This window comes from Trachurus trachurus (assembly GCF_905171665.1).
Source record: "Trachurus trachurus genome assembly, chromosome: 11".
NCBI lineage: Eukaryota > Metazoa > Chordata > Actinopteri > Carangiformes > Carangidae > Trachurus > Trachurus trachurus.
The window spans coordinates 15,748,856-15,820,944 of record NC_139904.1 but is presented as its reverse complement, the minus strand read 5'-3'; the positions used below and the strand labels follow the sequence as shown (position 1 = coordinate 15,820,944).

At 40.8% G+C, this 72,089-nt stretch overlaps 3 protein-coding genes across 5 annotated transcripts; 1 reads left to right on the top strand and 2 right to left on the bottom strand.

Moving 5' to 3' along the window:
- Positions 1-24,668: 24,668 nt before the first annotated feature.
- LOC310993656 (myocyte-specific enhancer factor 2D homolog) lies at positions 24,669-52,423 on the top strand. 3 transcript variants are annotated; one of them, XM_083982072.1, is made up of 12 exons: positions 24,669-24,878; positions 32,276-32,665; positions 34,459-34,662; positions 35,298-35,435; positions 36,231-36,447; positions 38,574-38,630; positions 39,266-39,447; positions 43,465-43,594; positions 43,920-44,118; positions 45,848-45,916; positions 47,213-47,263; positions 47,816-52,423. In XM_083982072.1, the coding sequence occupies exons 2-12, from the start codon at positions 32,612-32,614 to the stop codon at positions 48,291-48,293; spliced, it is 1,779 nt and encodes a 592-aa protein (XP_083838198.1). In that variant the 5' UTR covers positions 24,669-24,878; positions 32,276-32,611; the 3' UTR covers positions 48,294-52,423. The 3 variants fall into 3 exon arrangements, with proteins under 3 accessions (XP_083838198.1, XP_083838199.1, XP_083838200.1); XM_083982073.1 differs by lacking the exon at positions 47,213-47,263; XM_083982074.1 differs by lacking the exons at positions 45,848-45,916; positions 47,213-47,263.
- Positions 52,424-54,587: 2,164 nt separating this feature from the next.
- tmem79a (transmembrane protein 79a) lies at positions 54,588-64,015 on the bottom strand. Its single transcript, XM_083981726.1, has 5 exons — positions 63,872-64,015; positions 61,912-62,758; positions 59,175-59,369; positions 57,972-58,194; positions 54,588-55,831 (listed from the first exon to the last, which is right to left on the bottom strand). Exons 2-5 carry the CDS (start codon positions 62,654-62,656, stop codon positions 55,639-55,641), a joined length of 1,356 nt encoding a protein of 451 aa, XP_083837852.1. The 5' UTR covers positions 62,657-62,758; positions 63,872-64,015; the 3' UTR covers positions 54,588-55,638.
- Positions 64,016-67,117: 3,102 nt separating this feature from the next.
- On the bottom strand, positions 67,118-70,336 carry LOC310993680 (uncharacterized protein). Its single transcript, XM_083982109.1, has 2 exons — positions 70,190-70,336; positions 67,118-69,091 (listed from the first exon to the last, which is right to left on the bottom strand). The coding sequence occupies exon 2, from the start codon at positions 69,048-69,050 to the stop codon at positions 67,506-67,508; it is 1,545 nt and encodes a 514-aa protein (XP_083838235.1). The 5' UTR covers positions 69,051-69,091; positions 70,190-70,336; the 3' UTR covers positions 67,118-67,505.
- Between the last annotated feature and the right edge of the window lie 1,753 nt (positions 70,337-72,089).

The following is a 72,089-nucleotide window of genomic DNA, read 5'->3' as shown; positions in this document are numbered from 1 at the left end:
AGCATTTTCCTTTTTATGGTACAAATACTGTGCATGTACCTACCAGAAGTTACTCTTGGCTTTAGAGTCATATTCAGCCCTTGTATCTTGTAAAGTTGACTGTATACAGGCCCATGGGGGCATTAAGGAGAGGGGGAATCCATATCATTTTCATGGTTCAACGTTGCTGAAGTCACGTAAATTGAATTCTCTGCTTCTTACCCAACTATCAAAAAGATGTTGGTGTCTGCAGCTAAAACTTGTAGAGACAGACTTGAGAGGCGCTCCGGCTTGACTAATTATCATGATAATCACAGCAGAAACCCCTTGAATGCGCTGAAAGACGAATCCTCTCCAACGTTATTGTGCAGGGCCTCAATCTGTCTGTATGCACAGCCTAGACGTGCTCATCATTTGCATGAAATAAAGTTAACTCAGCAGTCATGTTGATCCGTCTAGACCACGTCAATGTCTGGAAATGCCTTCACACGCATGCAGGCCACACTGTCTTTTGACCACGCACTGCAAGAATATGGCCAATAGTTAGTCTGTCTATAGTAGCTGGGCACCTTCTAACAAAGTAATCTTTTATAAAGCTATACATTGTAACTAATGATTCATGGTTAATAAATCACGTAATAATATTTAATATATTTTGGACTATAGTGAAAAATGTATTTACTGGATCTATTAAGACTGGCCCAAAATAACTTAAATCAAGTATTGTGATCTAGATTGAAGCCACATTTAATAGAAAGGATAAACACCTGTGCAGTGGTGGAAGAATTACTCAGATCTTTACTCAGAATAGCAGTACAAGATCAGCTACTCCAAAACTAGTACAAGTCGTGTACTTCCAAGTTATACCTCAAGTAAGTAAAGTGTAATTTAACAGTAAAAAAACACTCTCATGTCATTGTACATTGATTATATTATTCAACATTTTAATGCTGTTGAGAGAGAGCACATTTGAACTAAATAATATACACTTGGGTAGTTTAATCTGTAACAATGCATGATATTTTATAAACAGGCCAATTGATTTAATGAAAAAACATTTCCTCAAGCAAAAACATTTCACCACTGTACTACAGTGTAAGGGATATGTCAGAAACTGGAAACCCCAAAATGTGTTCTTCTTGATGGTATAAAACTCATCTTTAAATCATCTCTTCATCATTAATAAAGCCATTAGTTACAGTCAATAAAGCCTTTATAAATGGGGTCTTGACAGAAAATGGTACCATTATGTTTAAATGGAAAAGTTCTAAAAAATAATTCCACTTTTTTTCATTACTACGACTTAATAGCCCATCAGTAAATGCTTGTGTGAATAAATGTGTCTTTTAATCTGTTGTTAAGGTGTCGTTGTGCATCTTGGCACAAGTTACCTTAATCAGAAACAAGTGCAAACTAATGTGCGTCTCATTTGACACGTGTGTCACTCATGAGGATGCCGCTGCGACTTGAGGACTAGATGGACAAACTGTTGGCCAGCTCCAGACACATTTACTAAGCTTTAAGGATATAATTCAAGTTCATTACCAACAGAGACCCTCCACCACCACCACCAGGCTTCACGGCACACACAGACATGTTCTCGGCGAGACTTGCATGTACCTCGTTGCCAGGAAACTGTTGAGCGATTTCACTATAGGCTGAAAAGTGGGCACGTAATTCCTGACTTTGATTTAAGATACTCTAAGCCGTTGGAAGTCAACATGACTTCAGTGTTTGGAGACTGTTGCTACACAGTCTACAGTTAGCCATAAAGACAAACATGATCAGGAGAAACAGGAACAAACTGATTTTCAGATAGACTTTGGGAAGACGCCTCTCTGACTGAGGAGGTTACATGAAACCTACAGAAAGTAACAAAAGTAAACCGTCATTTGGACACTTGTGTTTTTCTTTTGGGCACATGGATCATCACCTTTAAAATCAAATCTGTCCTGAAGTCATGACTGATCCAGTGGCTGTCTTTTATTGTATTGTAGATAATGCTTCGTGAATTGTTTGTGTTGTGCTGAATGGTTTTTTTGTTTGTTTGTTTTTGCTGAGATTTAAAAGGCCCAGGCACTGCAAATGTGCAAAGACTATAAATGCTGGATAGTCCACGCCCTTAGGATACAGTATATCAGCATAGATACAGTTAGTAAGAGGAGTTTAATCATGTAGTCAGTGGTAGATAGTGTATGCAGATGCACAGCTAAGCATCTTAGTGAATACCGGTACTAAATGTTGAATTCATGCTTTTTTGTTTAAAATAGAAATGATTGTATGGCCTATTGATGTAAAAGTGGTGATAATGCAGGCCTGTGGTTCCTGTGAGTGTGACAGGACATTTAGTTATATGCTTGTTGAAACTGTTGATCTAGATGGAGCTCATAAGTCCTCAGTCGATGAGAACACACAATACATTTCCTTTTTAAATGTTATTTATGTGACATAATTATGATCAAATGGAGCTTACTGAGGAAAAGGTCAAAAGTGATTTACTTTGAGATGTATACAAAGTGGAGCATAAAGAGCCATATACTGAGAACAGGCGTAGCTACTTATGTTTATTATTCAGGCAAATTAGTTAACTTTCTCAGACTTTGATAAATAAATTGAATGACTTTATATCTTTAAATATTTTTACTTTCTCACCAGGTCACTTTATATCTGGAATGACCTCCGTGTACCACTTTTGCTACACTTTCAGAGGTGATTGAGTTCACCAGTTGTTTGTGGCAAACGTGTTAATAACCAGATGCTCTGCTACTTGCATGTGGCAACGCCTCGCACAGGCCGTGAGAAGCAGACAGTCCTTTGGCTGGTGGGTCACAGCCAGTCTCACATCTCTCCGACAGCAGTAAACCACCCTCGGCATCACCCCATTGTTTTACTGCTGCCAGTCCAGACACCATATAGCGCTTCAGTGAACAGAGAGGCGGCGCACGCACGAGGCGACCAAAACCAGCTTTTTACGCACGCGGACGAGCATCGCCGCAGGACAGCTGATACGTAGACAGTCTCACCTGTACTCACTGTAAATATGAGCCATGATGCTTTTGCCTCCTGCCCACAAGGATTCAGCCGTTTGTATTTGTGCCCACGGTGCGTGCACTGCACTCAGACCTGGCACCCTTTCACCCCCGTGTCGCGCCAATATTCAAATGGGATCCTCTAATTTGAATAAGAGCTTAATGAGTCATGGTGGTGTATAATAAATGAAAAAGTGGAGCTACTTCGTGAGATTGAAGGCATGCTGCGGAATTACTGAAGGTATTTCAGAAATAGGGCAAATTGTTTTAGAAATCATATAGAGTTTTGTATGTTTTTTTTAAAAAGAAAACCATTGTGTTTTCTGCAAGACAGACTCAGAGAAATAAAGGTCACATGGAAGTATGTGCAGCTTTAACAGCACTAAGTGGGTGATTTCTGTTGTGCACAAGATAAAAATCCAGCAGTTTAGTGTGAGTGGAGCAGAGGGATTCGTTGGGCTGAAGATCCTTTACACACAACTGCACAGATTCAACTGGTGCTCTATCAAGTGAACCATGAGCAAGCTCCTGTCATGGGGAGTTGTCATGCTGTGGAATATGCCATAGAGTATTTATACAATGTTGCTGCAGCAGTTTCAGCCCAGTGAACATGTTCACTGTTAAATGCAAGAAAAGTGGAGGGTGGTTGTTGAGTGTATAAAACAGAACAGGAAACAGAACATGGATGTCGAGTCTGACACCTCATTTTATTTTGGCTAGTTATTCATATATTTATTTTTTACATTCAAGTGAGATTTGAAATTCTGCTCTTGTTTTGGCTATAGAAATTTCACCAGTGACCAGCTCCCATTTTACATCCCAGTGACATGATGAACGCCGGTTTTCTCACAGATTTCCTACTTAAGGGAGCAGCTGTCCTGTCCACATATTCAAGATAAATGTCCAAGTCCAGTCAGAGGCAGTAAATGTTTGGATTCTATTGTTGTTTCACACTTCTGTGTTTTTTTAGTAGCTGAATCAAAATGACTCATTTTCTTCTTCAGCAGCAGTGAGATGCTGTGTGGACGACCACACAGGTCTTCTTTGCTGTGATCGCCCCTCATGTTCAAACTGGCTGTGAAGAGATCAAGAGATCCCTCTGTGATGTGTTAAAGTGATGGGGATGGATAGATAGATAGATAGATAGATAGATAGATAGATAGATAGATAGATAGATAGATAGATAGATAGATAGATAGATAGATAGATACATAAAATCTAATGATTTATCTTCAACATAAGACATTATCTCGATTGTAATGTCAATGGGCAATTAACCAATTAAATAAAAGCTGGAAATGATGTCATTATGGATCCATCTAATTTCATCTTCCTATCCTTTGAGGAGTGTAAGAATTGAACATGTAGGTTGTAAAAACCTTTAAAACAGCCCAGAGTGGAAATTGTATGTCCTTGAGGATTTATGGAAACCAATTTGTATTAGTATTTATTAATAACTGTAAGTGTTTTTATTCTTTATTATAGTCACCAATGAACGGATTAAACAACGTAAATAATCTCCAAAAAGCAAAAAGCCGTTTTTGTGCTGTCTCTTTGGACATCCTGTTTTTTCCCTTTAGGGCAGCACATCGGACAAACACAGAGACACATGAACGATGTACAGAAACATCTGATGACACAGTGTCTTGGTCAGGAATGTGAACAGAATGTGTGGCCACTGTAATAAGTGACGAGCCCGTGTAGAACAGCCGCATTTAGATATTTGTAAAACACAAACCAAACTTAACAGCATTTTAACTGAAGAGCATATGAGCGCAATACAGCGCCAGGTATCAAAAATCCCCACTTAACGAAGATTCAAATAAATAAAAAAGAAGCTGTTGTTTACCCGCTATTTTTTATTTTGGACATCCATAATAGCTCATGGAAACAGGACTTGGACGAGCTTCACTCTTTTTTTTTCTTGTATTTAACAGAATATTGACAGACATTTAACAGAAGAGAATCAAAATATTTTCCAATTTTTCAAACTACATTCATTTTTTTCATTTGATGTTTTTTCCCCCCTAAAACAACGAATTTGTGAATGAATTGCACAACTTTTATTTTAGATTTTATTTGTGTTACTTTGCTTCTCTCTGAACATTAATGAAGTCACGACAGGAATCTTTAAGCAATATTTATATCGCACTAAAAAAAAAAGTCATTTCACTCCGATTGGGTTTTCTTCCCTTACTAAGAACTTTATTTTTTCCCCTTATGAACTGTTTTGTGTTGCTTGTTGTATCAATAAAGCTCGTTCACACTCCCAGCTATAATCCCAGTGCTTTGGCTTGTAGCCTAATTCCACAGACTGGATGAGCTGCTGCCTGCCAAACTGCTCATTTTTGTTTTTTACGGTATTAATTTTAAAAAGAAAAGAAAAAGAAAAGAAACAAACGTTGATTTTATCCTATGTTTTTCTTCTGAGCATTTGCGGTCTTTAAATATGAATGGTCCGATTTTTCAGCAGGTAATGGGATCATTTTAAAAACCTCGCAGATTAAAAATTAAACAGAAAACAAACTGATTCGATCATGAATTCAATCCTCCGTTTAAATAGTCATCAGCAACAGGAACTGCCAGGAAAGAGAGAAAAGAGGAATACTGTTCAGCAGCACTATTTCCCACCTTTAAACTCCCTGGAGCTTAATGCAAAACAAATCCTTATTGAGATGTTTTTTTGTTTTTGTTTTTTTAATCCATATTTTCATGTATAGTATATAATAAGTAGAGCTATCATGGCCCGACAGGTTGTATCAGTAGTAATACATCATTCCTAACAGGTCTGAGGAGCGGACTGCCACAGCCCTGCAGCAGCGCATGTGATGTGTTTACTCAATATCCGGGCATTTAATGCGCATTTACTGTCTGAACACTAATAGAAAATATCATTGATCTATTTGGTCTCGTGGCTGCATCATGGAAGCAGCTGGAGAGTTTAATAAAGGTCTTAATTCAGTTTGATGAAATCAGGCCCCAAAAAAACATATACCGCCACAGCCATGTGTGTTTTTTTCTCTATTCCACTGATGCCATCGTGTGGACGTTTGTTGTATCACACCCAAATCACCATGGATTATTGATTTCTAACTATTTGCTGCCCCACGTGGAGAAACAGTGTAACACAGGCAGTGTTTCTGCGAGGAATTCAATAATCTGATCAAATGTGTTAGGCAGATAGTGTTATCATGTGTTTATGGTGAGGGCTGAATAAGAGATGGTTAAATAGGATATTTTTATATAGCTAAACCTTGAACCTTTTAGTTCACACGGAAATCTACCAGAGGGATTTACTGTATTTTCACCAAAATGACATCATAAATGTACCCTGAAGGCTGAACATTTCCTGAAAATACAGATGATGTACACATATTTTTTGAGATAAAACCTCAGTGTTTCCTCAACATGTCGTGACCGGCACCATGCAGTACTAACTGCAGATGCAGAACACCAGTGCTTGATCTATTTTCATTATCCACAAATCCATCACCACCAATTTAGTGAAGTTAGCCATGACTGTCTGCATCCACATCCAAGCTGTGCAGCAGCTTTTATCAGAGGGTGTTAAATCTGCAGCTTTCTTCCTAAATCTTCCCTGCTGTTGCATTTGTGGCAACATTCAGTTTGACTATGTTGTGATGGTATTACTGTATATTGGTTGTATATTATAGGATACTCACTGTAAATGTTGCAGCTGCCATGTAATCATTTCTATTCTGTGTTTCAACACCTTCTCCCCATTCCTCTTCTTCTTCTTAAGCCTGTTGCTTGGACATCTCTCCTCCAGCTGTTCCTGGGTCGACCTTTTCACCATTTCCATGCCATTTAAAACGTCTATTCAGTCAAAATATACCTCAACATGTGTCTTAATCAGTGACGTGTATTTGTAAGGTGTAAAGTACTCTTCGAGTCCTTAAACCAACCAAACTGCCAAAAAGACAACAGAGATAAGATCATTTTTGTCTGAAGACCAGGATGGAGAATATTAAGATCACATCAGTAATGTTATTTACTAATCATTCTTGATTTTGGTGTTATTGGGAAGCACCAAGGGTTTTGTAGCAAGGGTATGTAATCAGGCTTCTAACTGTAAAACTGACATGACAATGTCATCATCTTTTTATTCTTATACGAAAGAGAAAACAGAGTGATAAAAAAAAATGAAGAAATGCTGGTCTTAACTTTTAGACCAGAGTTGATTTGTTCTTGAAGCTGCTTGTTCTGCCACTGGCGTTTTCTGAGATTTACGGCCTAAGGTTCACAGAGGTCGGTGAGGTCATAGCGACCTGGTCAAACTCACAAACATTTTGCCACTTTTTTTTAATGTTCTCACAGCTTTCTTGCCCTCAGGTCAGAGGTCATGGACAGGCCTGAAACAGCTGGAGGCGATTCAGTGTTTTACTAGAAGACCTATGAGTAGATGACTCACACTCACAGACTCGGCCTGGTTCAGTTATCTTGGTGGTTGCGGCTGTTACAGCTCCTCCAGAAAGTAAACAACAGATCTTTATTAGCCTTTCTTTACACAACAGGGAGATAAAGGCTGGTAATCACAGGGGCTAATCTTGTGTTCTTTAATTGTGATTAATACATAACATACACTCATAACAGGCCAACTCTTTATGATACTATTGGATCATATCTTCCTCCAGTGATTGACATCTTATGTTTCAGGTCCATCTGAAATTTTTAAGCGGGTATACGTAGAGAAGAACTTTACAAAGGACACTTTTCATTAATGTATCTTATATCCACCCCTTTACTTCATACACAACATGTCACCTGTCCTTCACCCTTCAAATACATTTTCTTTACATTTCTTAGGCAACTGTACAGTATTGTATCAATATTCACTATCGTTAACAGGCAGGTGTTTTTTTGAAATGTGGAGGGTTTCTTTCATGCAACACAATGAAGTTAGACATCTTTTAAGTTACAAATACTTAAAAGCATCTTTAATCTTCATATTACAATACATCCTATTGAAATAGACATATAATTCATCTTTGTAAAGAGCTTTTGAAGTAGGCTATATTCACTATTTTAACCAGTTTTTTCTATTCTCATACATAACCCAAATGTTTAGCTACTTTTATCTACAATAAATTAAACATCTTATAATGTTGGCAAAAACAGCTTCAAAAACATAACAACTGTGCAAATTTTTAGTAGGTTTTGTCCATTGCAGAACAAACACACAATATTATTTATCAGACATATTGTTTCGGTGCAGGCAGGCTGTCAAACCAATGCTATGGGACAATGTCATGTAGAAAGCTTTAAGGTATGAAAGTGACTTGTGTTTTCTTAATCTCCTCCATGCATGTGAAATAACATCAATGTGTAGACACCACTTCAGAAAAATATGCCTGTGCTTTATTGTGTGCATATTTCTCTTCATGCTTTAAAAGGAGAAGGAGTCATTTTGTGACTTGTTATATTGCCAGTAATTTTGTTTTATTTGCGGTCCACGTTATTTGGTTGGTATTTGGTTTTTTCTGCAGACCGAGCCAAACGCTGCTGCTTTATCTGTGGAAATGTAGGTCTGCATATTTATGCACACATTTATCAGTGGAAATACGCTTATGAGAAACACAAACACCCTGGAGTAATGGAATGAAGTCTGAGTGAGGGAGCACAATGCACAGAGTTACCTAATGGTGTCATTTGTTGGGGGAGTGGGGGGCTCATTTCAATATACGCAGACCAGGAAGCAGGGAAGGAAGGATGTGTTCATGTAACACTGGTTTCTTGGCTTTGATCATGACGCTTATGTGACTTGACATCAAAGATTTTATATAAATAAATGATCACAGTGACACTGGCTTTGGTAAGGGTCCATAAAAAATCGCTTACACTTGATATTAAATGTTCATGTTGGAGCAATTCTACAGCCATGCTCGCTGCTCTATGAGGTTGGAAGTTTAAGCACAGAATGGTCATCTGGCCCTTAATGCTGAGTAGTTTTTGATGGTGGTCCATGGAAAGTGAAGGTGTCACCAAGGTTATATCCTGAGGGGTTTATGAATATTGGTGCCAAATTTAATGTCTGGGCCAAAGTGGTTATAGTTAGTTAGTTCATTTCTTATTGAGATGGATGCATTGGCACAAAGCTCAGGGTATCGTTCACAGTAATAATGAAAACATATTTTCACAAGTCATATGCTTGTAAGAAGTTGTCACAAGTTGGCATGTGATGGCAGTGCAGCTGATCCACCACTATAAGATTTATGGTGATTAACTTTTGATCAGACACCCGTGGTTCACAGATGAGGTCAACTGGCGTTTAATGTGGCACCATCTCAACAACAAGTGTAACATGGACGATTGGTACAAAACTTTTGGTGCAGACATGCATAGTTGCTGTAACATTTTTTTTTCAGACATGCATGCGCCCTTTAGGATAACTTCTAATAACTTAAGAAACTCTCTCTCTTTTTTTTGTGCCAAAATTATCAGGTCAAGATTTAAGTTTATCCACTAGTATGGTTTCAGAGTGAAAATCTAAACAGCACATCTAACAGCAGCCTCAACTATACTTTGTGTTTACTGCTAATTAGCAAATATTATCATGCCAACAAGCTAAATGAAGTGAGTGTGTAAAAGTTATGAACATCTAACTAAGCATTAGATTAGCATTGTCACTATTTGCATATTGATGTTAGCATTTAGCTAAGAGTAAAACCTAACAGAGATGCTAGAATGGCAGTAAACTCTTTATTAGGGCCACGGGCCATCGCACCGGGCACTGGTCCCAACAGCTATGAAATAGCTGCAGGGACCAGTGCCTGGGTTTTGCCCGGGCACTACTGTTATTGTGTGGATTTTTTCCTAGTTTTTATTTTTCATCTTCCGGACGATTTTCGATTCGCTACAAATTATATATCAAAACGTGCGGTTTGATCGGGATCGGTATGCTATTACTTTTCTCAACAGTTTACGAATTTTACGAAAAACGAAAAACTGCGCAAAATTTTGCATTGAAGTCAATGGGACGGGCGAAAAAAAAAAGAGCGAAAAAGACCAATCATTGGAGTTTAACAAACGTCTACTGCTCAGGCATACTTTCACCTAAAGACTCCATTTAAACTTTAAACAGTAGACACAAGTCTTGTGTATTGTCGTATTACTCCACGTTTTGATAGGTCATATAGTTTTTGATCAATCCCTGTTCAATGACCATGATAATTTTTGGAGAAATTATGAGATTATAATGGTTGTGTATTGCACGGAATGTTCGTGTCAGAGCACGTGACATCATCGGTTAGAGTGGGAGAGATGCCAGAAAAACTCCAGATTTTTTCTCTTTCCACACTCGGCTCGGCCACAATTTACACTCTACACACATAATTTTTTCAGAATTTGTAAGACAAACTTGTTATCTCTCATATCATGTGCTCAAAATATCAGAGAGACTTACAGAATTTACAGAATAAGCCTCTGAGTGCGGCCACGTCTGTCTCTGCTCCTCATTGACTCCAATACAAATATTTTCTGAGAGAAGCAGAACGGCCTGATGTTTTAAAACTGCCAGCGTCTCCAAAATATTTACTGTAGAAACACCAAATCGTACCAAATTTTTCAGGAAGTCCGTAGAGCAATGTGATCTGTGTTTTGTTCTGATAGGAGTTACCGTTTTGTCACAGTAAGCCTAAATGTGAGACCGGTGCAGAGGCAGAAAATCGCTCTTTTTCTCCACCTTTCTGTCTGTCTCAGCCTGGGGGGGCCCCTATCACCTTGGTAACCTCTGATTCTCAGGCCAGAGCTCGTTAACTTCATAAACAATCCACCTGGCGCTCGTTTAAATGTTTATAAACACAGACACAGCTAAATCAGACTGACACAGGATGCAGCTCATAACATGTGTCAAGTCAGTCACACACACACACACACACACACACACACACACACACACACACACACACACACACACACACACACACACACACACACACACACACAGTTAACCTAATGTGATTACAGCTCCTCCATATCAGTGCTTATAGAAAGATGATCATGTGTCTGTCTGATCAGCTCTGTCTTGACCTTAAGATCGTGGGTTTGATTCCCATGTTGACAGAGATGGCAAAACCGGCAGTAGCCCCGTGGGCCTTTCAAAATTTCCCCAGAGGAAATTTTCTAGTTCTTGATATTATTTATACAATTTGTAGATTATATCTCTTGTGAAAAGAAAAAACAAGAATTTAACTTTTTTATCATGACAGAAATTTAATCTCAAATCGCCAGAGTAGAAAACACCCTCAAACACCCTCAGCCTCATAAGAATGACAAGTAGTCACTACTATAAAATGAGATCATAAAAAAGAAACATGATGACAGAGTGGAGTGCATGTGGGAGGCAGCGTGGAGTGTGTGTGTGGGCAGCAGAGCGGGGAAGACCGGCATGGAGAGCACTTTGGTTTGTTTTTGTCATTACCACGGTGAGAGCAGAGCACATTTCCAGGCGTGTAGATGGGATACGATGACCCCTCAGGTTTGGTCGGTTGGGCAGAAGGATGGAAACACACTTTGTCAAACAACAGCTTCTGCTTGTTATGCTGCCCTTTGTTCAGGTCATACATGTGAACAGAGTGACTTGATGACTGTGTTAAATCGCGGACAGAGATTGAATGTACTGTGTGTTGGACTATTTTCATTAGCTGGTTGTATTATAAAGGCTGATTGACTTTGGGTTGGCTGATATGATGATACACAGTAAAACAAATTTACCAACCGCCCAGAGACTTTCCTGTAATTAAGCTGTCTCTTCACTATCTTAGCTAAAAAGTCACCTCACTTTCATTAGTGTATAAGCAGTTTCTCAATTGATCGTGATATACGTATAAATACATGTACTGTGATAAAGGGTTTTCCAAAGTCCAATATGGAAAAAATAATTAGGCCAATATAATTAAACCCAGTACAACAACCTTCTAGTATACTTCCTATATGGTACCTCTATTGTTTGGTATCTGATTTTTAACACAAAACATGGATAGATGGACAAGAATCACAACAACCACAGGTTTGATATTGATCAATAGTTTTTGTATTTTGAGTGTTGTTGCCTCTGTTTCACGGCTGAAAGGATCCAATCCAGAGAGAATGACGGTTACTGCTCATAGACACAGTTTCTGCAATTTAAAGGTCCAGTGTGTAATAATTGGCGAAGTTTATTGGCAAAATCTGAATATACTACCCATGAATTTATTTGTATAAGTGTATAATCGCTAAATTTGTTTGGTTTTCGAATAGCCTTACAATTATTCTTTTATAGCAAGGGTCTTGCTTTAGAGAGTGTCGCCATCTTGCGCCGCCATACTCTGCCATCCCAGTCGTGGTAAACAAGTTTTTTTGTCCTCAGAGGCCACCGTCACTTTGCCGCCGGGAGGCGTGAGCGCGAGTTAGCGACAAGGGGGCAGTTGTCGGTCTGAGAAGTGAAGCTCACTTCCGCGTTCAAAAAACTGCAATCCCCCCGGCTTCCTCTGGGGGCTGGTACCAGAAGGGAGCATTCTCCATAGACCCCCATGTTAAAATAGCCGACTTTACATCCTCAATAAACATGATCAAAGCCTGGTACCATTACGTTTTTTGGTCTCAACCGACCCCCACACACACTCTGAGGGGGGTGAATTCTTTTAAAACTCTACCGTTTTACTGTTATTAGGTTTAAAATTCTGGCCAATTAGGGCGCGGAAACGTTGAGAGACAGGTCCGGAGACCGCTGCTTCGAGGCCAGTGGGTGGGCCCTCGGCCGGCTAACGGCCGCACCTCTCCAAATATGGCAAGTCAAATCCAACATGGCGCGGTTCAAACCCCCGTAGTAGCGGCCCAAAACAGACTCCCCCAAACCAATGGGTGACGTCACGGGTGCTACATCCATTCTTTATACAGTCTATGTGTAACGGAGTAGATGTGTCCATATTAAATTATGGCAAAACAGTCGCAACACCGCCACCTACTGACATAGCGGGGGGCGTGGGAACAGCACAGAGGAGAGAGGATCTTGCTATGGTAAGACGTGCTCTCGCACGGTCCGAGACAATTATTGATTTTCTGGAGTGTTTCATACTTTATACTTTACTGTGTATGACTTTCATTATGTTTTATGCCAACCGGGTTGAGCATTGCTGTGATTTGTAACCCAAAACACGTACTTTGGAGACTTTGTTAGTGAAGCTAACCTAGCTTGAATGTTGTTTTCATTTTACGTGTTCAGACTCCGATTGTCCCGACCGAGACTGACTCTAACCCATGCCGATGCTGTGTTGTCTGCTGTGTTGCAGGTAATGTACTGTATATTTTTATGTTATTTTCAAGAGGGTTTTATTGAAAACAATGCCTGTGTGAACTGTTTTTCTTTACATGTCCAGTTAAATGGCTCATTCATTTACTAGCTTTGGATTTAGTGTGTATGCCACATCTGAATTGTGTTATTTACCTCATGATGAATGTTGAATATGTTCTTCAGTTTAAAGCCATATAATGGATTGTGTGGGGGTTTAATGTATGTTTTATAGACCAAAATACACTATACGATCACTGTAATATTATATTTTTTTGTTTCTGTTTTATATAACCAGAATTGGTTATTTTTTTGTTTGCTGAGCTGAGCTCAGAGGAGAGAGGATCTTGCTATGACTCCGATTGTCCCGACCGAGACTGACTCTAACCCATGCCGATGCTGTGTTGTCTGCTGTGTTGCAGGAGAATAAACCCCTTGTAATCCACCTGACTGTCGTCTGTCATGTATGAAGCCACGGTAGTGTGGAGCTGCATTAACAGAGAAAAGTGACCTGTCACATTGGTGCCGTGACTCGTTGATCTGGAGTTTCGTCTTCACCCCGGCCCGGGACCACCTTATGGACGGCTTCTACTTTGTGCTCTCAGGTGGACAGTGTTTCAGTCGGGATATGGTGTAACTGGTGCACCTTGTTCCTCAGCCAGTCTCCTTGTGTTATTATATGCTTTTCTGTTTTGATCTTGTTTAAAGTGATTTTGTCAAGTGTAATTTAACAATGAGCTACATACAAGGGAATGTTAGTACACCCTTTATTCAGAGTGTTGGTCGAGGGAGGGGTAGAGGTATGGTGTTGCAGTTTGACAGTCCTGTTCAGGGGGGTGATGTTCATGTGGTGGGAGATAGACAGGTTCTAGCTGGGTCCTCTACAGTCAGTAGAGACAGGGTTCCTTCTCAGAGCCATCACACTGAACACACACCAAGCACACAGGTTTCTGCTACCCTCACACAAACCCCTATTCAACCTGCACATGATGTCGTCAGTCAGATGAGTGACATAATTAAACTTGTTGGCCAGCAGGTGGCTGATAGTATAGTCGCACACCTTGGCCCAGCTCATAGTACACCAACACCTAACACCCCAGTTGTGCACAATGCACCCACCAACATGTCTGCACACAGCATGGACCTGTCAGAAGTCCAACTGGTGCCTCAGAGGAAGGTGAAAGAGCCTCCGACCTTCAAAGGTGATGACACGGACGCTGTGGATGTGCACGGATGGGAAGATCTGATGAAGAATTACATAAAGAGGGCTAACATCAGACCAGAGCAGCAGGCTGAGGAAATACTCATTCACCTCAGAGGTCGAGCTAAAGATGTTGTGAAGTTTGGTTTGAGGAACAGTGGTGTTGATGTGACTCTGAACCCAGATGCCATTTATACTCTCCTTCGTAAACATTTTGCTGCTGTCCCCTATTCACCTCTCCCCCTAGCAGACTTTTACACTACACTGCCAAGAGGTAATGAGGATGCGTACGACTACTGGCTGAGGCTCAACCAAGCTGCAGATGTCGCTGCTGACCGCCTCAAAGAACAAGGCAAAGAGCTACACTGCCCCAGTCTTGAAGTGACGCGCATGTTTATCAAGAACTGTCCTTCCAAGGAGCTCGCCATGACTTTCAGGTCAAAAACCATTGATAAATGGACTGCAGTAGAGGTCCAGGACGTGCTGGATGAGTACCACACCGAGAGAGGTTTGAGAGGTGCCGCTGCTGCCACTGTGAGTAGGAGACCCAGTGAGAATGTATATGTGAATAAAGTCGAAGTGCTTCACACTGCAGCACCTCCACCTGACTTTAGAGACTCTCCCAGACCCAGTAATCCCCCCACATCAGACTTTGCTGCTCTTGAACGTGTCATTACCATGCTGGAGAAAGTTCTGCTGGAGAGGTCTGCTCCAACCCAAACTAATACCTCCAGACAGACTAGATCGAAACCATCTAGGATTGAGGGTCTGAATAACCTGCCGTGTGCAGTCTGTGGCAACTCCACACATTCTGCACTCACCCATTGTCGAGACAAGAAACTCTGCTTTAAATGTTTCTCACCTGATCATTCCAGACGCAGCTGTCCTGTGCAGACGCCGTCCAATCCATCTGCGCAGGTGGAAAACTAGTGGATCTGTGCCCAGGGGAGGACGGTGCGGATCCTATTGGTGTCCCTCCCATAAGTGATGTTGAGGATTTTGAGTCAGTCTTTGAATCAGTCCGTTCCAGCATGCCCCCGAGTAAAACTGTCATGTTTCAAGGCACACACAGAATACAAAAGTCAGACAGCTTGTTCTACACCACTGTCACTGTAGCAGGTGTTTCATTGAAGGCAATGATTGACAGTGGCTCTACAGGATGCACGCTGAGTGAACCAGCTGTGAAGCGCCTCCTGCAGCATGATCCAGATGTGAGACGGTACTCTGCAGATGATGTTGTTATTATTGGATGTGCAGGTCATCAGGTCACGCCTTCAGCTGTATATGATGTGGAAGTTGAAGTGTATGATTGCAAAATGATTATTCCTATGTTTGTGGTGCCTGGACAGACTGATGATCTGATATTGGGCAGCAACGCCATAAAGAAAATTCTTCACTTAATGAGAAAGACTGACAGCTATTGGCGACTCATGTCTGAGCCCAGTAGTGCCACTGATGAAGACTGTCACCACTTCTTCTCTCTTCTTTCCAACACAGAGAGGTGGAGAGGTGTCACAGTGCCTGACAAGGTTGGTACACTGAAGTTGCAGCGTTGTGTGACTCTACAACCACAAAGTGAACATCTGGTGTGGGGTAAGCTTCCTGCTTCTGCACCGATGTCAGTTGGCAGCACAGTGGTCGTTGAACCAACCCAAGCAAGATGCAGACCCAGAAATGTTTTGGTTGGTAGGATTGTTACACCTATGTGGGGCGATGGATGTCTGCCCATGAGAGTTATTAACCCCACCAATGAGCCCATCATGCTGAAAAGGAACATAAAACTGGCAGATGTGTTTCCCTGTGTTGCAGCTGAGGATCTGTCTCATCCTGACCACATCCAAGTTCACTCTCAATCTACTGCAGATGCTGTGACACCAAGGTCCAAGGAGGATGTCAGACGTGCGTTGGACAGGCTTGGTCTGTCTGATCTGGACTTGGATTCATGCGCCGTCTCTGACCTCTGGAGAGACAGGCTTCTCCAGATCATTGAGAGACATGAGTCAATCTTCTCACGACACAAGATGGACTGCGGTGAGGCATCTGACTTTGTGCACAAGATACATCTAGTGGATGAGAGGCCGTTCCGGTTACCCTATCGCAGAGTGCCACCGAGCCACTATGAGAAGTTGAGAACAGCTCTCAATGAGATGGAAGAAAGAGGCATTATTCGCAAATCATCCAGCGAGTACGCATCACCCCTCGTCCTTGTGTGGAAGAAAAATGGTGATCTGCGCCTCTGCACAGACTTCAGATGGCTCAATGCTAGGACGGTGAAGGATGCGCACCCGCTGCCTCACCAGGCCGATGCTCTCGCTGCGCTCGGGGGAAATGTCTTCTTTTCCACAATGGACCTCACCTCCGGTTTTTATAATGTGCCTCTCCATGAGGACCATAAGAAGTATACTGCCTTCTCATCCCCGTTTGGCCTGCATGAATACAACCGGATGCCTCAGGGTCTGTCGAACAGTCCGGCTACGTTCATGCGTATGATGCTCTCTATTTTTGGAGATGAGAATTTCACCAGCCTCTTGTGCTACTTGGATGACCTCATGGTCTTCGGGCCGACTGAACAGATAGCACTTGAGCGCTTGGAGATGGTGTTCTCTCGCTTGAAGAAACATAACCTCAAGCTGGCACCGAAAAAGTGCCACTTCTTGCGAAGAACCGTGAAGTTTCTGGGGCATGTCATCTCTGGGTCAGGCGTGCAGACAGACCCTGGAAAGGTTGAAGCCATTACCCAAGTACAGGTGTCTGATCTGATGGACAGTGACGGTGTCACGCCTTCACAGAAGAAGCTTCGGTCGTTCTTGGGGATGGTGCTGTACTATCAGCATTTCATCGAAGATTGTTCCACTAAAGCCAGGCCCCTTTTCAAGCTACTCTCAGAACAAAAGGCTGGAGGAAAATCCCGGCGCAGGAGGATGCCTAAGAAAAAGCTCTCTAGTCAAGTGAAGCTCTCGGCAGATGACTGGACATCCGAGTGCCAGAATGCTTTTGACACTCTGAAAAATGATCTATCTCACAGTGTGACCCTGGCTCATCCTGATTTCGAGAAGCCCTTCATTCTTGCTGTGGACGCCTCATTTGACGGGATTGGAGCTGTACTTTCTCAGCTTCAACCTGGTGAGAAAGTTGCCAGACCGGTCGCCTTCGCTAGCAGAACACTGTCAAAATCCCAGTTGAACTATCCAGCTCACCGGCTTGAGTTTCTTGCCTTAAAGTGGGCCATATGTGACAAGTTCTCCCACTGGCTCAAAGGAAGACATTTCACTGCATGGTCTGATAACAACCCTTTGACCTACATCCTAACGAAGCCCCGACTGGATGCCTGTGAACAAAGGTGGGTGGCGAAGCTAGCGGCATATGACTTTGACCTGAAGTATGTTCCAGGAACCAAGAACACCGTCGCCGATGCCCTGAGCCGCGAACCCTTCGTCCAGTCCAGCATAGGTCATCGGCTGTTAAAGGAACCCTACCTGTCTTTGTTGGATCGAGTCAATGGAGTTGTCACTGGGACAGTGCAGGACGCCTTCCGACTAACCACCAACTGCCAGGCTGTTCAGACGGCTGGTGACTCAGCAGATGGGGATCGTAGTCCGGTGCGGGATGCCTGCCTGCTGCCTGGTGGCACCATCGATGCTGAAGAGGTGTCAGCCATCTTGGACGCCCATCGCACTGGTGGTGTTTCTCGTCTGCCCGGTGCAAGTCCATCCTTGCTGCAGCTGCCTGAGGAAGACCCATCCATTGTCATTCCACGCAGTCAGTTGCACAACATGCAGCAACAAGATGCTACCATTAACAGTGTGCTCTTCTATGTTCAGCGACATAGGAAGCCCAATGCACATGAAAGGGCAGCTGAGTCAAGTTGTGTTCTCCGGCTTTTGAAGCACTGGGAGAGATTGAAGGTGCGTAATGGGATTCTCTACAGAGTGAAGAGGGACCGCCACATGAACAAGAAGATTTTTCAGGTTGTCATACCTGAGGCTCTTAAACATCAAGTCCTGCAGGGTGTTCATGATGCAGCCGGCCACCAGGGCCGTTCGAGAACCCTCTCTCTGGCCAGTGAGAGATTTTTCTGGACAGGCATGGATAAAGATGTGATGGCACATGTGAAGCACTGCCAGAGGTGCATCCTAGGGAAAACTCCTGAACCGGCTGCCAGGGCTCCTCTTGAGAGCATCCGCACCTCAGCTCCTATGGAGCTAGTCTGCATTGATTTTTGGACAGCAGAGTCAGGTGACAAGAAGACCACTGATGTTCTTGTGGTGACGGACCATTTCTCAAAGCTAGCACTAGCTTTTCCCTGTAGGAACCAATCTGCAAAGCAAGTCGCCCGCTGCTTATGGGACAAATTCTTCTGCATCTATGGGTTCCCCAAACGAATCCACTCTGATCAGGGGGCTAATTTTGAGAGCAGGCTCATCAGGGATCTTCTTGAGATGGCAGGTGTGCATAAGTCCCACACAACTCCATATCACCCCATGGGTAATGGTATCACAGAGAGGTTCAACAGGACTCTTGGTGGCATGATAAGAACTCTTTCTCCAAAGTACAAGTGTAAGTGGCCGCAGATGCTCCAGATGTTGACCTTCTGTTATAACTGCACAGTGCACGAGACCACCGGCTTTGCGCCGTTCTACCTGATGTTTGGGCGGATTCCACGTTTACCCATCGACATCATGTTCCATCATGTCCTAGAGAATGACAGTGTTGTCAGCCACCATGAGTTTGTGAACCATCTGAGGAGGGATCTTTCTGAGGCCGCTCAGATTGCTCGGCAGCATGCCAGTGACGAGCAAGACCGTCACGCTAAAATCTACAATCGCAAAGTCAAAGGGTTGCCACTGACTGTGGGTGACAGAGTGCTGCTGGCCAATCGGGGTGAGAAAGGCAAGAAGAAGGTTTCAGACCGGTGGGATTCAACCCCTTTTGATGTGGTGTCTGTGAGGCCTGAAATAAACGTGTATAGGATCCAGGACGCTGTTACAGGAAAGGAGAAGGTTGTGCACAGAAACATGCTGCTGCCTGTGGACTTCCTGTCGTTCCCTGAGCCAGCTGGCTCCCAAGCAGTCTCTGGTGAGTCACGTTCGGCTATGCCATGTGGAAGTGGCCGGAGTTCTGTCGTGGATAATCAGGAGGTTGCTCAATTGCGCACTATGGATTGGCTCATGCAGTCTCCGGCCCAAGTTGAAGAAGAGATGGAGAGTGTTTCAGATGCTGGTGACCTCAGCAACACTTCCCTTGTGCTTGCCGTGGATACAGGCCAGTCGGAGGAGCTGACGGACTGTGCTGCTGCTGATGTTGAGCATCTGATGCCTCCCACCACTCATGCATATAACTCATCATCAGACTCAGTGCACGACACAGGACACTTACCTACTGATGTACCTGCTGCCTTAAGTGACTCCCTCAGTCCAGATGAGGTTGAGTTAGAAGAGGTAGTGTGCACACATCCAGTAACACACAGTACACAGGCCCCTTCGCTTTTCTCAAGGTATGGGAGAACCATTAAGCATCCAAATAGGCTTATTTGTGAGATGTTAGGCCAGAGATTAGTAGAGGATACTGCCCCTCTTTTGGGGCCTGCTTTCGGTGACGTTGCAGCTGATGTGCACATGTCAATCTGTGTGTAGATCAACTATTGTGGTTTCTGTGACAAGTAGTCACTTGAATTTATTTTCTTTCATTTCATGGGTTCAATGTGGTTTGAGATGTGTGTAATTCCCTACACTCATAGAGCATAGACATGTACAAGGTTATGAGATGTAAACGGCATCTCTGTTTGTCTGTGATACGTACAGGTTTTGGTACCACCCTGTGCTTACGCGCTTCTTAATGAAGAATTTCTGACATTGACATTTTTTTATGTACATCACTGCTCAAGATACACAAAGTTTTTTTCTCTTATCTGCTCTGAATCCATTATTGGTATGCCTGTATTTTTTTTTCTCTTAGTGTCGCCCCTATTTTGCATAATTTAAGGGGGGTGTATGTAACGGAGTAGATGTGTCCATATTAAATTATGGCAAAACAGTCGCAACACCGCCACCTACTGACATAGCGGGGGGCGTGGGAACAGCACAGAGGAGAGAGGATCTTGCTATGGTAAGACGTGCTCTCGCACGGTCCGAGACAATTATTGATTTTCTGGAGTGTTTCATACTTTATACTTTACTGTGTATGACTTTCATTATGTTTTATGCCAACCGGGTTGAGCATTGCTGTGATTTGTAACCCAAAACACGTACTTTGGAGACTTTGTTAGTGAAGCTAACCTAGCTTGAATGTTGTTTTCATTTTACGTGTTCAGACTCCGATTGTCCCGACCGAGACTGACTCTAACCCATGCCGATGCTGTGTTGTCTGCTGTGTTGCAGGTAATGTACTGTATATTTTTATGTTATTTTCAAGAGGGTTTTATTGAAAACAATGCCTGTGTGAACTGTTTTTCTTTACATGTCCAGTTAAATGGCTCATTCATTTACTAGCTTTGGATTTAGTGTGTATGCCACATCTGAATTGTGTTATTTACCTCATGATGAATGTTGAATATGTTCTTCAGTTTAAAGCCATATAATGGATTGTGTGGGGGTTTAATGTATGTTTTATAGACCAAAATACACTATACGATCACTGTAATATTATATTTTTTTGTTTCTGTTTTATATAACCAGAATTGGTTATTTTTTTGTTTGCTGAGCTGAGCTCAGAGGAGAGAGGATCTTGCTATGACTCCGATTGTCCCGACCGAGACTGACTCTAACCCATGCCGATGCTGTGTTGTCTGCTGTGTTGCAGGAGAATAAACCCCTTGTAATCCACCTGACTGTCGTCTGTCATGTATGAAGCCACGGTAGTGTGGAGCTGCATTAACAGAGAAAAGTGACCTGTCACATATGGTTAGCGAGTGAGCGCTGCAATCTAGAATCTGAGCGCTAGATATCACGGTTTTCCTCCCATTTTACACACTGGACCTTTAAAACTCCTTTCATAATGTTAAATTAATTTGGCGTTCACTTTCGCCATAGTGAGTGAGTTCGGGGTGTCAAGCTGCAGGAAACTTGAACTGGGAAAACTTTGCATTTAACTTTCTTCGCCAATAGCTCCACAGCCTTGAAGTTGTTCAAGCTGTTGAACTGCAAAGCTTTCTCCAGCTGGTGTCGGACATTTAAAAGAAACTCATTCAATTTGTGACCATGTATTTCTTGAGTTGCTTCAGCTGATATTTTCAGTGTTTGCTGCCTGATCTCTCTGCCCCCTGGGCCCTGGAATTCATTTCTAATTTTCGCCTCTGGTGACTATTATGCTGCAGGAGCTGAGGTTCAACTTTCTTTTGGACTTGATCCAAACAGCTTCTACAAACTTGTAAAAACTTACAGTACAGGTCGCCATCACATTATCTCTGCAATCCTTAACTGCTTCTGTTGGAGAAGACACTGAGGTCCCTTCAGCATGGCTTCTATACCCTCCATCCACCAGAGCAGGCCTAATTCTCATTATCCTTAACCATCCCACCGAACTGTTCTCCTGTTTTACCGTCTGGCTGTTGCGAGATCCGTCTATGACTCATCTTCGTACCTATTTGTAGTTTATTGGTTTGAATCCAACAAATCAAGCCAGCCTTTGATACTGTGTTTCTAATCCAAGATGTCCTTTATGAGGCATTTTTCCAAGATGTCATGCGTTTTATCTCTGTCAGCTTCTCTATTCCCTGTGGTCCCCATCACTGGGTCTGATACAGCATATGTTCTTAAACTAGGGCATAAGTCTGCCTGGAAACTCAGAAAAGAAGAATAATGTGAGCTGCATGTTACTAGAAATGCAATGTTTTTAAACTCCCCAGATAATTAGCACACACCATGCCATCGTAGGTACAGCGTGAACCATACTTGCTGGTTTCCAACCAATAGCATACTATAAGGTGGCCATCATTGTGTGAAGGCCCCAGGGTAATTTGCAAATGGACTCGTACTGACTTCCCCTAAACTGCTGCCCTCTGTATGTGTTCTGTCATCTCCACGTTCCTCTGAAGCAGAAAGCAGATGGACAGTGTCACACCCCAGTATCTTTAGGGTTTATGTTCATATTGTACGTCCAATACCAAAATTTGGTGTGTGACTGACTGTTATGGTTGTAAGGCGGAAAGTGAGGGTGGTGGATGTATCACACATCAGCCACAAATACACCTCCTATCACAGTTCTGCAGTTAATGTTCTGTTTTTTTTTTTTATTAACCATAATCATGATCTTTCACTAACAGTGACCATACTGTAGCTGCAATGCACAAGTTTTGCAGAACTGCCCAAAACAGACTTATCTGGTTATCTGGAAATGAGGTTGCAGCCTCAGCATTAGTATGTTGTTTTTCAGACACATCTGAGTTCCTTCTCAGCACATATGAAGTCAAATAATAGCTGTCAGAGTTTGGACTTGTGGAAAAAAAGTGAAGGTTTAGTGAAAATGGTGGAAATTCACTAACAACTTTTCAATTTAAATGACCAAAAAAACTATTTGTGACACACAAAAACTGGGCCAATTGCCCAAGTTTGCCAGTTGGTAAACTAACCAGTGTGCCATAATGACTGTGCTCCAAATAAAATAATATTACATCTTTTTTCTCATTGTCAGGATACAAACATCTGAATTCAATTATGGATATCACACTGTATCAGTGTGCTTGTCATTTTTTAAAAAGCTCAGAGCGGAAACAACAATAACTTGACAAAAATAGTACTTGGTTTCTCTTCACCAAGGCTGCCACATTGTAGAAAAACACCTTTTAAAGTACCTGTCAGTGTTTCTCATTGAAAAGAATGGGATGGATATTGCTGCCAGCGATCTAATAAGCTACAGTTGCTGCGGCTGCCTGCAGAACCCATTTGAATGAAATTTGGCATAGCAATAAAGACATTTCTTTGTTCAATAAAACAATGCAAATGATGAAAATGTGCTTGAATCTTGCTTGATATGAATGTGCCACATACAGTGCCAATACTAAGAGGACATCAGATTAAATAGTACCTACAGTGATATAATGCAGTGCATGAAACCAGCATCCCAACATAACATAAACATACTATCACTGAAAAGAGTTCGGAAGCAGACCATACATGTGGCTATGTATTGTACACACAAGGCTATGATACAAGTTTTGCAAGAGTTCATAGCAAAGAATGTTGTAATAATTATTCAAGGCTAAATAAGCGGGTAACGACCCTGTAAGGAGCCCCAAAGGCCATTGTTTGGCAATTACTTAGTAGTAATTTGCTTTAATTGAGATTTTGTTTGGGAATATGCACCATTAAAAAGCACATGTCAACAGAAATAGTAAAAGTACCATATTGATCCAGCAGTTTTACCTGATCTTGGTGCCCTGTGTCAAAATCAAGTTGAAATACCTTGAATAGATATTAGTTGTTTAAGTCAAAGAGGGTGGGGTGGGGGTGGAATAAGAACCAATGGGTCATTTTATCCAGGGCCCTCTAGTGGGTTAATCCAGCTCTGTAAATACTAATATGTGGTTGTTTTATATTGAGACTCCATGAATGTAGAACTAATTACAAGACAAGGCATAGGCTACCAGTGCAAAACGTGTGCTGCCCAATAATATATTGCGTGCACACTGTATGAATGTATTTCAGTTTATTTGAAACATTTTTTAAGACTTGGCATGGCTAATTTAATTGTCCTCGTGTCCCTATTTATTTGTAGGTACTAGCCTACATGCAAATTTTCACCGGTCGACTGTTCGTGATGCCATAACGTCTGATGGCGTGATAAAAGTCGGTCTATGATAATATTTTTAGACGATAAACGCGGCTCAGCATTCAATATTTTGTTTCTCTTTGACAACAATAACGAACGGTAACTCGCCGCTCGCAGGGCTGCGGTGATGACAGACGTCAAAAAACAAATGGCCTAGCGGGCTCTCTCTTATGGAAAGCAGGCAGGGCACAGTGGGGCTACAGTGACATTTTCCCCACATGCAAAATCATGCAAAAGGTAAATACTGAGGCGGAGGGATACAAACACTATTGCAGAACATGGCCGTCACCTCCGTCATGTCCTCTCTCGCAGAACAGCCCACCTCGGCGACACTGCGCTCTGATTGGACAAGAGGTTCGCACGTCAGCTTCTTATTGGATTTCAGACGGGTCAATCACGGGCTAATGTCAATGACGTCGATCGTACACTGGGTACACTGTATCGCCTGGGTGGACAGTATAGTTACTTCTACATTATATGGAATAAAATGCCGAAGATTCATGTAAACAGAGACATCGCTTCAGCGTAATTAATTAATGCTTCTTAATTAAGACGGGTCACCTCTGGAGCGCGTGGTGGCAGGTCTATTTTCGATTTTTATCAGCAATATTTCAGGGTAAGTGGAGTGATACATTTCCTTCCTGCGTCTTTTTTCATCGCACAGGAGCAGACCTGGTCGCTTTATTATTTAAATGTAGCAAAGTAATAAGCAACAAGGTGTTGAAATTATGTTTTAAACAAGAACATAGTTCATCTGAATGCAATGTATCCACAATGCGATTTAAAGTAGTGCGGGCTCCAGCTCGCATAGCCGAGTTATATGGAGAGTGTAAGGAAGGTAATGGCTGTCGGTCGGACTCGTAACTAGAAAATTGTGAAATGGCCTTTTTAGAGTAGCTCATAATTTGCTCTGTGCTTCAACCCCACTTGCGGTGTCTAGTAAGACTCCTTCACGTTTGGTTGAAACGAGGACACATGGATCTTCCAACCTGTCAAATTAGAGCCTGTAGGGTACCTGTCTGCCGTCAGTGGGCCTACTCAGTCTCTAGACTCCATCTGTCATAATGTGGATAGGATAGCTATGAGTCCTGCTCCGACTTTGTCATGAAACTGTGTCATTTTTTAAGCTCGTGTGGACTCCACATACCAGATCTAACATGGTCACTACTATAATGACATTAGGGAGAAAACAGACTAACTGCACATGTGAGAGAGCTATTGTTCAAAGCTGTTCACCCAGCTGCATTTTTTCCGCCTCACTCAAACAAGCCTGAAGAAAAATTATATTCCCCTGCACTGGTTTAACTTTGTGTGTCTCTGTGTGTTGACATGATGAGATTTAAGTGTTGAACTAGCATAGATTTTGCAGAGAAGACACAAATATGAAATAGGTAGAGGGCATTTGCATGTCACAGTAGGTGTTCTTAAAACATATAGCCTAACAGCAATCCCAGTCAGACTCAGTCTAATTAGGACACTGATTGTGGTTCAGTATGGACTTGAATGTATTCAGTGGCTGGCTTGTGCATTGGAAATTAGCAGCCATGTTTTCTGTGCCATCCCAGGGTAGATACCAAAGCTACTGGGCTTAGAAGTAGGCCAGTTTGACGGAGAGATCCACCACTGTGTGCCATCCTACATACAGATGGATTCATGTCAACATCTGTAGGTAGTGGGGTAGCTCACTTCTCTACCACCAGCATGGTTACTGCAGATTTTATTTAGCTTTTAACGGCCTAAAGATAAGTCCTGAAATTACACCTTATTGTTTGAAATGGAGAAGTGCTAATTCTTTGCTAGCCTTGCTGCAGGTCAACATATCGGCTGCCTTAAACCTTCCTATCATCAACAAAAGTGCTGTATTAAAAGGCCTAAAATAACAGTGTCGAAGCTTGCACTTCCTATGGATAGGACCTAGAGCTGACGAGGCTGCTAGTGGTTGCCAAGATGAACAAAATCATACAGAGGGAAGTCCACAGCAACTATTCTTTAAGACAGCATTGGGCTTTACAATTGCATCATATGCAGCATGGAAACTTCCATCTTCCATCTACTAGGATAAACTGAATATCTTGAGTTTTTGTGAAGAAGGAATTTGAAGATGTCACCTTGGACTCTTAGACAAAGTGGTCTAGAAAATAATCTGCATATTTACTGCTGATTACAACCATATTTGGAGTTCTATTATTGTGTAATGACTGAAGGCGACATAGTGAAAATATATTAATCTTTTTTAAAATCTTGTCAGGTGTAAGACTCGTGCAAAGTCACAAGACGATATGAGTGCAACTCCATCTTGTCTATCTTATCGGGGCAGTGATTGAGCCATTAAGGCCACCCTGAAGCCCCATCTCTGAGCTGTGGATGGGCAAACCCCACTGCAAGTCACGTTTGAGGCTCCAACCATTATTTATCTCAGGGCTTTGGCACATTTCATTGGCTAGTGCATAATCCTCTAAAGGTCAGTGCCACTAATTACACTACTCCAAAACGAACAGATGCCTACCCTGAGCTTGATTGCGCTCTCCTTTGTCAGAAGAATATTCAAAGGTTGCATAACCATCACTTGGATAATTTGAATAACATGCATGTTTTTTTTTGTTGTTGTTGTTTTTCTACCAGAGTGACCAAATGCCTCTCCTCTTAAGATAATGAGGCACGCTGGGCCCAGCCAAAAGTCATACATTTACCACCATAATACTCCTCTATCTAATGTCTTTGGACGAGTCTTTCCATTGACTTTTCAACTGTGTTTTCTGCTTCCGTTGGTCTCCTGTTTGTTACAGAGCAAGCTTGGTTTGGTTGGATGCAGGGCTCAGTTTTAGCCAAGCGGCGACCTCATTATCTTGGCGTCCAATCAGTCCTCCGGCCAGCTCCTAATTGAGCCATCAGCGCCTTAAGGGGGAAGAGGAGGGATGAACGTGTCAATTACAGTAATGAGGGGACAGCCATGCAGAGGGCAGACAGGGAGAGGGAGGCTAGACACAAGCCTTGCAGTGTACCCCCATTCTGGTCAATTCAAGCCTAATCAAAGAAAATATTGTAGCCCAACTGTGGCAAAGTTAGTAGAGTCAGTGAGGAAGAGCATTTTTTAATCATTTATCCCTCAGGCAATGGGAGATTTCTAAATGTCTTGTTGTGATAATTGTTTGGAGTTGGTTCCAACAGTTATAGCTAATGAATGATGATCTATGAGGATGCCCAACACTGCTGTGAATACAGATTTAGTGTCGGAAAAGCTCCGTCTTGGAACATAACAAACTGCACCATGGAGCATCATGTTAGTTTTCAGCCTATCCAAATTAATTGGTACTGTGTATGTGATGTTTTTTGATAATGGCCATCAATTCAGGGCTGTTAACACTTGAATGTCTTTTTCTTTAAATCATTGTTGTGCTCACAGATATTTTTTTTTAACTAGTTGTGACCCAGTAGACAATAGTGTCCAAAACATTTCAACACTAGACCCTCTAAAGCAGTGATTCCCAACCAGACATATGTGGATGTAAGTGGAAGAACTTCTACCCCAGGGAGAAGTTATTAGGTGTTTCCTGGAAACAGCTGATATGACATTTAGTCATTAAACTAATTCATTTATAAACAGGAGTTAATCAGCAATGATTTTTATAATTAACAGCATGTTTCAGCATATTTTAATTCCAAATTTCAGTTTTTAATAGGTGAAATCTTGGTGGTTGCCTTTTTGTATAATTGTATAATCAACATCTGCACATCTCAGGGTCTGCATTACATCGATCATACAACTAATTGTTTGGTGAAGAAAATAAACCTATTAATCACTATATCACAGTCACAATAATTATTAGTTGTAGGCCAAGAGAGAAGCTTGGATACAGTGCTAAAGCAATTATTAGATTAAAAAGAAATCTCCAAAATATCCGTAGAAAATTTGTCACCACCCTTTTTTTATTATTCATTTGGCAGGACACTTTTGTCCAAAGTGGTGCAAAATTAGCTGCTGATGTATGATAGTTAAGTGGTTATTTAGGGCAATTAACAAGTAGAAATGTCAAAGATTCATCAGTTCCAGCTTCTCAGCCGTGATGATTTGGTTTCTTCATTGCTCATGCTACTGTAAATTGAATACATTTGAGTTTTGAGCAATACAAGAACCCAAAGATGATTTCCTTTTCTGATAACCAGTAACCACTTCTACCATTAATGAATCTTGAATGTGAAAATGTGTTGGATCTTTTCATAATTTTTCCTTGTAAAGGACTAACAAGCATTCAGTAATTCAAAATATGCCCAGATTGTTTTTCTGCTAATCAAGTAATAAACCAATTGTCTCATCTCAAGCTGTATCCCGTTGTCACAAAAACACTCCAACAACAATAGGCGGACTTCACAGGAAATACCTCAGTTTCCAACCAACCTGAGTCAATTGTCACAGCTTTAAAGGTCGCAATTGCAAATTCAATTGAGTTTGTGATTCTCACTGCTGTTTAGTTGATGCAGAGAGAAGATCTGATAACATCGCTGTGTTTTTTATATGAAATGTTACAAATTACATTCAGACTGTAAGCAAAAACCAGTACCAATCACACTTTAAGCTGATAGCTTTAAGCTTTAAGCAAATACTGTACAATAATGTTTTAGATTAGTGCAGTGAAAACCAGTGAACGAGCTGGATAAATGGTTGAAAATCACAGCTGTACCACTCTTGGTGCAAACTTGACCAAACTTACTGGAAAACAGAAGTCCATGTATTGAACATTTTTATGTGCAACCACAAATCCATGCCACCCACTGTCGTCTCCGTGGTAAAAATGACTATTGAACAATTCCTGGAAAGCCGTCCCATGTTTTGAAGGGGTACTTGACCTCCTCTGATTGACCTGCGGGTTCACACAGGCAAAAGTGTTTGTGAACACAGTTACAAAGCACCAATTATCACTATTATTATGTTATTATTAGGCCTATATCTTTATTCATATTTGAAGTTGATCAGCAACCGTGTTTAGTTGCATTTTTATCAGGGTTGCTACATGCTGCTGTCGATGTAATACATGGCACTGATAAGTGACATTGAGATTTTTTAGAGCTGAAGCTAATATGTTGGATTTTATTACAACTTCTGATTAATTCTCAGTCTGGCCACTCTCTGAAGTGTTGAAATGTGGTTTAGTGGTTTGTGGTGGCCCCATGTGCACTCCAGTGGCGTTTTCATTTTTTCCGTCTGGCCTAACAACAATCCCACAGGAAAGCATGGACGTGGAGGGTCATGACTGGAGGGAAAACTTAACACAATTGCCACAGGGCTGTGTCTGTGTATAGGAGGGGGCATGGGGGTTGGAGATTTGGTTTTTATTGAGAGAAAGATGTAGAAAGAGTGAAATGATGAGTTTTATTGCAGTAGTTTTCACTACAGCGCTGGGACTGGATTGAATTTTGCTTCGGGGTCCATTTACAGGCAGGCAGCGTCTCATTTTTTACTTCCAGGGGTGTAGGTTCTCTTACAAACGAGTTCATATCCCTCTCCCTCGCTGAAGGAGATTGAACATACACAGACCAAACATCTGAATCAAATCACTACTAATAATGTCAAGCATGAAACTGATTAAATGGGTTTAGTCGCGTCACTTGAAATTGTACTTGCCTAAGACCAGTTAATAATAACGGAAACAAAGGTTTAGGGCCTGTAACTAACAGTCATAACAGTCAGTGGGAATAATGCCCATCAGAGTCCTAGGTGACTTGCTTTATCCAAATACTCAAAGATATTCAACCTACAATAAAACAAAACGGAGAATAGCTACTTGCCCTCACATGGGAGATACTCCAACAAGATACATTGTTGAATAGTCAATTAAAACATGATAAATTCATCCTTTAGAATAGTTGTTAATCATCTGTGATTAGGCAGCACTTGATTTAAACCACCAGAGTGCCCCCCCCCCCTCTCCAAAAACAAAGCACCAGCATTGCACTTGACTTAATTTAACTGTTGAAGCTAAAAGCAGGATTATTATGATTAATTGTACAGTCCTGCTGCAAAACTAATTTAAAGATAATTTAATTAAATATGTTTGCAGGAATAAACAATTATTTTCACTCCCAATAGGCCAGACAGGGTGTGACATGACCACGTGAGTGACCAGTTTCCACAGTTTCAAATACAACTCCACCTTAAAGCAGAGGGGACTTATCTCTCTAGTCTTTCTTATTCATCTTTTCTTCATTATTTTCATTTCTTATTCATAACCCTCAGATGTTCTTACAGATAGTGAGGAGGATTGTTAAATATGGCCAATATAAAGAATACCAGACAGTGATTCAGTGTGTGTGCGCACACACACAGTGCAAGCCAACCAACAGCGGAGCCTACAAAGCCTATAGTCATTAATATCCTCCAGCTGATTCTGAGCAACTTCAGCGAAGTAGACAATCCCTCTGTTAGCATCAAGGTATTCAGTCAAACATGTTTTTGAGATTTGTTTTGTTGGTTTGGAACAACTTGAATCCAAGACCAAAATCTGTGCAGGTTTGAGAGCAACTGTAGAGAAGACTTGACTTTTTCCTTTTGCCACAGAATCTTTAAAGATTTCTCCTCAGCTGAGTCCTGTTCCCTGACATCCCTCTCACGTAGAGCTCCTCTGATGTTTTCCATCAAAAAAAAAAAAATTCTTTCAGTGTTGAAGCGCTACATTTGTGAGAGAAAAAAAGCTTGCTGACTGTGTTCTTGTACACAGTCTGATGACTCGCAACATTTAAGTCTCCATGTGGCTGCAATAAATTAGCTCTGCCATTGATTAATCATCTTTCAGTCTACATAACTTAATCGTCAAATGTTAGATTAACTGAACAGTGTTCATAAGTGGCTCAAGCAGATGTTTATAGCTTATTTTGTATGTTTTGTAGTTATAAACTCAATGCTTCATTATGTAAACAGGTGTGTTAGTGTTGACAGTTTTGATTTGATCAATGACTTCATTGGCAAGAAAAGTAATTCATATATATATACTTTCTGGATCGATTAGTCAGCTCAGTAGATTTGTAGGTACATGTGCAATTGTGCATATCTTTATCTTGTGTTCCAGATCCAAAGCTGTAACACAAATAACATTGAATTTAGCCATGATCCAGGCAGCTTCCTCCTCTAAATTCACTATGAAGGAGGTCGAAAATTATTCTCAAATCTCAAAAGTGTCAAGATCAAGTCAAACATCTGTTGAAGTGAGTGGCCTTACCCTTCACACGGTGTTTGTTGATGGCAAGGCTTCGAATGAATTAAATCTCTGGTGCCATGTGCTACATGCTGTCAAGTGTTTCAAGGCTTGGAACGGCCTTAAACATTGGAAGAATTTAAGCTTTTATTTTGGTACCAAGTGTTGACTGGCTAGATATCTTAATTGTCAGTGCCTCCCTGCCCTCTCAGTCAGACAGCATTGTTGTCTTCATAGCTCTCAAGTGAACGTGACTGAGCAGCACAGATTACATTGTCTTTTCATGACGGAGCTGGCGACAGCCGTGGTGGGATTGTGTTTCCAGGTCCGTCCATCCGTTTCTGTAAAGCGATACATCAGGTGCACCCCAGAGGGAGTGTCGTAATGCACTTGAACTCAAGAGGGACCCGATTAGAATTTGGTGTCAAAAGGTCAAAGAATCAAGGTCACCGTGACCTCACACCGTTCCCATTCCTGTCAACATGATGTATCAGGACCGTCTGCAGGGAATTTAATTTAATTTGGCACAAATTTTCCACTTGGACTCAAGGATGAACTGATTACATTTTGTGAATCAAAGGTCAAAGATCAAGGTCACTGTGTCCTCTCAAAACACGCGTTTGGCTGTAACTTAAGAATTCATGCGGTAATTCTGACAAAATATTAGTATCGTGAGTCAGGACAGATATCGAAGTTGCAACCTGACAGATCGAGACGACCACACGGTTGTAATTGTAGTTTTCTGTAAATTCTCTAACACACTAGATTATGTAATGTGTAAATAATGTATTTCTATAATGTATCTCTCTGTCTTTGTCTCACGCAGGAGAGAAGTGTTGTCCTCCTCGCCACAGCCGCTGCAAACAACTTTGTTACTTTTGTCCCTGTTGAACAAACGATGAACTGAGGACCTCCTCAACCTCACGCATCTCTGCAGCCCCCCACTCTTCACTCGCTGCTCGTCGAAAACAGGACTCGACCACGTTGCCTCAGCACACCTGGGCAGAGAAATGTGTGTGTGCGTGTATCCTCTGATGCATGACTGTGTGAGTGTTTTTGGGCTGAAGTAAGAGGTAGTAGTCTGCACTTTGTCTCTCAATCTCCGAGAGGCTCTTCTCTACTTGAGTGACTGCGACGTTCGTCCCCACAACTGCAAAGCATCATGGGTAGGAAAAAGATTCAGATCCAACGGATCACTGACGAAAGGAACAAGCAGGTGAGTCTCAGTTCATCTTTCTTCAGGTTTTCTCTTTGGTTCCTATTATGATGTATTGTACAGTATGTCACAGCAAAGTATAGTTGTCAATATATATATATATTTCTTTTTTTTTAATCTATTTTTTGAGCTTAGGGTTCTCAGTAGGTTGGTTGGCTTTTGGTTTCAGCTCATGATCTTCCTCTAGATGGAGTTTGTAGATTTGTAGAGGTTCAAATTTTACTTTCTTCTTTGTCCATGTTAGCTTAAATGGTAGTGAGGTAAATGCTCTCCACAGTCTACATAATGCCTCATTCAGATCATTTTCAGCAGTTAAAGGTCATTCATACCGAAACATACACTGTCCTCAGGAATTTGCAATTTTCCTGTTTCTTATATTGTTTCATTTCTCATTACACGTCTTCATTGCATGAGGCTGCTGCCCTGATTCACAGTGGAGAGGGTGTTGGATAGGTGATAACATGAGTCTGAGTTCTTCGGTTTCATCACATTTCCCTGATGGTCTCAGTCCTGCATGCCTTTTTTTTCTTGCTAAACACACTGTCATGTGGCAGTTTTTTTTTCACAAGTGGCTTCCTTTCAGCGCTTCTGCCATACATCCCAGATTTGTAAAAGCTGCATTGATTGTTGCTCTGTTGGACAGATCCACGCTCACAGCTGTGAGCTGTTCAGCTCCTCCAGGGTGGCTCTTTTTCTCTCCCTGACCAAGGCTCTTCTTGTTTGCTTACAAGGGTCTGGTGATTCGTTCCACAAAAATGTTAATTTGGTATCTTAAGTTTTTTTCCCCCTGGTATCACTGTTTTTGTGAAGCATCAAGAATGTTTTTTTTGCATGTTTTAATTCCAATCCCACCTCCTCACAGCTCCAAACTCCAGTCAAATTGTCGTACTGTATTGGACCGATTTCTTTGTAGCACAGTTTATTTCATCATGTTAAATTGAAGAACTCTAAATATTGCAAGAGATTAATGTGCAGATTGAACTCCCTAAAACAACCTATGAACAACAAACAGTAAAAAGGTTAGCTAAGATACTGCCCTTTTCACCAGGAGAATTGAAAGTGCAAACAAAACAATGGGTGGGGAGCTGGTAGAATAACTGTAGACAGTAACTTGCACATAACAGAGATGCAACATTAATGACTTCCACACTTTCTGAGATTTTTTTGAGGTATCACAGAGAGTCATCAGTAATTGCCTATTGATTAAAAAAGTCTTAGTTGGAAGACAGTTGTGTAACTGTAGTGCAAGTGAATAGCTATGAGTCATAAAAGGTGCATAAAAAATGAGGATGCATCATTCATTGATGCTGACTCCAGTGTGTTTGAGTAATTGTTGTGACAGCACCAAAAAAAAGAGATAGCCATTTGCATACTATTTGTTGGATATCTTAGACTGTCTGTCTGCCAATAATGTTACTGCAGACATTTCCTTAATTACCAGGCACCAGAAGGATTATTAATAGGTCATCAGCTCATTCTTCCCCTAGATTGTGAATTACATCAAGTGTAGGTAGCTGTGTGTGTGGATATCAAATGTATGGATGTACAGTATGGTCCCTGACTGATGCAGAGGGAAAATATGTGTTCCACTTTGTTAACCCTGAAAAAGACATGTGTGAGACTGGAAAAAACAAGACCACGTGGCCAGAGAATTTCTGACCTACAGTGAGTTTTCTCTTGAATTTCAAAAGGAGGGTGACAATAGTAGGCTATAATTAGCCTTGACAAATGACTCAAGTCCAGTCTACTTACCAATACTTGTATATCTCCCCCCACCCTCTGCTTTCCCTCAGGTGACATTCACAAAGCGAAAGTTTGGCTTGATGAAGAAAGCCTACGAGCTGAGTGTATTGTGTGACTGCGAAATCGCTCTGATCATCTTCAACCACGCAAACAAACTGTTCCAGTATGCCAGCACCGACATGGACAAGGTCCTGCTCAAATACACAGAGTACAATGAGCCCCACGAGAGCCGGACCAATGCAGATATCATTGAGGTAAATGATGCATCACACACACACAGTGACTTGTTTTTACTAATTCAGGGAGACTGAACCCTAAAACAGAGTTAAGATTCAGTCAGTATTTAAGACATTAACATCTTAATTATAGTGAAAACAGAAGGAGTCTAATAATAGGTTTACTCCATTAACAAGTGACTGGGCTACATGTTTTAAAAGTGAGATCTGAGTTTGCACATAAGCAGTTACCATTCAGCTGACACTCTCAAAAGTTTGAAGAAGAATAAAAGGTTTTATTTTCTGAAATGTTCATGTGAGAGTTACATGCACTTATACTATGGAAGTATTTGTATATATATATATATGTATAATTTTTATGTGAATTTTAGAAATCCTACCACACAGATGTATTCAAAACAGTTGTGCCAGCAAATTAAACTTAAGTGTATATATTGAAAAAAGAAGAACACAAAAATGTAATGCCATCAGGAATCTGAAAATAGAATATAGTCTCAAGTGTAAAAACAGTGTCTTGCAGTGTAAAAGCAGTAGACATTTGAGACAATGTTTTGTTTATAGTGTGCATATTATGAAAACTATAATGTATCTGCAGTTTGACTGATTGATTTTACACAACCCTTACTCACTTATCTTCTTTTTAATTTTCATAGACATTGAGAAAGAAAGGCTTCAACGGTTGTGACAGTCCTGAGCCAGACGGGGAAGACTCTATTGACCAAAGTCCCCTGAATGACGACAAATACCGTAAGACCACAGAGGACCTGGATGTTCTCTTCAAACGCTACGGAGTAAGTTAGATGACCTATACAAGTTTGTTATGATCATGTGTTTGGGCTAAGTGTGTCTAAAGGAAACAGCTACTGATGTGAAGTTCCTCCTTCTGATTGTTTTGCACATTTTTTTTTCACTGGGAGCTTTGCAGGATGTCATAAACTTTCAGTTATGATAACATATGACACTTTTTTTTCTCCAATCTCATTCTATATGCACAGCCTTTATTTTCACTGCTTCTACTTTAGTTTTACCACTATAGGACGATGCTAATGCTCCCTTGTATCTTTTAGTGTAATTAAAATTGATTCAAAATCAAATTATTGCTAGTCTTTATGTTGAAGTGTTTTCTTTTTTCTTTTTCTTTAATGAATATGAGATCTAAAGTTATAAATATATGGTGGTCATATACAGCTCAACTGTCCATTTTCCTGCGATATGGAGCAGTAAAATAGATCTTGAGATTTGTGCTGCCTGATAACGAGCTCATTGTTTAGCTGTCCCTGTCTGTAAATATACAGGCACCTGTTTACGGATATAAATCTCTAAGATGTGCTGCATACTGCTGTCTCTGCACCAGTTGGCAGACGGACACATTTTGGCAAATAGCTGGGTGGGTCATTTAACAGTAGGACGTGGTGGAGCCCAAAAGCAGAGCTAAAAGACGGTGAATATTGGGTTTAATGTTTGCGAGGTGGCCAGACACATGTCTCCAAATGAACTATGCTTTTTCTGCTGCAGGATGTGTCAACAAGCAGCTGTTTTTTCACACTTGTTTATTTTTTTCACGCTTCTCACTTCTCATTTTGCAGCAGCCAACAGCTCCAGCCCAGACGTTTTCTATGCCAGTCACAGTCCAGGCGTCCAATCAAAGCACACTGCAATTCAGTAACCCTGGCAACGCACTGGTAACTACCTCCTATGTAACATCATCGTCGCTCACGGATACCCACCTCCTGTCGCCACAGCAACCAGCTCTTCAGAGAAATACGGTGTCTCCTGGGTTGCCACAGCGACCAGCCAGTGCAGGTGAGCGAGCGGCGAACAAACAAATATCAGCAGAAGAAGAAACCTACAGTAAATCATTGTCGACAAACGTTCAGAACAAAAATGTCTCCTTTAACTTTAGTAATATTTTATCAAATCTTCCTTAAAATCCTCCTCATGTTCACCTCCTTAAGAATTACTACTAGTAATATTCCTGTTACATTGCTGTTATCAGTTATTAGGTAATCACAGACCTAGAGTAGAAGCTGTATGTATATGTCTTCTTATCATTCCTTCTAATGAGCTGCTTTATTCCTCAGGGAGGAGAGCACATTCCTTCACACCAGACTAATCTACTGTGTGTGACATTAGCTACAACTACTCCTACTCAGATTTTTAACCTTTTGAATTATTAGTTTAATGCTTTAGAGAAAGAAATATCCACTTCATCAATGTAGTGTTGTTCTCAATCAGCCAGTTGAGCTAGTGACCAACTACAAGTATCTCAGCACTATAATTGATAACATGTTTAAATTTGATATGAACTGTGACATGCTTTGCAAAAGCAACGCCCCCTTTGTTTGAGGAAGCTCGCCAAATTGCAGGTAGATAGGAGCCTGGTGAAAATGTTTTACAATTCCTTCATTGAATCTGTGAACAAGAACTCCTTAGGGAGAATCGTGCAGGTAGCATCTAAGGTAGCTGGGGTGAAATTCAGCTCTATGGATGAGATTTTTCTTCTTTTTTTTTTAAACTCTTTATATATTTTGCTTTTTTTGTTAAACAACCATTGCACAACAATGCAAGTTACCAAAATGATGGGAGGTGAAAAATGAAATAAAAGTAGGTGAAGTAAAATACAGTAAAATTATTAAAAGAAATAATAAGTAGAGGTGGGGCACACCACTCTGGTTGCAGCTTTCATCACTGTCCATTAGGTCTGCTGAGAATTCGACTCGTCTTTTTTTCATATACACAATCCATTTATGCCACCTTTGGTCCAAGGTCTTTCATTCTGAGACAGTAAGTCAGTTTTTCCATCGAGTTAATCTCCTCAACAGTATCCAGCCACTGTCCTGGACTTGGAGGGTCACTTTTCAACCAGTTTCTTGTTATGGCCTTTTTACATGCCATTGAAAAGATACAGGTCCTTCTTTTGAATAGTACCTTCTAGTCTGGATGAGATTTTTAACATCCAGGTGCTTCAAAAAGCAAAGTCTATTCATATGGATGTTACTCATCCTCTCAAACCTGAATGCAAGCTGCTTCCTTCTAGTTTTCCATCTAGCTGTCCCCCCTAGCTACCAAAAACAGATACAAGTTCTCCTTTGTGCCTCTCTCCATCCGGGCTCTAAACGCTGCAGAGAGGAGGAGGTGGTTGCGCTGCCTATATTGCTGCTATTTTACATTTATACTTGTAACTATTTATTATTACTTATTCTCTATGCACTTTAATGTTGTACAGTAACACTTGGTGTATCTGCTGTACCTTGCTGCTCACATCCTGTATGTTTAATCATGTATGTCTTATGTTTTGTCAAATGTGACTGTCGAATGTGTGTCTGCTGCAAACCAAATTGGCCTTCAAGGGACAAATTAATAAAGTGAAGTGTAGTGAAAATATTAAGCATCACACATCTGGTGTCAGTAACTGTAGCTCCTAATTACTGAGGAGGATATTTTTTGTAGGTTATTCTTCCAGATTCAAAGGTGAACATGATGTGAAGTGAAACAAAACAGAGTGCAGTGTGCAATAAAGAATAATTATTAGATCAATAGTAAAACTATCAATCAGAAAAATGAAGTGAAATAGAAGATGTACTTGTGCATCCACTTTAAACATACTTATACACAATTAAGGATTCACATTTAACTCTTTGTGGTAAACATTTAGAATGTGTTTAAATTGACGGCTCATAGCCAGTAGGAGCTTGATTGCATCATAAATTCGTCCTTTTAGAGCTGCACGTACAGTAAGACGTACACAGCTACGATTTTCACTACATCATTGCTTCCCCATTTGTTAGATTTTACCACAAATAATAGAAATATGTGTACTTTATTTCAGATAATATTGGAGCCCTTTGGGAGCGTCTTTCAGGTTCTCAAGTAGTCGTAGTCATTGCACTGTAATAATCCTCTCTATTCATTTAATCTTTTATCAATAGGTGCTCTTCTTGGAGGCGACCTGAATAATTCAAATGGAGGATGCCCAAGTCCAGTCTGTGAGTACTATTATATGTGTTGAAAGCCTGAGCTGTGGTCTTTAGTTATGTCTTCTGTTCTCCTGTTATCTGTATTCAAGGGAATCAAGGGATGCCACCAGTAACATCAACAGAAAAACATGGAATTCCCAGCACATCCCTTTATACGTGCAGTCAGATTTATAGAACATTATGTAGAATTATGGCACATGTCTGCGTCTTTTATCAGCTGGGATTCCTGTTAGTTCTTTGTTTTCAGTGTTTCCATAGGAAAATGTATTAAAAATTAAACAAATTTTGGCTCCAAAATTTGCCAAAATGTAACATTTCATACAAAATGTTGCACAAGATTTTAGATTAAGTCTTGATATAAATACACGTCTAAAACCAAAAGGTTTGAACATCATCTATTTGGGTCTGATTAGATGAGAATTTTATTGTTAACGACATTTTGTTGGCTTCTCACAGACTTTTATTCTGTCGACATTGACATGCCTTTTATATTTGGGAGTCTCTCAGAATAGACGAGAAACCTTTAGAGGATTTTTTTTAACACAACTTTGAGTGTGCACACAGCATCCGTACCCCGCTGCCTGCATTCACCTGTTTGATTTTCCTATTGATTTCTGTCTATTCGCACCTCTGTCTCCCCGCAGCTAATGGATACACCAGTGCCAGGGCCTCCCCAGGCCTCCTCACTGTTTCCAACGGCAACAGTCTGGGGAAAGTAGTTCCGGCCAAGTCTCCACCCCCACCTCCCAGCCCCCAGATGGTCAACAGCCGCAAGCCAGACCTCCGAGTCATCACCTCACAGGGCGGAAAGAGCCTCATGCAGATGGTGAGCTTAACCAAGCCGAACTTGAGCTGTCTGGGTCCTTTTAGTTAACATTTTGATCCTTGAAAGAATGACACTTTAGAGGGGCAGAACTGTTCTCACCTCCAAGAAGAAGCTTAGATAGGTGAGAAAAAAAAGAAAGAAACTGAGGATAACAAAGCAAAAACATACCTTAATTTGACACCTATAGGAGATCCGATCAATCAGGGACATGAGGAGATAAAGATTATTTCAGCTTTGTCTCCGAGAAGTTTGGATTCACCTGCAAATAAGTGAGATGGAGAATTACACAAAAACAACAGGGAATGTATGTTGCTGCATAAAATGAAACTGAAAAATGATACTGTAGGTAAAAACATTGTGTTAGAGGCTGTTTCTTTTGTTCGTAGCAGACCTGGGGGCAGAGATTTATGCTTCACACTAATGGTCTAACATCTCTTTGTTTACTCTGGCAGAGTTTATTAAGTCTTGGATGATTCAGCCAACTCCCACTGACAGACTGATAAGATTTCTCATAACTTATTATTTTCATACTTCTTTGAACTGAAGACGCAAACATTTTTAATTACGGCCGCTGTTCGACAGTGTCTGCTCGCCACCAACAGTTGTAGGGTTGTATAAACATATTTTCAGTCTAGATTGAAAGTTCACTCCTGACTTTGGAGACAGTAGTTACCAAAACAGCGTCAATGGAGCTTTTGATGATTTCAAACATTCGTATTTAGCAGCTCGAATTGTACGTCTTGACTCTAATGCTGCTTTAATAAACATTTTTCATTTTTAGATTTACATTTAGCACTTACTTCAAGGTCTCCTACTGCACTGAAGCTGTAGTGTTGCCCTCATTGTAAGTCTGCAAAAAAATGAGTAAATAGTAATGTAAAGTGAAAACATGAGAATGTGAAAGGTGTGGCCCTCATAATGATCCAACAGGGAATTATTATTAGCAGCTATAGAGCCAGTTGTTTCTGCAGTTGTTGGTGGAAAACAAAAACACAACATTAAGGAGAGGGAATATGAATAATTGACTTCCATTTACCAGGTGACCAGAAACATGACTCCAAATGAATGGTAATGTTGTTCCATATCTGTTTGATGTATAAATAGACACTGTTGTGTTTACAGCTTATTGCTGTTTCCCAGAGGGACCAAAAATCAGTTGTATTGCATCTTCTTCCATTACTTTTTCCATATTGGGACCTTAAGTTCAATCTTGATCTTTGAAACAGTGGAAAACTACTAAGGAAGATTTTGAGAGCTCCAAATCAGCTACAAAGAGGCTGTTGAGTCAACTATTTGTTTTGGGTTGATCTATGACGACTGTAAGCAGAGTGATGCTACTCTACTAGTCTTACATTTTCACCAAATAGCCTCCACAGAATTGTTTCATAATAATTAAACCAATAATATCAATTATGTATCTTCTAAACTGCAGTTAGTAGCTTCATTATAATGTTCATGACTCTATTCACAGTAAGTCACAAACCTGAATCAGAGTTGTAACCCTCTCTGTTACCACCCTTTGCAGACAGAGGATGAGCTGGAATTGGTAAACGAGGTGATTTTCTCCACGTCAGTCACTCGCATGAGTCGACAGCCATCGACTTTCCGCACATTATTAGCATGGTTACGATATCGTACAAGAGTTTTGTCATTGTTTCGGTCTTGCTCCACTGACATTTCTTGGGATGGTCTTGAGTTTGTGGTTCCCTCCTGACTGCATGTCGTTCAGGGCTCATGGTTGTTTTGTTTGAGCATTTCTGATCACAGTCTCTTCAGTGATAGTCTTCAACAGTCTGTGTAATGTAGACCTTGTTAGTAATGAGCAGATTTGTCCTTGAGTGATGCCGTATTCTTCCAGCAAGGGCCATTTACGTCATCATATGATACCACTTAAAGCATGGGTGTCTTTTCACTTGGCATTGTTGTAGGAAGAGCTACAGAGCATGTTTCCTGTTCACTGACACAACCACCATTCTCACCTTTCACCAAAATAGTCAATTACAGATGTTTAAAAAACTAACTTGCATTACATTAAAGGCAATTCACATGATGCTTGCAGGTATGTCTTCATACACAACTCTGAAGCTTTCAGAACAAATGGCGCTTCATACAGTATTTCAGGACCGTCTCTTATTCTTTCGTTGCATTTTATTTTGAAATGATTAATCCATACAGACACCATATGGTGACTGTGGGAATAACTAGGAACAACTATACAATAATAATCCTGTTAATGATTTCAGTCATTTTAAAAATAAGTCATCTTGAATTTGGGAAAATTAGAATTAAAATGAACCAAAACAAAGTCATTTCTCACATTTTATTGACAAAATGATTGAGAATGAAATGAATCCCAAATTATAGCCCGAAAAACTGGTCCTTGTTTTAAAACAGTATCCATGATGCAGAAAAATATTTTCATCAAAAAAAAATTTAATTAAAATTAAATTAACATCCAACCTAGTGATTGAGAAAGCTTGTTATTCTGCAGAAACTTCTCTGAACTTAAGCCTGAATTTACTCAGAGAGAGGGATGGTGCCAATTCTCATTTCCCTTTTTACAATTCTGCTCAAAGTTGACAGGCAAGAATCTCATTTTCCACAGGATAGTGATTCATTTTCATCACCCTCACCCCACCGCCCGTCCTCACTTCTTCACAAAGGCAGTTAATTGAATCTGGTCCTTCTCTCCGGTCTATCTCCTCTCTCTCTTTCTCTCTCTCTCGCTCTGTAAATTCAGCGTTACAGTCATAACTCTGGCTGAATGTTTCCTCTCAGGATGATCAGTCTCACCATATAGAGGAGTAATTCCAGGCCAGAATTATTGCATCTTTGGTCTTTTTATATGGAGACCTTTTGTTTTTCCTCTCACAAAACTGAGATTTCTTTTATCTGTGATATAATTCAGCTGAACCAGGCTCTGAGGGCTGCGTTTCCTCAGAGATTTGTGTCTTTCAGGCCATGTACATAATAATAAAACCTCATGGTAGCAGTCTCACGGGTCTAGCAGCATGTCTGCTGCACCTGTGTTGGAGAAACACTGAATATTTTGTCATTTAAATGTCTAACATAATGTAGAAACACTGAGCAGGAGGCAGGTTTAAACACCTTAAATCTTCTATTAGAGTGAATGATAGAAACATGAAGAAATACATCTTACTATTGTGGAGAGCAGCCAAGCAGCATACGTACAGTAAGGCCTTTAGTGACATCCACTGGAGGAACATGAGATTAACTGCACATTCAATTAAAAGTTAATCACGAGTTCAGGTCACAACAGTTGAAGAGAATTTACAGTGCTTCAATTTACCGTAGTGAAATCATGTGTCTGTGCTTATTCTCAAATGTTGTCAATCTCATAAAAGTAGTATATACAGTAGCACATTTGTTGGTCAATGGATGAGTCAGTCAATAGAAAACCAATGTAAACTTTTATAATAAACAATTAGTTGTTTTAGTCATTGTTTTAAAGGGAAAATACCTAAAATAGACCAAACAGTTAATTAAGAAAATAATAGACAGGGGTGACAATAACTTTGGCCAGGACTGAAGGGAAGGAGATGAATTAAGATTAAGAGATTAAAATAAAAACTACATTTGATAGAAATAGTAGCCTAAATAAAATAATAATTTTAAATAGCCTTTGAAATAATTCAAAGCTTGTTAACTTAAAAGACTACAACTTTCAAAAACATCAACCGAAGGGATTACGTAAATTATAGTAACTGAGGGTTGAAAGAAAAAACTGCCTTTAATGTAATACATGTACACTCAGAACAAAGAGACTGTTTTTGATGCATGTCATCAAGAACCTTCTGACAGTAAATCCATCCCACTCTGAGATTTACTAGATTCAGTTCGTCATGATGAGTTCCACCATAAGCACATCGTCATCCCCAGCATGTCAGAGTTTTTTTTTTTTTTGACAGTAGAAACAAGTCTTAGCCTTCAGCTTCAGGTAACATGATTAAGTTGTTGTCTTTGTTGGAACTAACATTTTGTCCTCTTCTCTGGCAGAACGCCCAGCGGCTCGCGGCCGGAGCCCAGGTGGCACAAACCCTCACGACACCGGTGGTCTCCGTAGCCACGCCCAGCCTCCTGGCACAGGGGCTGCCCTTCTCTGCCATGCCCACAGCGTACAACACAGGTGAACAACACCTTCTGTATGAGCCGGGGGAGGGGGAATATGCAAGGGATCAAGTCAGCGTTTATTTGTATAGCACGTTTAAAGCGACAGCAGTCGACCAAAGTGCTGCACATAGGAGGGTAGCCAGTTAAATAAAACAATGATAATAAGAATAAGTTAGAACAGCGTCAATAATAATAAGTTGGTACAACATCAATAGTAAGTAATACAATAGATGTAGGGATGACTCCAAAAATGCTCTATTTTGCATCCATAATTTGTAACGGTCAAAATCTGACAGTACTGAAAATATTTCCTCGCTTTGTTGTGGTGGCTCTTCTTTCAGAATACCAGCTGACCAGTGCAGACATCACCGCTCTACATGCTCTGACGTCACCTGGCGGCTTGTTGCCGACCAGCGTGTCCACATGGACACAGCAGCAACCGCAGCAACAGCAACAACAGCAGCAACAACAGCAAACACAGCAGCAGCAGCAGCAACAACAACAACAGCAACTTAATCTCGCATCGCTCAGCAACTTGGTGTAAGTCCTCTCTCCATTTTCTCATCTGCGCTGCGTCTTTTCTTCAGAGCGGGGCGGATGAAACATTTCTGCCATCACTCACATCCAGCGCTGGGGGATGACGGTGGTGTCACGATGCAGATACGACCTGGTGGGATAGCTGTCAGTCGACTGATAAACCTTCTTAATGCTCAAATACTTTACCTTGAGCCAGCTTGCATGATATCCATACCATGACTGTATATGCAAACAATTCACATTCCTTTTTAAGTGAATTGGTCTCACCAGCATCTCCCCATCCTCATAACATCAATCTGAACACTATTCAGTTTTTCTGGAGTAGACTCTCATCAGCAGGATGAAATGATGCGCAGAGTCTGGAGGGAGGAAGAGAGATTATTGTCTCCGAGAGAAAGCTGAGTAATGCTATGAACAAACATACGAGTAATGTTTCATATAGTGAACGAGCCCCAGCTCTAATATAACACACAGCTCATGCGTGGGTACAGTTTAAATATATTCTGTGAACATGGAAAAGGTTTAGACTGAGACAAGTTGTATCTCCTCTTTCTTATCAAGACGTGACAGTGATGAACATCTTGAAATGACATTATATTAACAGAGAATCAGTTCAGATAAGTTTTAGCCAGAGCTGAAACAATAACTACAGTGATGAATAATTTGGAGATGAAACATTGAAATTGATGTTTGAGAATCTAGGTATAGCATTTAAGAATACAATATCAATATTGAAACCAGTATAATAATCATTATATTGGTTAGGCATACATGTTCAGTCCTATGCTGGTTGTTTGTGATGTTGCAGGTTGAGAACTTCACATCCACATTACTTTATCTTCTAGTCAGACTTAAAGGGATAGTTCAACATTTTGGCAAATTGGCCCATTGCCATAATCCCTATAGTTTTAGGAGTAGGTTCATTACCTTTAATCGTCGGTGCAAGCTATTTTTAGAACGGCGGAGCAGAGCTGCGAGCTGCTCAGAGCTACACTACAGAGGCTAATGGGATTTCTTGGTTTCCCTCATCAAATACACAATCCAACAACTCCAAAACGCTCTGGTGGACAAGTTGTAACCTGCACATTCACCACGCTATGAGATAATAACGGAACGTTATGAGACAGAGTTGTTTTCGAGGCAAATGCAGAGACTGCTTGATGAAAAACTGCCCCTGACGGGAACGCGCATCAGCGGTTTTGCATGAATTTACCTCTAAAACAACCCCGCCTCGTAACGTTCCGTTATTATCTCATAGCGTGGTGAATGTGCAGGTCACAATTTGTCCACCAGAGCGTTTTGGAGTTGTTGGATTGTGTATTTGATGAGTTTGATGAGGGAAACCAAGAAATCCTATGAGCCTCCGTAGCATAGCTCTGAGCAGCTCGCTGCTCTGCTCCGCTGTTCTAAAAAATAGCTTGCACTGACAATTAAAGTTAACGAACATACTCCTAAAACTACAGGGATTATTTGCCAAAATGTTGAACTATCCCTTTAAAGTAAACAAGCAAAAAAATACTCACAAACACAGAGTCACTCCACGTGACTTTAGTGCTGTTTTAAATGCTGGGCATCTTCCTGAGGAAGCTCAGCTGCTGCATCAGAGACAGTGTTATTGTGTAAGTGTGTGTGTCGTGTCAGAGCGACAGAGCGCCGCTGCTTCTCTGGTTGGGTTTTTTTCGGTGGCATGAGCACCAGATCCTTGAAGTGTGTTCTCTCCTCTTGTCCACAGCATGTGGGGCGTGGACAAACAGTGCAGCGAGCTGTCTAGCCAGGTGTCCAGTCTGGCTGCCAATCTGAGGTGAACAGCCACTACTAGTGTGTGCGTGTGTGACATGTCATGACCTTGTCTGTAGGGGGGGTTTTAGTCCATATTGTAAGGCTTCTGTCTAAAAACCAAACACACAGTAGATGTTGCCATAAATGCAGCTGTACACTTATTTCATACACTCAAATAAATAAATGGTCCTAAAATAAACTTTCTGAACCTTTAACTTTTAATAATATGGAGGTTCTCAAACTTTCAAGATGAAAGACAAAGCATGAAATGGATCAAATTAAAAAAATCTGGTTTAAATGAAATGGACATCATCATTTCTTAACATTAAGGATTCTTCTGACTTTGCGCTTTAAAACTATATAATTGATTTTAAGTCACAGATCAAATCAGAACTTCGTTCTCTATCTGTTTAAATGTGGCCACTTGGCAGTTATTAAAATGATCTCCTTGTTATAGCCATTAACTTGTTTTTATTTTACTTTAGGACTGAGGACAAATTTAATAGTAATTTTTATGTAACTTCTGATGCAGATAATCTGATAACCTACAGAAGCTATATATCCATCTGTCACTTTTAGATTTTATATGTTACTGTCATGAAGATATTTGTGAGTTTCCTTAGACAAAAAAAAACCTGCTTTTGAGAGATCAAACTGCAATTTACATATTTTCTTCCTTCCTTCTCCTTTTAAAGCTGTTGTTCTGTAACATGCACAAATAAAGTGGCCTCTGAGGACCAAACACATGCAGGAGGAAAAAAAAAATAATGAAACGCTGCATAAACTAAAATGCACAAGAAAAGCAAAAGCGCAAACATAAAGAGAAATGCAAATATCACATCACAAGCCACATGATTTGTTTTCTCACTTTGTATTTTTTTTGTTTTTTTGTTTTTTACTCTTGTGTTATATTAATACCCCATGTTCCTTCAGTTGCCACACATTTGTTAGTATTTTAGCATTAGCAGAGAATTTCTTTTGACTTGCCCTAGTTAACATCCACTCTTGTGCGCACTTTTGTCCTTAAGGGGCCACCGTACACACTCGTACATAAGGCAACATTAGAGAGAATTTCACTCTCCTTGATTGACATGTTTATTCTTGTGTAAATGCTTCATGCTTTGTGTTTGTAAATCTGGATTTTTACTTGAACAGGGATAAAAATTCAGCAGATCTTTAGGCTCTTTATTATTAACATTATTGCCGTTGTTGAAGAAACCTTGCCTCGCAATAATGTTTCACACTTCTCTCCACACATGCCTTCTAATCCACCTCTTCCCTTTTGATTTGGGCTCCAACATTTTTTTCTTCCCCACAGTGTTGGCTCTCCGTCCAACCTGCTCTTGGGTAGAGATGAGTGGTTGGGCCGGTACTGTATCACACTTCCTTTTTCCTGTGTGTCTGTGCTTTTGGCTGGCTTCCCCCCTTTGAGCATGTCTGGTGCTGTCTGCAGTCAAACAGGAAAGAGACGTAGTTCCGGTTTCCGCCATGTTCTCTAACCCGAGATTATTTTCTGTTTTATCATTTGTAGTTTTCTTCACATCATGGCTGCTGACTCACTGCGAACCACCTTGTCACACAAATCATTTCATGCTTCCTGGGCTGTTGTGTTGATCTTGTGGGAGCAGTTTGGGGGGGGGACGGGGGGGGATGTTACTTGTTACTTCTGCTTTGAAAAGGCTCAGAACTTGGACTGTTGAATAATCGAGTGTGGCTTCTCCCTGTCGGTGCTGTGCCTTGTAATGTGAAGGTTTTGTCTTGACGCCAGTGGCCTTCCAGCTTTGTATTCGCCTTTTGTCAAGTGGTTAATCAATTTTTGTTTTTGTTTTGTTTTTTTTCCTTGCCCTTTCCTCCTTGTTCTGTCCCTTTATCTTCCATTTTCATCCTCTCTCCTTCCCCCCCCCCGTGACCTCATTCTCAGGCCGGTGACCCATATACCTCAAGGTGCCATGCTGACCGTCAACACAAACTCCAGCGTGAGCATCAAGTCGGAGCCCGTCTCACCCGGCCGGGACCGCAGCACCCCCTGCCCTCCTCCTTCCTCCGCCACGCCGTCCTCGACCTCGGGAGGAGCCATCCTGACCGCTCCGCCGCAGTACCCGGGCTCCCTGCTGTGCCTGGAGCCTCCGACCGGCCGCTCGCCCGCCGACAGCGTGAGCAGCAACGCCAGCTCCTTCGAGGGCAGCGATCGCGATGATGCCGGTGGCGTTGGCGGCGGTGGAGGAGGAGGAGGAGGTGCAGGTGGAGGCGGCAGCGCGGCCACCGGCTCTACGGGTCCCAACAGCCGGTCGGTGCCGCCCGACTTCAGCCCCTCGGCGGAGCTGCTCAGGGCGGCGAACGAACCGGAGCAGGAGGGAGGAAACATCAAGCGCATGAGGTTGGACACCTGGGTCACATAGAGCCTCCTCTCAGCAGCGCCCTCTGTGGAGTCACGGTGACACTTACAAACACCCACAACGTCACACACACACCCACCCCCCACTCATCCTATAACACCCACTGCCCCAACCCCACTGCCATGTGACACTATCATCACACATCTGCCTCTTTCCACGATTATTAAACTCAGCTGCGTCACCCAGATTCATAAGGCTTTGCCAGAAAGCAAAAAAACATAAAAAAATATAAATAAAAATTATTTGGGGGGTCGCGCTCTGAGTGAGGGGATGGATTAGTGCTCAGCTGGATATTTAGGCCCCTTCAATAGAGGGACAGTAGATTTTTAAAGCCTTCTTGCTTGAATGGACTCCCGTATAGTCATTTCTTTTGGTAGAAATGAGGTGTTCGACCTTTTTGCAATCTGACGAAACCATCGAAACATTTCTCTCTCTCTCTCTCTCTGTCACGTGGTTTCTGCATCACCTTCATGTATTTACATCAAGCTCTTCTACATTGTTCACAATGTGACTGGTGGCTCGTCAACATTTATGGGACTTCTGTCATACGACTCGCCACCGAGCTCCTGCGCTCTGAGATCTCTCTTTTGGATTGTGTGCCGTCACTTCCAAACTGCACTATTGGAAATAACTTTATCTGGACTCGTTTTGAGGACTGAAGCATCTGGCACTGAGCGAACAGACTCAAACGCCGCCTTTGGGCTGCCAGAGTTACCGACCTCGTTCGCCCACCCCACCCCAACCACCCACCCAACCAGCCCCACCCGGCAGGCTAGAGCCCTCAGGTGGCGACTCTGCGGCCGTGGAGTCGAGCACCTTGCCAGAGTGCCAATATCAACCTCTCCTTAGGAAAAAAAAAAAAAAAAACACAAAAATGCCAAATGCCTCTCGCACACGGTGCAGGGACACTGACGAATGATCACTCACGGAAAAAACGACGAGAACTAAAAAACTGTCGATGGCCGTTCAGACGGCTTTGAATTCGTCGTCACTCTCTCCTCAGACTGGGTGCTCCCCTCCCTCGCCCCTCCTCGCCCCCGCCCCCCGTCCTCTCACCTCATCTCCTCTGGAACTTGGATTGGAAATCGTTGCACCAGAAATCCAGCCAGTCACTCAGCTTATTACCAGGAGTAGATGCCATCACGTTAAAAAACATAGTATGAGTTTTTTGAGCCTCTGGTGGCTTTTTTCGGGGTTAGGGAAGTATTTGGTTCTTTCAGTCAAAGTGTTCTTTATCTGTTGGTATTTTGGAAAAAAAAAAAATCTGTTTTGAAGGTCCGTTAGTCGTCCAGAAGTAGGAATTCTGACTTTGTATAAAAATCACTCCTTATACAAAAGCTTTGATGTCCTCTTTAGCTCTCTATAGCTCTCCTTAGCTCTTTGCTGTGTTTCAAAAAGTGAAAGGAAAAAGACATTTTCTATATTTCTACCGCTTCAGTTGGCGACAAAGTACAATAGCTTTTCAGCTTCAACGACGTGTATGTACATATGAATATATTTGCATAGACTTTGCTAGGTATCCCTAAAAACAAGCAATGTGTTGATTCTCAGTGGATCTGTTTGCATATATGAGTGTGAATTTGATATGTTTTGAGCTACGGTGCAGGGGTTATGCCACACTAGGTAGTGCTGGTGGATCGGACTTGTTTCAGTAAACCTATTTTATGCTAGTGTTGATGGTGTGTGCACTTTCTGTCTCTCACTCACAGAGGCCTGCCTGGTTGTGGTGTCATCATATTCTCCTACCACACATTTTTAAAACCCACGATTGAAAGGAAAAAGGTAAAACTGTCCACTTTATCATGACGTCATTATTATTAGGACACTGCCATTCACTTATAGTGTACTGTACTTAAAGAGATAAGACACATATTGTAATCAGAGTCATGTTAAACCTTTTCCACATCACGCAGTCACAGTTGAAGCCTTTTTCACTTTGAAATTAAGTCAAAGAGTCGGCTCCCAAAGTGCTGTGTTTGTCGTTTAATTGTATATTTTCTAGTACAAATTTGTTTTGTCTGAACCATTTCAAGTTGGTGCGTGCGTGCGTGCGTGTGCGTGCGTGTGCGTGTGTGTGCGCGCAGGTTGTTCATACCTACAAACACAAAGTCGTCGCCCTGCAGACTGGAGTGTCAGCTGCTGTTTGACTGTTGATTATCTACTTGAGCAATCCCACACTTTAACGTCACTGTGGGCGAATAAGGCGGCTGCATTTAAGAAAAAACAAAAAAAAGGTGTTCAAGTGTGAAACCCGACGTTTGACACTGACGCTGTGGGTTTGTGGAAAGTGCCCAGACAAAAAAAAAAAAGAAAAGAAACATCACCGTGCTGTTTGACCTTTTCACATCAACACACGTCTCGTGCCAGTGCCGTTGATGCTTTTCTCCTGATCAGGTCGTTTTTCCGTCCCCTCATTCGACAGCATGGTGGGTAGCTTTTTACTCTGCTAACTTCAGGTTATTAGTGTTTTCTTCTTTTAAGCAGCACTGGAAAAAAAAAAACTATTTAACCAACACTTTCAATAAATAGTGAAAATTTGCCTCTTAAAATTGTAAAAGAACAGTTTTTTTTGGGAAACTCGCTTTTCTTACACCGAGTTTGATGAGAAGATTTGTACCATTTGTGTGAGTGTGTGCAGTGGGTGTGAAGCTGCAGCCAGCAGATTTGTTTATGAAGCTCACCTCTAATGCTGCCTTCCTTCACGTTATAGCGCTGTTGGGAGAGAGAGGACAAGTTTCCATCCAAATTCTCAAAACGAAAATTGTGTTTACATCCTTGGTTGTTGTACGACTAAGACTGGCAGTAACGAGGTGAACGGTGGGGTCGCCGTCTCATGTCAACACTCAGATTGGATCATTAGGAGGTTTCTTGCTCTTCCCATTCAGGCAACATTGTGCAGAGGAGTTAGTCCAGCACATAACCCACGAAAACAGCACAAATTGAGTTTTTTTTTTTTTTACATTTTCAGTTTCGTATGGACATAATGTGTTCATTAGGAGCTTCAGAGGTTTTGTTGGATGAGTTGCGATAACCAGCTGCTGGCTGTAGCTACATATTCACTGAGCAGACGGGAGGACGGTAACGTTTCATCTGACTCTCAGCAATAAAGTGAATGAGTATAAGATCTCAACCTGTTCCTGTAACAAGTGACGAGTGGCACCGGCCCCTCACACAGCCAATGACGCAAGTCATTTCCACTTTTACAAAAAAAAATATATAATAATAATAATTTCTGCGTGTCGTTTTGTGGGCACTGATGGTTTGACTGAAATGTGACACCACACCGATTGGCTTTGGCATCCTGCCCCTCGCAGGTTTGTTCATGTACAAAAAAAGGTTTTCTGTCCAATCTAGCAGTGTAGTCACAAGACAATCTATATGAGAAATGAAAACCTGCACCCTGTTACTTGTTGTGTACAATGTTTTTTAGAATCTCACTATTTTTGGATTAATTTGTGCTGGTGACAGTTCCATTGTCTATTATTATAATGATATTATTATGGAGCTTTTATTTTATTGCTATTTTGTGTAGGATAGCCAACTGTTTTTATTTTATCTCTATTACTTTACCTTCCTTATCATAAACATATAGTACTGGTTTCCTTTTTTGAAAAAACTTGCTGAAAATTGCACGATCAGTTATTGTGGTATTAGCAAATGCAATGAAGGAAATACCAGTTAAATGCTGCAATTTTAATTAAGATATAGAATATATTTATAAAAACTGGCAACTAAACTGAAATTAGTAATTCATGAAATTTGAAAAATGTAAATGCATGGGATACAGGTAACAACTAAAGTTATGTTACACACAGTAATGATAAAGGACATGCATCACAAATGAGTTTTACAACAACTCAGAATAATGTAGCATATGAAATACTAAAGATGAAATTTATAGCTAATATATTGTGTTGAGCTAGTTTGCTTTGGGTTTTTATTGTAAAGAAAATATTTCTTTGGTTGTTTTTTGAGAATGATATACAGTTTGTGTATATTTTCATATACAAAGTATGCACTGATATGTTATTGAAATTCTATACCGCTTTTACAAAAAAGTGTTTGTTGTACCAAAGTATCCAAGTCCCTTGAAACCTTATCCTTTTTGCGTATGTTTTACCGTATTTTATATATTAAATAGACAAATTGAGTGAAATAAACTTGAATCTGTGGTTTGTTTTCTTAACAGGTGAAAACATGACAAAGAACAAGAGCCGCTCTGAATAATTCATGAAGAATATACGTTTCCAATCATGAACAACTTATCAGTAAAAATCTTCAAAAATCTTAAAAAAAAAAAACAAGACTGTAATTAAGTCCACTCCTGTGGTGCATTCAAGTGTTTTTCCTCTTGCAGATTTTTCTCTCCGTCCTCGGCTCATTGTCACATTTACAGACACGTGTGATGAAGCTTCATTTCGCACCTTCAGCGATAACTTGATGCCTAAATTTAGCTCATTAACTCTCATGATCTTCTGTGAAATAAAGCTGCAACTGAACTCAAGTGAAACAACAAATTCTGATACAACAACATAAAAAAAAGTAAATCATAATAATTGGAAGATAAAAACTAAGAAAAACAACTTAATTAACATTCTAATAATAACGATAATAAACTGTTGCAAAGAAACTCCTATATACAATGTAATAATGTAATTTCTTTTTTGATTGTGGTTCAATTGGAGTGGATTTTTATATTTACATTTAACCTTTGACTCTTTGTAACCATTTAAAAGTTATACATGTATTTAATTCAGTGGCCTTAAAAGCAAAACAGTGAACAAAAACTACAACAAAACTGAAAATGTCATCATTGATTACATTTTTTTACATGATAATTACATATAACGTAATTACTGCTTTTTTTGTTGTATTTTCAGCTCTGTTACAGTTCTGTTACTGTATTGTTATGTAGTATTTACATGTTCTAATTAGGACCTATAATAGTAAGACAGATTTTTAAAGTGTATTACCACTAAAGATGTGATTTAGGATTTATCTGACATGTTTTAAAGTAAATTTTCTGTTGCCTTTCTGGATTTGGGGGCGTTCCTTCAGCTCTTCACTAAAACAAATCCTGTCCACCTATTTCACACTGTGTTCAGATTTATACTTCTGTCAGCTGCAGGAGTGCTGCTGGTACAGTTAGAGGAAGTTTTTGAGTATGAGCTTCATATCATGTTCTAATCTGAGTGGAGCATCTGTCGGAGGAATCTCTGCACGGGTCCTGACACGTCGCTCAATCGCATTAGTTTGATATGAAGCAGAGAAACTGAACAACTGAGACACGACGATCAGAACATCGACCACTGTCCTGAACTGTTTGTACAGATTAAAATGAGACTTTCCTGAACAGCAGTGCAATTAAATACAAGTTGTTAATTATTAAACTCAGTGAACTGACTCAGTGGCACAGCAGCATCACACCAAACAGCAAAAGCTGAACACACTGATGTTTCATTCATTTCTCAACTTAACAGATAAAAGTTAGAGTCTCTACATTCCCAAATGTTTGAGGAAAAGGTGCTAAATTTGGAAGTGTTAAGTTCTTCATCAGCCCTGACATTCACACTGATGTCTGGTGACTTTACCCTGAATTACAAAAAAGAATATTGATTATAAATGAACTCTAAATTTGGACACAAAGTTTCTTAAGAACATTTTCAGTTTATAAGAAGTGAGGCATCTTACTTTCACCATTTTGCACTCTGCCCTTCACTAATAATAACAATTGTCTAACTCTTTCATACTTTGTATGGCACTAATGATCCTAAAGGTCGGTGTAGCGCTGGGGTTTCTGCAGGGCGAGTGATGGGAGGTGAAGTTTAAAGTCGAGGGCACGCAGACATATTTTAGGTTTCTCTAAAAATAAATCAGTAAGGAAACATGAATGGATCTTGACTTTGTAAATCAAACCCACCGACACTGTTGTTGACTGTCAGGGTTTATTCATTTCTGTGGGATTTTGTTTGTTTTGATGCAACATTTTTGAGGCATTGGTTTTTTTTTTTGTCAACTTCAGCCACAACTCTGCTCTTTCTTCATGTTTTCCTTTGTCGCCGTCCAACCACAGCTGCATTTCTCAGGTTCTGAGTTTGTACTTTGAAGTTGTTGAAACTTGCCTCATGACTGCGGACAAACTGTAGTTTTTAGATGCTTTTCAAACAAAATCTTTATCTTGATAACCAACCTTATTTGTGTTTTGTGTCTCTCTATATCGGACCAATACCAATGAATTGCTCTAACGACTATCACGTTTGTTAGTGGAGCTTTATTTTATCAATTCAAGGTCCCACATATTGATCATATTTACTTTAAATACATGTTGTCATCCATATACTGAGGATCCGTCCACAGACAGAAGTAAAAAGACAAAAATAGCTCAGCAACTTATGTTGCTATAAAGAAAGAAAAGCTTTTGATCAGTAAAACAAAGATGCATTCAACAGTCTGTTATAAATATATAAAGATTAGCACTAGTACCAGCTGTGACAACAAAATAAAATGATAGAATTCATAAAATAACTTGTAATTCAACCTCATATAAAAAAATCTAATATAACCCTTAAACAATTTCTCTTGATGTCCAGTGCTTCAGTTTGAATGTTTCTGTGTCTGCATCACAGACTGGGTTTCATCGTTTAAAGGTTTGTGACGGAGGAAATATGGAACAAAATGGGTAAACATGGCATGTAAACTTTACTTTCTAATTACAATGTGAATATCGTTATTTTGCCTCAGGAAAAAAACAAACATACAGGAACTGACCTTCAAATTCCCTCCTTCACTCCCAGCCTGGTTCATATCATTACCGTAATTCTTGGTGGACTGAAAGATGTATATAAACATAAAGTTGTAATCCTTGAAATTTTCAGGAATTCAAACCCCATTTTTGATCAGTTATGATCAGGATTTTTCTGTAAACGCCCTTTAACATATTTACATTAAGTACATAGTTCATAAGCACAAATATATCACAGGAGGAATTAGTATATAATCCAGCACACTTAACATTTTTGCACTGTTCCAGATTAAGTTGCTGCTTTACAGTGAAAACATCAACTAGGAAAACCCAGGCTGGCTTTTATTGTGAAGGAGATTATTTTGAAGTGTTTGGATTGTCTGACTTGTTGATTAAAACAACATGAGTTTGTTTCACTGCTTCGTAAACTGACACGCCTGCTAATCAGTGATTGTTTGCTGGAGTATTAAACCGAACCAGAACTGAAATCTTCTGGATTTCAACTTTCAAACACTGATGGCAGTTTTTCTGTCCGAGTGTTGTTTCATCATTGTGTTACAGGCGTTTGGCAGATGTTTGTCTCTTGGCGCCTCACCGCCGCCCCCTTTAAAACCACCAGCGCATCTTGGGAGGAGAAGCCGTGGTCGGGCCCTCCACGTCAAAAACGGCGTCCTGTCCGAGGGACGAGCAGACGTAGTAGAGGTTGGCGCCCAGCATGACCAGGATGGGGAAGAAGGTGAAGCCGAAGCCGAAGCCTCTGACGCTGCTGCCCAGAGAGAGGCAGAGCCAGTAGATGAGCCTGCAGGACACACACACACACACAGACACAGACACACACACGGTGACGTGATGAGATTTTGATGCTCGTCAATCAGTCGGCTAGATTTGGATGAGTAACGTCAGAAGATCTGATTATCATCCACTTGCACCTTTCGGCAGAGACATTAAACGCCTCAGCTCCTTCCTGCTTCTCATCAGTTTTTGCATCGAGCCGCTTGACGACTCAAACAGATTTATGATCCTGACGGATGCTTTTCGCTCTGACCTGCTCTAATTTTTTCTATTTTTTTCTAATTCATGTACTTGAATCTGTCTGAGAATAATATTTTCAGATTAGTCACAATTGAGAGTTGATGCTGTGATGTAAAAAAAAAAAAAAAAAAAAAAGGGTGATAGAGTCTAGTTTGTCTGACCTCCCCAAAGACTGGAGCTTTGTTGTGGTACATCTCCGGTTACATGACCTGGGAACAACTGCAGATCTGATCAATGAATAATGAATTGTAATATCTGATGACTTTAAAACACCTCTAATTATGTGGTAATATAGCAACGCTGTAACTACCCCTCCATTAGGGATGAACAGTGGTTTTCCTTCATGTTGAATCATGTCTTAAAAAGCTGGTTTATAAACTTGAGACTTGCCCAGTAGTGAATAAATTCACTGGACCTGAAACTCTTGAGTGATCTAACAGGTTTAGGACAAAAAAAAAATCCCCAGTTGAACCAGTTTATTGTGGAGGTTTAGAGGGTGAAGGGGCTGAACCCACAGAGACACTACTGTGAAAAGGCCGACGACAGATCAAAGCTGCAGCAAGAAAGCGGCTCCATAAAATCAAATGGACGAATAACAGAGAGTATGTGGGAGTGAGAAGGTGAATGTTCAATTTATCAAGTAATCCAGCTGGTTCAAATATGGCTGTTTTTTGTTTTTCTTCCCATCTTGCTGCCTCACTCACTCGTTCATTAGACCGAAGACTCAGACAAACTCTGCTGGTCACCGGCAGCAACTCGTCTCTCTGTGAGTGAATGCTGTGATTATTTCTGGGAACATTTAAATCAGCCTGTAATAACTTTATGAGTTATACGAGCCATTTAAACAATCTGCAGACACACAGCTCATTTCATTCACACCTCCAGGGCCAGAGCTCAGTCAAATACAACACAAATGCTCATTATTATAGTCCCACTGCGATTATAACGTCAGAGTTATGGGGGGAAAGAAATTCATAGTGAGGTAGGAAAAAAAGCTTTTTGTGACTATGCATCATTGGATCAGACTTCAAAAGGATTTCAGGTTCACCTCCACAGTTTCCTTCACACCATTTAAAGGTTTAATTACAAAATTAATTGACTGTAATTGTCATTGCCAAACAATGGAGGGCTTGGTGTCATTGCAAACACCTGCAATTTTTTATTTCACTGTTTCAACTGTGTTGATTTCAGTACGTCTGGACCTAATATTAAAATCCTGGAGTAAGTTATATCCAGAACTAGTGACTATATTTGGAACTGACATAACATTTAACTGGGACGAACTTCTTTTTGGGCTTGTACGCTCAACTAAATATTTATTTGGAATACTGAGTTAAGCTGCTAGAAGAGCAATTACAAAGAAATGGCTTAAAGCAGACATCCCATCTGTTGACGAATGGTATGATATCATTTACTGTGTATTTGTGATGGAAAGAATCACTTTTTCACTGAGGCTTAAGCAGTCTAAATGTGAAGACATCTGGAAGCAATGGAAATATATTTCCCTGAAACTCCCTTCTTTTGTTTAAGTAATTATTATTCTTTCTGTGTGTATATTAGGCTAAGATGTAGCCTACTTGATTAATAACTTGTTTTATTGTATTATTATAACAGAAAACACCATGTCCATGTGTTATTTTATAAAATGCTTTGTAAAAGGCAAAAAAAAAATTCTGATGAATCTACAATTGAGATACAACTGAGCTGCATCATCTGGTCAAAATGTAACTCGTCCAAAACTCTGGTTTATGACCAAACATCTGTCAAAAGCTCATGATGCCTTCTTCAGCCTGGGCTCTGTGTTGTGATTAGTGCTAATTAGCCAAAGCTAACCAGGCTAAACTTTGACAGTGAACATGATTATTTGGATCCTGAACATCAAACAGAAACAGAATAAACAGCCGTACCTGCCAAACACAAACAGGATGGTGAGCAGCGGCACCAGTTTGACCAGCTCCTGGCTGATGTAGGTTGCCATGACGGCCAGCTGCAGGAAGTAGAAGAGGAAGAGGGCCAGCGACTCGTTGACGTAGTGCCAGTGCACGGCGACCTCGCTGTGCTGCAGGTGAGTCTGATACAGCGGCTTCAGGGCGCTGAACCTGAGCCGCGCCACGCCCTGCACCAGCACACCTACACACACACACACAGAGCAGGGACATTGTTTCATTAGAGGCTTTGTGCGAGGTTCACGCCGTTTGTTTTTTTAAGGGGAGACGCTACAGGTGAATAGGGTAAAAAATTTAAATAAAAGATACCACCATGAAATTTCCCAAGTTTATCACTTACATTAAGACAAATATTTTTTGTATTACAAGTTTTGTCAAATGTTATGTTTAAATATGTAAGTGATCCAATATCTGATGAAATATGCGCAAATTTTCATGCATTTCCAGAACCAAAATCTGAAAAATGGATAAAGCCACTTTCAAAATTCTTGTTTTATTTTGTATATTAGAGTCAGAAGTTTTTACAGAGGGGATTTTGGATATCTCTTTTTATCACTCTGTAAATAAGAAAATACTGTCACCAGCCCCAAAAAAAATCAAATTTCGCCATGTTTTTAGGAATAATATGTTATATAAATCAGGCTTTGAATGATATATCAACAATCCCCTCTGTAAAAACCTTGAGAATATAGAAAGGGATCAAACTGGAAGGTTTGGTGTCTGTAAGTGCTGCTGAAGTGGAGATTTCGGGTTCAGAGTCTGAGGAAATGGCCTTTAAAGACTTGTACTGTAAAATTCCATTGTTAATGTAAATCGTACTTTTACGATTGGTTGCGGATACGGAGGAGATGACAATTTTTGGAGCCCACATAATTGTGGCATGGCATGACATGGGTGAGATAACAAGCACAGCACAGCACAGTATGTCACAGTAGCATGTTAACCTTTGGCGAATTTAGGAGAAATCTACTGATGAAAGAGGCAAAATGAAGTAAAATAACCACTTTAATGTGGATTTTCTACCATTTTTTTTGACTTTTCTGAAAGAATACATGTTAAGGAAGAAAAATAGCCCAAAATCTCAAAATTGATCAGTGCATGAAAAAACAGTGTTTTTGCCTGGAGTGTCTCGCCTTTTCACACGCAGACGTACTGAGGTCTTACCGAGCAGGATGGGGATGCTGGCGAAGAAGGCGCAGCGCAGCGTGTAGACCACCCTGAGGGGGGGGCTCTCCAGCAGCGGGGAGTCGAAGGGAAGGAGTTTGTAACCCCCCCACACCAGGAGAGGGAAGAGGAGCGCTGCAGCCGCTGTGGCCAGAGCCAGCCTCACTTTCTCACTGCACAGGTGCTCACACAGGTCTGTGGAAGGAGCGCACACACACACACACATCGTTTTAACACAAAATGGTTTTTCATTCTAAATGTGTGAAGAAAAAAAAATCTGCATCTGTGATTTGTGTCTACTGGGACTGGAAGGTGCCGCTGAGGCGGAGAGGATGAGACCGATTCATCTCAAGACATGTAATTATATCTGATTAAGGAGAAAAGAGGTCATTAGTGTGAACGAGCAGGTACTTACGGAGGGAAAATGTGCTACTGAAAACACTTCACCTTGGCTGGAGTACAACAAACAGCTCACACAAGACTGGAGAAAGTACTGTAAATCCCCCCCAAAAAAAGCACTACCGACTAAAAATCTACTTTAAATAAAGCAACTAAATGAAGTAAAACCAGCAGCACAGCGAGTTCTGGTGTGGCTCAGATATTAAATGAAGGTCATTATATTTTCTTTTCAATAGCACAAAGGAACTGGATCATTAAATGGTTGATTTAGGAACCACAATGACAAACTACTTCAGTCATAATCTTAGTTAATCTTGTCTTCGTTTTATAGAACAGCTGTTGTTGAAGACGTTTTTTGGCAGGAAGTCACTGAATAGTCGCTCCTGAAGGATTTAGTGGATTAAGAAGTCTGATGTGTGGGACGTCCCGGGGGTTTCTGGCACTGATCATGAAGCGTAACATCCGCAGCCCGACTCGACTGGAAACTTTTGTCATCCTCCACCTCTCCTCTCATTTCCTGCCACTTCTCTATTGTCTCACCAATAAAGGCTTAAAATACCTCAGAGATACACGGCCTCCTTCGCCACACTCGTCTGGATCGTCAGAGCAGGGAAAGTGTTACCACCGACGACGACAACAAGCACGACCACCAGCAGCCAAACGTTAAAGCGTTAAAATCATGAAATCATCATGAGCCACACCGACAGAAATCAAACCTCACAGACACAAAATAAAAACACAAGGATGTTGTGACTCTGCAAACATCCTGCAACCTCAGACTGAGCTCAACAGGAGCTGAAGTTTACTAGAAACTTTACTTAAAAGAACAAATCATTGTTAATTTATTTATCCATCCATGAACAGAAGAATCTGTTGTTACAACAACGACAAAGCCATAAGAAGTAGAGCAGGTTAATATTATTATTATTACAAGTTCAGACTTTGTTGTTTAAAATCTTTTCTGGCTTTGTTTTTTTGTTTGTTTGTTTTTTGTGGGGGGGTGGGGGGGGGGGGGGGGGGGGGGGGGGGGCTTTTATGTCTTTTAATGGACAGGACAGTTGGAGAGAGACAGGAAATGAGGAGGCTAAGGGGGGGGGGAACCGAACCGGGGCCATTGCAGTGAGGACTATAGCCTCTGTAAATGAGGTGCCTGCTCTACCAACTGAACTGTACGACGCTTTTTTCTCTGTTATCTCCTTGTAGTTTATTTTTTATTTTTTGACTGTGCTTTTATTTATTTTTACGCAGATATTTCCCTCCTTCCGCGTAAAGCACTTTGTAATTTTGGGTTTGAATGGTTCTACATAATTGAAGTAGGTCCAGGGCCCTTAAGCTGCATGTTAGTGCTGCATGACATGTGAAAAACATGGGCAGACGTTGGGATTTCAGTGTGAATGATTATTGTTGCTTTTTATTTTCTCTTAAAACAGATGATGTGATGTTTGTTGCTCTGGTACCAAACAAACACTTCTCTTTATGTCTAATATATATAATAATAACAATTTGTTTGTGTGGCAACACAACACTTATGGTGCACAACCTTTTACCTTCATCTAGGGTTGCAAAGGGGTGGAAAATTTCCAGTAAATTTCCGGTAAATTTCCAGAAACTTTGCATGGGAAGTTAAGATGGGGAATTTTGGAAATATGCCAACTTGGAAACTTTCCATGGGAATTATGGGAATTTATCGGAATTAACTGGAAATTGGGGATAATTTAAACAAACTGTATCATATCCAAACATAAATGTAAATATTTTGTTTTGTAATAAGCAGACATCCATGCAAAATAATACAATTAAAAAACAAGACTCCCCTCCCTGTTAAGGGCCAACCTTAAATTTTGTAAATTTCGGATTCATTCCAGTTTATTCCCATATATTCCCATTTATTCCCATATATTCCCCTTACTTCCCATATATTCCCTTTACTTCCCATATATTCTTGTTTATTCCCATATATTCCCATATATTCTCATTTATTCCCATATATTCCCATTTATTCCCGTTAATTCCCATGGAAATTTTCCAACTTTGAAAATTCCCAGAGTTTTGCAACCCTACCTTCATCAAGAAAAGAAATTGCAGCTCCATGTGGACGCTGAACTTGACCATATTGGGATTTTGATTACATTGCAATTAATTGTGTAGCCTGTGTAGCTACTGATTCTATGTTAAGAGATTCATGTATTCAATCATCGTACAGCAGCTTATCGTCATTTGTAATATACAATCATAAGAAAAATCTTAAAGTGAACCTGTACTATAGTGTGTAGTAAACGTGTTGTGTTGTGTTGTGTTGTGTTGTGTTGTGTTGTGTTGTGTTGTGTTGTGTACTCACAGATCTTGTCGTCCTCCTCCTCCGTCCACTCGGGGTAGATGTGAACCGCCGCCTCCGGCTCCTCCTCCTCCTCCCTCTCTATGAAGAGCCGACTCTCCTCGGGGAGCTCTTTGCTGGACGGACGCACAATCGTGACCTGTGGAGTGAAGCCCAGAGCGGCTTTCTCTGAGATCCAGTGAGACTCTTCATCCTCCTCCTCCTCCTCCTCCTCCTCCTCCTCCTCCTCCTCTTCCTCCTCCTCCTCTTCATCGTCTGCCAGTGAGCCGTCTCCCTTGCTGTCCCGGTGGACGTCGATCTCGTCGTCCCTCCACCTCTCTCCCTCGGGCATGCTCTCCCTCCAGCGGTCTCTGCTCTTCCTCTCGCTCTCCGTCTGACTCTCACACAGATCCCGACTCCCTCTGCTCGTCTCCGTGTCCCTCTCCTCCGACTCTGAACAAACTCCGTCGTCTTTATCCGTCCGAGGCCTCCTGTCCCTGTCTCCGGGCCACGGCAACGTGCTCGGCTCCAGATGAGCGGAGCTGCTCATTTCTTCTTCCTCTTCTTCTTCATCATCATCCTCCTCTTCCTCTTGATCTTCCTCCTCTCTCAACACTTCTTTTTCTTCTTCTTTCTCCTCTGTGATCTCGTTTTTCTCCTCCAGGCTGTTGCTCTCTTGTGGCTTCTTACTTCCAGCTACTTGTGGCTCTGCAGTTGGACCGTCAGGTGAAGGTGCCACATCTGGGATTGAACCACCGGGACCGGACATTTTTCCTCTCTCTCTTCTTCCTCTCAGTCGATACCTGTTGTAAAGAGTCGGCCTGTCAGCAAAGCTTCTTCCAGAGGCTGTTGGTCATTTTTGTTGATGTCGCTGCTGTGAAGAAAACAAACATTTACAGCTTTAAATTCAGGAAACTGCCCTTCAGCTATGCAAAAAGAAAAAAAAATCAATCAATCAAAGTTCAATGATTATCGTGGGTGTGTCGCCTTTTATGGCCCGTTCTGCCCTCACACACACACACACACACCCGCAGAGTGTGTGAAGCAAGTTCAGGCAAATTCCACCTCAAGATTTCTATGTGTGTGACTGTTGAATTGTCAAACCCAGGGAGTGACAGATTGATTAATCCACTATCTGATCTACACAGTGTCATAAAAGTGTAAGAAAAGAAGAAAAAAAAAGTACAGTAAGTGTTGTGACAGCTTTAAATTCCTGGCTTTCTTTAAGTTCAAGCTCTGGACGAATTCAATTTAATGTAACATACAAATCTCATTTGAGAAGTTTGACAAACCCACTTCACCCCAATTCTGGCATACCTGTACTTATCAATCAATCATTGACAGAAAGCACTGATATATTTCCAGCAAGTAACAAACCTATATCAACATGTCCGCATTCCTCCTCTCTGGAAACACATGAAAGTGTCTGGACTTTGTTTGACAGCCACAGACCTACAGTAGTACTGTACGGCTTCAACAGCAGCTTTAAAAAACAATTCCAGTAGAGTTGCTGTATGAAGATGAAGGTTTATTTATAACACATATTATGTTCTGACAAAAGATTTTTCTTTACATTAAAAATAAGAATAATAAATCATAGTTGTAGCTCCATAAAAAGGCCCTGAAGTTAAATCTAAAACCAGTTTCAAGACAGATTTGTCACCTGCTTACCTAGGCCTACTGGAAATATAATAATAGCCTATATGTGTATAACTTTAATCCTACATTAATGTCACACTGAGACGACAAGACACTTTCACCTCGTTGCAAACTGCTTTGTTTACCTTGGTCAGACACACACAGAGTTTGTAAATGTTGTGTTGACACCGAGGTGCAGCTCCACAGGCCTGAGCACTGAGGAATGTCGTTTCCGGCTGGAGCTAAAAACTTGTTCAGCGACTCTCTCTCAATTCACGCCCGACTCCTCCTGACATAGTTCAAGAAAAAAACACACTGACCTCTGATATTTTGACGGTCGACCTACCTGGTTTTTACTTCATCACGTCACCGACACGAGCTGAAACTTTGATTTTTCTTCTTTTTTTTCTGAAGCAGGTTCACGAGTTGAGCTGTTTCTCGCCGCTGAAAAAACAAGTTACCTGTCCGCTGCTGCTGCTGCGTCAGGTGTGCTGCCTCCTTCCTAACAAGAGCTGTGAAAACAGCCAAGAGGTCTCACTCTGGTACTTTTTCCAGGCAACAAAAACGTCAAACCCTATACCTGTGGGCTGTGGCTCAATCTGACGTCACTCCCTCCTGTAAATTGATTAACCCGGAAGTCTCCTCCCCCTTTTCAAAACCAAAGAAACACCTGGAAAAGTCAAGAAATACAATTGTGCTCTTAGATGGGTAATTCTTGATCTCATTATAGCTTTGCACTCAAATAAGTAATAAGTGCTATTTTGTGTTTAAATTAGTAACTCATTATGCTGCAAATTAATTCATGTTTATTTTAAAATCTCTCAAATTTGTGATTTGGACTCTAGGTTCAATTATCCAAACTGTCCGACCAATCGGTCGCACTCTCCATTTAATAATTTGTTCTAGTAAACCAAATTATCCATGTAAGAATCTGTGCTTTTTATCTGCTCTTAAATTAATAATTCTTGCTTAAATTGATAAATTGTGCTGTCTAATTAATAATTCACGCTCTCGAGCTATTTAAAAATCTGTGCTCTCAAATCTGAAGTTATTACATTGGATGTAACAAATGGACTCCAAATTATTACATTGCGTTTTGTACTTTATAATTTGTGTTCAACTTAATAATACTTGCTGTTGAACTTGTAATTAACATTTCCCGTGCAATAATTTGGTCCATCAAACTAGTCATTTGTGTTTTCACTCTGATCACTTGCGCCTTCAAATTAGTAAAGTATCTGTTAAATGTTATCATTAGTGCTCCCAAATTAGTAATTCATGGTCTTAATTTAATAATTCAACCTTTATCACTATGCCATAGTCTGTGTGAAAGACTAGATTCATTGCTCAATATCTAGACCTTCATCTTGGTCTATACAAAATATATAATAGTTTGTGCAGTTGTGAAAGGGAAGAGCAAAGTATTATGTGCAGTAATAACCTACACTGACATATTCATACAACTGCAGTAACACATTTTTAACTAAAATGTAAGTCTCGTTTGTTTTAAATCACTGAATACGTCAAACATTTTTACTACTGACCTTACCAAGCCGTGACTAGTACTGGTTATACAGTATGTAGTGATGCATCTGTGAAACACACACAACCTTTGTTGCATCCGTGACATCATGAGACAGGACTGGTCAGGCTGGAGCTGCCACTCACAGACATTATGATTAATACTAGAATAAACATCTGATTACCATTTCCAGAGTTGCCAGGATTAAATTAAATAAGACGACGCAGTAATAATAAACAAGGATTAAAAAGGAACTAGGTCACAACTGATCCAATCATCACACCACACTGCGAAAAATAAAACGGCAAGATCAACATTTTATTTCAAGACCATAATCTCACAAATTATTGGCATCTTAGTCAAAACACACATAATCCAAATATGTCCACTTAAAATGATGATTCGACTTCACAAAGCCAGTTCAAATTTCAATGCAATTTTTTTTAAACCATAATCTTCTATTTTCCATTCTCACCTCACATTATTTTACACATAACTGGACACAGAAGCACAATTTGGCATTTAGAAACAATGTCAATCGTTTGACCCAACCAAAAGAGATTAGTATTAATGATATACAAGTCATGTCACACAAAAGTTGTTGTTGTTTTTTACACAAGGTGCTCAAAAACAGGTAAATTAATTGTTTGCAAAAATCAATTTAAAAATTTTTTGACACAAAAATGTTTGAATTTAATCTCATGACAATCGAAGGTTTCACAGCTACATGTAAACATAGAGTAAAGGCTGAGATAACGACTGCAGCTAGATAGCAGCTGAACTAAAATTTTAAAAACGAAAAAAAAATGTAGATGCTACACATGGAGACGGACATTTTCAAGATACCGAGCGTTTCATCAAGTCGAGGAATGCATGTAACAAAAGCTACGCGGCTGCGCTCTGATCTAAATTAATCCAGACTGATGATGGTACATTCAAAGCTTTGACAATTACGGCAAATAACAAACATGAAGACACGATAAACTCTGAAATGGCATCAAGGAAAATAATGACATCATTGAGACATAGTTTGTCTTCAAAATTCCCCCAAACTCTCCCACAGATACTCAATAGAGAGCCGAAGGGACACTGCAACGTCCCAGCTCTGCTCCACCGCGTTCACTAAAACTCCAGTAGAGGACAGAAATTTTCCTGGTAAATGGGAGAGTGCTCTCAGACTTTTGTATCTGTGTGGGTCTAATAGTTAAAGGTTTTTATGTTTTCAACTGCCCATGATAGAGCACGACGACCTGCAACGACCTTTCATCTCTCACATCGTTACATTGAAGTGTTTCTACATGTTGATTGACGTTACTCCCAGTTTTAGCTCAGTTTTGGGGCTCCACCAGCTCCTGGGGGAAATATTTGTTTTCTTTAGCAGCTAAACGCTGCACTGTGCTGACAAACTCATCGCCGACTATGTCTTTGTCGCTATAGAGCTTTCATTTGCTAAAAACAACTATGTTGGCTTAGAGAGTGAGTACATGTTCACTCTCAACTCACTGCTGCAGCTTCAGATGGAAACTGTCTGTGGGTTAAATTCATTTTTTCATTCAATTGTGATTTCATGCACTTATGAGATTAAAAAATATATATGTATAGCCCCTTTACAGAAACTGAAATAAAAAGCATCCAAGTTCAAATCCTTTTTGAGTCTTGAGTGATTTTTAACTTGTGTCTTGTAAACAAAGAAGAGTTCCCGCACACATGGCCAACTTGCAGAAATTTATTGCAACGTTTCGTAACTTGTGTCTTGTGAAATACAGGATAGATACAGCTAATATAGATTCAAGTATCTATATATGAATATTCCTCTGCTCTCTGTTCCTGTAAAACTGTAAATAATAATAATTTTAAAAATGTAAAATCAAGGGGGACTGGCACGCATTTTAAAAGGAGGCATCGCTCCCCATTGGTCCACCAGTTTATCCTAGAATATGGACAGACAGATAGTCAATGAGAGATTGCACTGAGTTACAGAAGTCACACCAGTTACGGCCCGGATGTGATGCCAGGACCTCGGCTCTCTATATTTTCACTTTTATTCCCCTCCCTCTCTCCCTCCCTCCCTTCCTTCTTTTTTCTCAGCTCTACAACAGCTGTTTGGACTTCTTCCTACTCCAAGTCGTCCCCAGCAACTGGTTTTTCCTTGCACAATGTCAAACACTACATCTGAGAGCTAAATGAAAACTGGAACAATCAGTCTATGATAATAAACTCTACATGTCGGTTCTAGTAAAAGGTTATTAGTTGTATCACTTACTCAGATGACAGAAAAAAAAAGAAGTAAATAATCATAATAAGCACGATAAAACCAGATGAACAAGTTAGTTAGAAAAACAGGAGCTGCTGAATATCTAGCCTACCTGACTGACAACATGTTAAAAACAAGATTGAATTCTATGTTTTCAACGAGCGACTACTACAGCAACGTTTTTGGTCACACCGGCATCGCTCATCAAGCCTGGTTACTAACTTCAAAGGTTGCATCCTGTTCAATCAATGTTTCTTCAGCGTCGACGGCGGGCGTCATCTGCGTGTCGTCTTCCTCAAACTCCTTCTCCACCGGCTCCTCTTCCACCGGTTGTTCCTCAACCTCCTCTTCCACCGGCTCTCCCTCCAACAGAACTTCACAAGACTCACTCTTTATTTCTGAGTGGCTGTCGAGCTGCGTTGCCCTATCGGTTTTGTTTTTGTTGAGTGAGCCTTTAGGGCGGCCTCTTTTACGAGGCGCGACATCTGCGCTTTTAGCAGTACCTGGCGGGCGGCCCCTTTTCCTCGGGGGTCCGTCGCTGGGGCTGCGTGCTGACGACGGAGTGACTGGCGAATTCTTGCGTAAGTGAGCTCCTCTCTTGGATTCGACCTTGCGAGGCCGACCGGGCCTTCTGAGCGGCCCTGGGGGGGCTCCCTCCGGAGGATCGGCGCGTGGGTATTTCCTCGGCCGTCCGAGTGGCTTCCAGACTTTTGGCTTCTTTTGCCGATCCTCAGGCGGCGGCAGTGGGTACTTCCTGGGCCGCCCTCTTTTGGCTGTTTTTTTGGGTCGACCAGGCCTGTCTTTCGGAGGCGAGGCGTGTACCCTCCGACGAGGCCGGCTCACAGTACCGTGCTGTACCAGCTTGAGCGTCGGGCGTCTCTTGTTTAGGGAGCCTTTGGGTCGACCTCTTCCCCTCTTCGTTGGCTTTGAGCCATCTGCGAGCAGTTTTTGATTTCTTTTCTTGTTGTCAAAATATTTTCTTGGCCTCCCCCTCCCTCTCCGAGGCGTGTTTGAGATGCCGTTCGACGCGTCAATACTGGTGTGTGCCTCCTCCCGTTTGGTCGAACTGCTTACCCTTCTGTGTGATCTTCCCTCAGTCTCTGCCTCCCCCTCGCTGCTCAGCTCCAGCTCCGCCACCAGTCTGGGTTTCTTATTGGGAGAGCCCTTTGGTCGGCCTCTTTTCCTTGGTGTTGCAGGACTGCCTACATCCTCTGCACCACCTCTTAAACTTTCAGATTTGCGCTTTGTGGATCCTTTTGGGCGACCCCTGCCCACTTTTGGACTATTGGAGCCACCGTTTGGCAACTCTTCAGCTGCAACCTTCTGAACGGTGCTTTGGCTAAGAGACTTTTTTGGCCTGCCTCTTTTTCTGGGAGAAGGGTCTGTCGTTGGACAGCCTCCATTACTGGCCTCTTTCTTAGACCCTCTTGGTCTCCCTTTACCCCTGGGTGTCTGCACAGAGTTATCAGCATGGTCGTCTCCTGACCCCGCCTGCACTGTCTCTTTTGTGCTGGAGAGTTTCGGACGCCCCCGTCCTCTCTGGGGCTGTGTGGGTCCACCATTAGAGATGCCTGAAACCAGCTCCATTAGGTTAATGTCTGTCACACAAACCTTCAGCTTTTTTGAACCCTGCGGCCTCCCCCTTCCTCTTTTAGTTGGACTGCTGTTGGACATGTCTACACTGGACTCTCCCTCATTGCTCACGCCATCTGCTTGCTCTGTCTCGGCCATCCTTATTTCTTCCTCCATGCTTCTGCCTTCAGCTTTGAATACTTCTGTTAGGTCTGCACCTGTAAGATGGACGTTAAAAACCACAGTTATTCCCAAAGTATTGACAGAGACAGAACTATAACACAATAGATATTTGATATTTCAAGAGGACAAATATCTGGTTAAAAAAGAATAAAACATATCTAGACAGATAGTCTTGCATAAGATTTAAAAAAAAGAAAAAGAAAAAAAAGTATGATATCTGATTGAAGGGTAATTTTATAGACCATATGAATAATCTTAATGAAATAGGAGGCGAAATGAAATAATATACAATGTGTTATTTAAAATATTTAATTTACCTTTAATAAGGTATTTTGCTAAAATGTACTTGTTTAAATTAGTAAGGAGAGCTCATATGCCTCTTCACTAATAGTTACTCTCTTTTTACTGAAGATAACAAAACATTTTTAGAAGCTTTTATAAACTTCATGAGTAACAACACTTACTATATTCAAGTAGAGCTGTCAATTGTTTTGTTTTGTTTTTACGGATGCAATTATAACAGCCAGATTAAGTTTTCCACTTCAGCAGAACTGTTATTAATGAAAACCACATTTCTGGGCACAAAATAAAATGTAGGCTATATTTTATATCAAATATAATGAGAGAGCATAGCTTCAAAATAACATAGTTTACAGAGTATGACAATATACACAGGCAGCACATTTTTTTTTAATTTGGATGATGATTGATAACATTTACATCTTATTATCATTACCGTATTTAAAGGATGAATTTTACATGGACATGTCTATTGTCTGGTGTGTGCAGTCTCTCAGTGGCGGGAAGTGCTCAGCGTTAGCAACAACATGTGGCCAGTTAACATCGGTTGCACGCAAATAATAATAATTTCGTCAACTTTGGCTGCACATTTGCATATCGAAACAAATGCAACTTATTTTTAAAAATCCATCGGATCCCATGCATTGCCAAGCTGTAGCCGAGGGACAGTAAATTGTGTCAGATTTAGGGCCCTAAACTAACGCGACTACTCTGGACCAGATTGTTTTCCAGGTGATAGTCAGCTTCAGAGTCGACGGCGATGCAGAGAAAGTAGCGCGCTGCTCAGCAGATAAAATAGTAATGATATATAATTAACGGAGTGCGTAGCTCACCTTCAAGAAATCCTCTGTGCGGCTTCGGATTATTTTTTCATCTAATATCGGTTCATCACTCAGCCCGTAAAGTCAAACTACGCTGTTATTGTTCCTGGGGTGGCTGTTTAAATTTGCGACCGCTTCCGGCCGTCCGTGACGTTTAGGAGGCTCGGGAGGAAATGGCGGCGCAGACTTTTGGTTCCCCTCAAAGGCTGCGACTGTGACTGTGACCTCCCACATAGCCTACACATATACATACATACATACATACATACATAAGAGTTAATCCTTGTTATCATTTTGAGAACTTTCTCTTTCTTTCCCTTTTTTCTTTCTTTTTATTGTAACTGGATCTGTGTAAATTATTTTATTTTGAACTTTTGAAAAGGACCCCAGGAAGACTAGCCTGGCGTTTGTGCGTCGGCTAATGGGGATCCTTCCTCAATAAACAATAAACAATAAACAATAAACATAAGCTTTTATTTCAGACACAGGTCCACATCACTCATCATACAATATACATATTAAAAAGAAAAGAAAGTACAAAAAAAAATAGGCTACAAGAAAAGTGTGCATTTTATAAAATATACATAGCACCAATGCCACCTTAGCCTAGAAGTGACACATACAGTAAATACATGCTGCCCCATAGTTTGAATACAAACCATGATGATTTACACCCAATAACTAATTCAATGAAATGCACTGTTGCAGCCTATAGGTTATTATTTCCTTTAGGAACTCTTCCTTTGAATATCAGAACAATTTCAAGTAAGAAAGCATTTAAAAAACATGTATAGCCACTTTTCAGGCTGGAGTGTTACAGTATAGCTACTTATGAGGCCGTTTTGGGAGTTGTTATTATCATGGATTTTTCTTCTTCTTTTTTTCTTTTTTTATTGTAACTTGATCTGTGTATTGTTATAATTTATAACTTGAACTTTTAGGAGGACCCCAGGAAGACTAGCTCGGATAATGGGGATCATTAATAATGTCACTCCTGTACTACATCTACTTTTACCCTGATATCCTTGAACACACACACACACACACACACACACACACACACACACACACACACACACACACACACACACACACACACACACACACACACACACACACTACACCACCGTCCTCATGTTGTGATTTTACTACTTTCTACTTTTATTACTGATAATCATATAGGTTACCTCTTCAATTCTTTTTAGGGTTTAATTTGATTTAGGCTATGTATCCTGCTTCAAACTAGGCAGATATAGATATTGCAGATATAGGCTAGAGTTATTTATTATGGGAGAAAGTAATACACATCACTATGACCCTCTTTTTTTTTTTTAATAAAATGTGAAAACCATTGAATTTTAATCATTTCTAAGGCTTTGATTGGTCTTTTACTGTGTTTCTTTACTTCACTGCTCTCTTTTAATGAGGACACTAACCAACAAACTCAGGTGCAGTGCAGGTGGAACAACTGAACAACAAAACTCTAAAATCTTCTTCACCTTTATCCTTACGTCATTTTAAATCTATAAGTCACATATTACTCCCAGATGTTCCTGTTAGAGCTAAACGCTCTAACGCTAAAGCTAAAAGCTGTTTTTATTAATTCTAAATAATGTTTCTGTGACTTTTATTGTTGTTCTGTTTCTTGACCCTCATTGGTTGTTTCTTGTGTCTATGATCTTTTATTTCATATTTCTCTCGGCTTCACTGTGATGGAGCTCTTTACCTCAATGTATTCCACAGTTAGAACGGACATTCAATGAATTAATAATGAATAAAGTGTGTGTTATAGCCTATTATACATTTAACTGCATCTGTTTCTATTTTTTATTATTTTTTGCTGCTGACACTCATGTCCCACAAATGGAATCAGTGAAGTCTGACACTGTTTATCTGACATAACAGGTAGCTA

What these genes read in the sequence shown, in the direction of transcription:
- LOC310993656 (XM_083982072.1), top strand. Translation starts at nt 32,612, where the DNA reads ATGGGTAGGAAAAAGATTCAGATCCAACGGATCACTGACGAAAGGAAC. An exon ending in CCAATGCAGATATCATTGAG is followed by an intron (nt 34,663 to 35,297) that starts GTAAATGATGCA and finishes TAATTTTCATAG; the next exon opens with ACATTGAGAAAGAAAGGCTT. An exon ending in AGTCTGGCTGCCAATCTGAG is followed by an intron (nt 45,917 to 47,212) that starts GTGAACAGCCAC and finishes TCTTCCCCACAG; the next exon opens with TGTTGGCTCTCCGTCCAACC.
- LOC310993680 (XM_083982109.1), bottom strand. Translation starts at nt 69,050, where the DNA reads ATGGAGGAAGAAATAAGGATGGCCGAGACAGAGCAAGCAGATGGCGTG.
- tmem79a (XM_083981726.1), bottom strand. Translation starts at nt 62,656, where the DNA reads ATGTCCGGTCCCGGTGGTTCAATCCCAGATGTGGCACCTTCACCTGAC. An exon ending in GGAGGAGGACGACAAGATCT is followed by an intron (nt 59,370 to 61,911) that starts GTGAGTACACAA and finishes CTCCTTCCACAG; the next exon opens with ACCTGTGTGAGCACCTGTGC. An exon ending in CAGCATCCCCATCCTGCTCG is followed by an intron (nt 58,195 to 59,174) that starts GTAAGACCTCAG and finishes GTGTGTGTGTAG; the next exon opens with GTGTGCTGGTGCAGGGCGTG.